Raw genomic sequence first — 72,089 nt, forward strand, 5'->3', positions numbered from 1 at the left:
ATTTTGTCAGACATAGGGGATATAAAAATGAAAAAGCTGGCATACTATGCTTACTTTCATTCCATAATGTCATATGGGATTATTTTCTGGGGTAATTCAACAAGCCAAGCTAAAGTTTTCTGGGCACAAAAACGTGCAGTAAGAATTATATGTGGTGTGAACTCAAGAACATCTTGCAGAAGCCTGTTTAGGGAACTAGGGATACTAACTACAGCTTCCCAATATATTTATTCCTTAATGAAATTTGTCATTAAAAATATATCACTTTTTCAAACCAACAGCTCAATTCATGGAATCAAGACTAGAAATAAGAATAATCTTCACAAGGATTTAAAGTCACTTAGTCTTGTACAAAAAGGTGTGCATTATTAAGGAACACACATTTTCAATAACTTGCCAGCAGCCATAAAAAGCTTAACAACCAATGAAATTCAGTTTAAGAGAAGCCTAAAGGATTTATTGGTGGCCAACTCCTTCTACTCCATTGATGAATTTCTTAGTAAAACCAACTGATTTGTATATAAGTACAACATAACTTCTGCACAATTTAAGTGCAGTAATGTGTTCACTGAAAATTTGTGTGTGTGTGTGTGTGTGTGTGTGTGTGTGTGTGTGTGTGTGTGTGTGTGCTTGCGTGTGTGTGTGTAAGTGTGTAAGTATAATCTAACTTCTGCACCATTTCAGTGCAGTAATGTGTTCATTGTAAATAAGTATTACAGTAGTTGTATTACATGTTTCTTACCTTATAAATAAATAAAAAACTTTTTTATTTTAAATTCAGTGCAATAGTATTTGTAAAATGACTCTTAGTGTTCATTAAAAAATGACGATCATTCCACTTGGGACCTGTGGAATGGTACATTAGCTTATTTGTTTTAGTTGTAAATATTTGTCATGTATTGTTGTTTTTCTGACATGTTCCACATCCTGGAGGACCTCCTCACTACGGTCAATTGGAATGAAAGTAAATCTAATCTAATCTAAACTACGAGTGTAGATAGCCTTCTCAATATCAGAACACTTCAAAAATCCGAACTGTGACTTTGACAGTATGTTATTTGATGGTTATATAGCCGATTGTACATTAATTTTTCTAAACTTTTTGAGAATGATGGCAAAAGTGAAATGGGATGGAAATTTGTTGCTATTTCTTTATCTCCCTTCTTAAACAGTGGCTTAACTTCAGCATATTCCAACCATTCAGGAAATATTCCACTGATATACACAAATAGTTTTATATGTTACGCATATAGTTTAATATGTTAATTAACTCAGAATCACATTCTTTAATTAACTTTGTTGATATTTCATCATACCCACTAGACGGTTCTGATTGTCAAGATTTTATGATGGATATTATTTCTGCTGGGGTAATGAGGGTCAAATTTATATTTTGGAAGTTACTTGAAATGTCTAGTCTGAGGTATTCCATAGCAGCATCTACAGAACCTGACAACCCCATCTTTTCAGTAACAGTTATAAAATGTTTGTTAAAAAAGTTCTGCAACACTGTACACATCTGTCACCAATGTATCATTTACTCTTAATGCTATTTGTCCCTCTTCATGTCTGGTTCTACCTGTCTCCTCCTTCACCATATCCCGTATTGTCTTTATTTTGTTATCTGATATGACTATATTTTCCTTGTAATATATTTGCTTTGATGTTCGTATTACAGTCTTTAATATTTTGCATTATTTCTTGTAATGTGCTGTAGCATCATCATCAGAAATGTTTCGGATTGACAGATACAGTTTTCTTTTTGTTTTACAAATCATCCCTGGCAACAGCGACACTCCACTTTGGCCCGTCACTCACACCAGTACCAGTCAGTGGGCAGAACCATAGTGTAAGTCCCTGCTGTACTTAGCCAGTTTCTTCACATTCTTATATCATGTAATCCATGCTCTCATATTGTTGAGTGGTCCTCAACAAAAAATAAGACTTCTTCATCAAAATGAGAACTAACTTATTTTCGTTCTGTGTGGTTTGTAAACTTACAGTTACTTAGTGAGACCATACATTTACATTTGCATATGTGACATTAGTGGGTGCACAAAACTGTTCCTATAGAAGAAAACAATACTCATTTAGAAGGTGAAATGGTACAATAAAAATGTTAACCTCTTCTGTCGGGAGTCGAACAAAGCATTCTTATAACAAAGTATTGCAATAAGTGAAGGATATTGCTTACGAATATTGTTAGACTAAATAGTTATGAGAATTTTAGCAAAGGGAAGGAACCTTTATTTATTATTATTATTATTATTATTATTATTATTACTATATTTTATTATTGTCAGCTTTCTGCATGCTATCTTCAGTGGTCAGCTGGTTTTCATGTTAAAATAGTTTTTACATATCTGTTACAAATACTGAAATTCCCTTGTGCAAACGCAAATAATTTCTGTTATAACACCATGAGTTATTATTGTTCTACGAATTTTTCGAAAGCTGAAACTGAGAAACTGTTCAACGTAAATTATAATATTAGATTTGATTTACCTAAGATACAAATGGCTGCTGTGCTGTATTGAGAGTGCTAAAGGATTTGTAAGCTGTAAGAATAAAATCTTTTCTTTTGCCTGAAATTTGAAAACGCTGATTTTTCCAAACCATTCATCCAATTTTCAGCCTATCATAGTTGTTGGTAGAAACTTTCTACTGTTGTCACTGTGGATTAGTCTTTGGAGAACGATATGCATTGCATCCAGTTAGTTCTGTTTCTGTACAGGGTGACTCAGCTGTCGTGTTACGCAACTAGCATTGTTATATCTGGCCTTCAAAAACAATACGCGAAATCTTCGTATTCTGTAGCTCGCTGCGTGCAAACTATTATTCCCACAGAGAAAATGAACAGGACCTTTTTGTAGGAAATTTAGTGTAGTTAAATTTTGTACTGGGATACGTTTTCGTTACAGGCCATAGTTTTCGAGTTATTCTAGAGGAACGACAAACGTAACCTTCAAAGGCACCTCCAATCCCACACTCATCGCTCACCAGTGAGTCTTTCTAGTATGTTGTTTGTGGTAGTTCCTCGTACCTCTGTACAAAAATTTCAGACTACACGAGTTGTTCCCGATGTTCGACCTTTCTTGGTGTCTTTTGGTTGGGCTATTACGCCACCAGCATAGACGGCTATTTCGTGAAAATTATTAATTTAAACGTGCCTGTGAATGTAATGAAATAAAAGCGACTTTTGTAAGCGTTACGCTCAAACTAATTGCGTTGACAATACTACCAGAACGTAACCTCTACAAGCACAGTAGTTTCGTAGTCAGAAGGCCTGACGAATAGAACGATGTAATTGTGTATTGTGTGCTGACGAAATTCACGAAACTGTTACGGAAAATTTACGCAAACGTCACTTTTACAATTTGTAAATGATGAATTAATGCAGTAGCATAATAAGTCACTCAGTGAAGACTAAAAAGAGGCCTGATGTGGGAAATAATTAGCGCAGTCGCAAATTTTTGCACAGTGGTAGGAGAGAGTGTCATGAACAACATATTAGAAATTCTGACCGTTGGTGGCTGAGCGTGGAACTGGGAGTGCGTTTGAAGGTCACTTTTGTACGAGGTTCAGGAATAACTCGAGAACTGTGTCCCAGTACGAATTTTAGCTACATAAATATCCCTCAAAAAGGGCCTGTTCGTTTTTCTTCGTTTTTCTATAGGACTAATAGCTTGTGTTCAGTGGAGGAGAGAATATGAAAATCTCGCTCGTGGTTAATGAAGGCCAGATATAACATTGCGGGTTGCATAACGCGACATCGTTAGGAGCAGCTGACTCACCCTGTTCGCATTTAAATAAGCTGCACTTACGCATTTTTTGCTTCACTTCGTATGCTGTTATTGCTGCTGACGTTCATTTGCCTTCTTCTGTTTTCGTTTGTGACTGACGAGTAGTTTCAATGTGTTTTTGCACTCCGCAAGGATAAACTTGTTGTTCTCTCTCTCTCTCTCTCTCTCTCTCTCAAGTGCGCGTGCCTGTGAGTGTGCGTGTGTTTAGGGTCTTATTCAAGTTTCACATGTTTTGAATCAGTGAATTAAATGAGTAATTCATCTACAATATGTTAAAAACACTAAGCCTCTTACCAACTATGTAGAGTTTTCGATGAGCTGTTTGTCATGTTTTATGTTTTACTTCTGCTCTTTAGCTACCAAAATCTAGGGAAAATTTCTGCTGCAGTAACAGTGTTCTACACGTATAGGTCTCCAGAAAGAGTTTTATTTGGTAGCAGACTTCTTGTTTAATACAAATTGTTACTTGTTTTCTTTTTGTAGGGGGTGAATAAAGAATATGTTATATTAAACTGGTCTGAGGTAAACTAAAGTTACAACCATCGCATCAGTGTCGTTCACAACACGCTAAGCACGACATCACCTTGTATGTTTCTTTGTAACAGCAACGAGATTATGTGACGGGATGCGTGACTAGAATCCTCTAGTATTCTCTGATAGAAGAATCGTCTATATCCGGATCTCGAATGTTCTCAGAAGAGAGACTCTTCCGTCTCAGTTCGTCTTTTCTTGTGCGTGGTTGGTCCGTTACTGGTGGATCTAAGGCTATCTACGAAGCTGACCCACGAAATCATCACCTTTTCACTATTGGAGTCTTCATTAAACAAAATGATTTAGGGCAATAGTTACAAGTGTCGAGCTATGTGCCGCAGTGGTCACGGCAATGATCTCTTACTCGGCCGCAGTGGCATAATAGTTCCCATACAGGCTTTCCAACAAATGTTTTCCATGCTGTGCTTAAATCTCCTGAAGCGAACTCTACAATAAAGTGTTCACCGCAATACTTTGTCACTAATTATATCGACACGAATGGACATGACACTTGTTGCTCAGATTTGCACTTACCTGTAATGCACGCACGAAGATAAGACGCCATGCACACCAATTCCCACGAGATTTCTGGACCTCTAACAATGTTATTTCTGTGGTTAAATAAGAGGTGATTCCTATTAAGAATATATCAGTTTTTAATGTTCAGATCTCAATAAATTTGTTGCATCTCTTGTACATTAACTAAATACATACGTAATCAGCCAAAGTTACAATTAAATCCTGAGTGTAGTCGAGTAAATATCGTCTCGCTCACGTATGCTAGGGGAAACGTTCTGACACGGACGTAGCGATGATTGTTGCCTTGGTACATTAAGCAAGTCAGTTTTCAAATTTATTTGCGGCTTAGTTTTGTTCACATAATTTTTTTTCATTTGATTTTTAAGGTTCCGTACCTCTATCGATAAAATCGGGACCCTTATAGCATCGCCCTGTTGTCCGTGTGTCTGTCTCACTCTGTCGCAATGATAACACCCCCTTTTTCTCAGAAACAGGTAGATGCTGCATGGGGGCTTTATTAAATATTAATGAAAATATTTTTTTGTAGCTGTCTGTCCGATTACGCAAGTCTCGTAAACGGCTGGCCCTGACTAGTTTTAGTACGCAATCTGACTGCATAGAATAACAACAAACAATGAAATGAAAATTTTCATTAACACAATTAATTAATTAAGTCCCCAGCAACTATAAAACCTACGAAACAACAAACACAAGTGTAGCTGTTCTGTATGTGGTAGTATGACTCAACGCACATCTGGCACGGTTCTTCTTTAACAAGACAAGAATTTTTAAATACCAATGATACTGACGTGATAAAAGAAAATTAGAAATACTATAATTGTGCAAGAAAACCAAAATTACACTCTAATACAAGAACACACGCCAGATGCTTTGTTGACTGAACCTGTAATGACACATTATTCAGGTCACTGAAATAATGAGAGAGAAAAATAAAAAGTAGTTTGTTACCTTAATTTATATTGACGAAATGCACTCTGATCATTACAATATCTCCATTACAACAACATCTGCTATCTCTCCCATCAAACCACTGCATAAAACATGGAACAACACTCTCCACTACCACATCTCACTCTGACTTCACGACAAGCAGTGTCCACCACAACTTCTCGGTAAGAACTGCTTGCCGCTACGTCTCAATAATCACTGCCAGTGGAGGCGGCGGAACAATACTCTCTGGCGCGATTTCTGGCGCTGTGGCTCAGTGTAGCCACCTTTCATATGCCCTTCCTCCACGGGCTAGAATTTGATGGTATTTTTACCAGCATTGGTGGTGAAAATACCACCAAATTCGTCAAAAAAATACAGACAAAAATAAAAGATAATATTAATACGTAAGTATCTTATAACTAGATAAAATTTTGGCTTTGCACTGACCTTACAATAGCCTAATATATAAAATACAGTAAGGAATACAAATTCTTTCATACATATGACTTTACATAATAGTTTACACAAATATCATGTGGTTAAACAATTCAATCGATAGCGTCAGCAATGACGAATATGAGCAGGTAAGAGTCTTATAACTTTTCACAAATAGTAATACACAAAAAATCAGTTTATACAGATATTCGTATAAAATGTTTTCATAACAAGTGGTTGACAGTTCCAGCAGTAGCACCCAGCAATGTTGAGTAGGTGCAGACACCATCAGGTGACATCATTTCAGTAGAAGCAGTCCATCAGTGGCACCCAGCATTGTGGAACAGGTGCAGACTCCAACAGGTGACATCATTTCAGTAGTAGCAGTCCATCAGTGGCACCCAGCAATGTTGAGTAGGTGCAGACTCCAACAGGTGATATCATTTCAGTAGAAGCAGTTCATCAGTGGCACCCAGCAATGTTGAGTAGGTGCAGACAGCAAGAAGTAACATCATTTCAGTAGAAGCAGTTCCATCTGTGGTACCCAGCAATGTTGAAGAGGTACACACAGCAACAAGTCACATTTCTCAGTAGAAGCAGTTCCATCTGTGGTACCCAGCAATGTTGAAGAGGTACAGACAGCAAGAAGTAACATCATTTCGGTAGAAGCAGTTCCATTTGTGGTACCCAGCAATGTTGAAGAGGTACACACAGCAACAAGTCACATTTCTCAGTAGAAGCAGTTCATCAGTGCCACCCAGCATTGTTGAGTAGGTGCAAACAGCAACAGGTGACATCATCTCAGTAGAATCAGTCCATCAGTGGCACCCAGCAATGTTGAGTAGGTGCAGACAGCAAGAAGTAACATCATTTCAGTAGAAGCAGTTCCATTTGTGGTACCCAGCAATGTTGAAGAGGTACACACAGCAACAAGTCACATTTCTCAGTAGAAGCAGTTCATCAATGGCACCCAGCAATGTTGAGTAGGTGCAGACACCGACAAATGACATCATTTCCATAGAAGTAGCTCCATCTGTGCACCCAGTATTGTTGAGTAGGTGCAGAGAGCAGCAAGTGACATCATTTCAATAAAGGCAGTTCCATCAGTTGCACCCAGCAATGATGAGCAGATGCAGAGAGCAGTCCATCATATTCACTATCACTGATCACACAGTTCATTAGCAGAAATTAAACATGTTCTAGTGGCACCAATCATGTAGAAAAAGTACAAATAACAGTCCATAATATTTACTATCACTAATCAGACAGTTCAAGCATGAACAATAGTTTGAATGCACATACAAATGCTTTTACAATGCTCTTACACTAAACATACAAATCATAACAAACACACAAGTGATATCAGATAATTGTCATATTACTATTACAAATACACAAACATCAGTAAACCTATAATATTTATGGGTGTCAGTGCAAGCCACTACAAACAATAAAATAATATTTAGGAGATAGGTGGGTAGGATTAGGAAAAGAAAACACACAAAACACACTCACTCATCTTTCATCCACATTAAGTACTACTGTGTAATTGAATAGTGTTAACTGTGTGAATCCACTTCTGTCAAAATTTCATGTTCATCATGTGTATCAAGTAGTAGTGACAGCAATGTATAACAGTCAATAATAGTTAAGTCAACGTCATAGTCATCATGTCAAGACCAATGTTTGCCAAGCCAGATCAAAATGTACAGTTGCTGAACAACTGTCAGTGTGCCAAGATATGCAACTTCCTCTCTCCAAAAAAAAAAGTACATACTGCTTAGTGATTTAACAAAGTGTGTGTAGACAATCTTCCTTCCATTTTAGTGTTCTAGTCTGCTATCTTCATCCTCCTTGTTCCATATAGACCAACAACAAAAAAAAAAAATATGCACCTCACTTATTTTACCTCTTATACACCATAACTCCAATCAACTTCATATAATCTCAATACCTCCATAATACCTCTTCAATACGTCGATACATATAAACCTTATTGCCAGTATCATTTCACTTCCATAACAACTCTTTCCTCTAGTCAGTCTCCTCGATCGAGTACAGATAAAATCCTAATGCAAACCTCCTCATCCCATACAATCCGAAGACACACTGTCAACACACAACCTCTGTGTAATCCATCTGACCAAAATCTTCTACTCATTATGAATTATAAACAAAGAATGCATACATGACCTCTAACAGACTTAGTTCGAATAACTCTCAGTAATTAAGTACGATTACGGAGTGTGAATGATCCTAATATTTCACAGTGTGTACACCACTTCAAGAATTATGGCAAACAGAAGCAAACATGTGGAGTATTTCTTGTGTCAAGTGTCACTTCCTATTTCAATTGCTCACGAAAAATGCAGTGTAATAACTGTGTTGGTATGTCATGTCGTTAGCTTCCTTCCTATTGGCATACATTTATACAGCTTTCATAAAACATCCAGCTCATGTGACTTCTATGATGTTTCTTGTACTAAAGTCGCTCGTCGAATTATAGCAGTTCATTTTCTTATCTTAAAAATATAAAGCACTGAGCGTAAGCAAAACAAGCAATAGCGAGTAAATATACCAGTAGTGAACAGAATGTCAACAAGTGGATGCAGCACAATTCTTACAACGAGGCTCTGCCAAGCAAACAATCCGTAACCCATACCACATCGTAACCCACACTCCATGTCCGTACACTGTACATCAGCATTGCTATATACCAAATTAAAGTATAGTTATGACAACAAGCAGATATGTGTAAATGTGCAATCCATACGCATAGCAGTAAACATATATCTTACGTACTAAACAGGTCATTAGCATCGTATCTTAATAAGTAAACATGAAGGCGCAAGCAGATAAATCACAAAGTATAACTTACATACCTAACCACATCAGCACAATTAATCAGGTGACAATTATAATTTAAATAAATAGGCACAGCAGGCACATAATTAAAAATATGACATCAGTGAAAAAGCAGTGCAGCCAAGCGATGCATAATATACACAAGTAACAATCCAGTTCATTAACAATCATTGTCAAAATCAGTTAACGTACGCAAGCACGTCGCTTCACAAGTAATTTCATAGAACATGTAATTAGCACAAAGTATGAATCACGTAATCGCGAGCAGCAAATTACGTCTAAAGTACGTACCTAAGTGGAAATATGTTACCTGAAAAATAAACTCAATTAATAATTACCTCTTTAGTTTATTACTTTCTTCTTCGAAATGACATTTTTCCTGAAATTTTCTCGATAGCAAGTCGTCTTAACGTCGGACACGCACAGAATTTACCTGAAGTTCTTAAATATTTTATATAACCGTATCCTGAAAAATACTGAATGTTAATAACATAATTCATCAAGTCACTATAGCTTTATACTGATTTTATTCGGAGAAAGACTGTGTATTTGTTTACGGCTGTCAGTGCATTCGCACTGAGCGCTCGATCAGCTGTAGGCGCGTGACGTAGGAAGTGATTGTTTGCGGTCAACGACTGCCTTGTGCGGCGCGCAGACTTGACTGTTGCTTTGAGTACATGCTGCCGCCAAAACACAGCGCGGTATCCTTGTACTCTCCGTGTGTTTACATACAACTGTTAGTTTCTCAAAAGTATGTCATTCTACAAAAATTTTTCAAAAGTATATCATTCCACAAAAATTTTAACGTTAGATATATGATGTATTCCCTTAGAGCGTCGTGATTTAAGAGTTTCTACTTCTACAGTGTTACCATGAATAATTTTGCGAATTCTATATGGGCCGTTATAAAGCAGAAAAAATTTGCGACACAAGCCTTTTCCTTTGTGAGACAATCGATGAGACTTAATTAACACTTTCTGACCAACTGACAAGATTTTTGAACGACCAGGACGCTTAGCTGATTTCTCTCTTCTAGCAGCCGCAGATGCAATATTTTGTAGAGCCAGGTTGACAACTTCAGAATGCCGCAGTTTCCGTGTAGGCGGAAAAGGAACGATTTCACAAATGCGATTTGTCGGTGCTTTGTTTTTTAATATCAGTATAGGTGGTAAAGAAGTTGAGTCGTTAGGAAGTTCATTCAGAATGTTTTGAAAAATATGAAGATACTGATCCCAAGTTCTGTGATTCTGATGACAATAAAGACGACACAATTTATTGATTTCCTTCATCCATCTCTCTGAAGCGTTAGATTGAGGGTGAAAAAGTGAAATGAAGATTGGTTTAATTTTACGACGCCGTAGAGTACGAAGCCAAATTTTAGAACGAAACTGTGATCCATTATCTGATATAACCTTATTAACATGACCCACTTCTTTAAGAAAATGTTTGATGAAAGCGTTAGATACTGAACGAGCTGTTGCTTTGCGTAACGGTGTAAAACACACATATTTTGATGTCAACTCCACTGCTACGAAAATGTACGCAAAACCATTAGTAGAACGAACCACTGGACCGAACAAATCAACTGCAGCCATGTCCTTTAATGATAGGAAACAACGGTGCTCTGTGAGAAACTGTCGGCGGCTTAGCCTTTTGACATAATTTGCATTTGGCAAGAACAAATCGAATACGTTTTTCCATATTATTGAAGTAGCAATTTTCTCGTAATTTATGAAAGCATTTTCTGGGACCAAAGTGTGCATAACTGAAATGCATATACCAAATCAGCTTATTAACCCACTCATCAGGAATACAAACGAACCAAACAGAGTTGTCGACCGATTTTCGTTTAAAAAGAATGTCATTGCGAACTAAATAATGCTGTCTAATCGCTACGCTTTCCTTTCTCCTCCACTTCTCCTTAATGTCCTTCCAGATTGGATCCTTATTTTGCTCCTTAGCGATGTCCTGGAGCGAAGACGAAATAAAGTTCTCAAACGCAACACCTTGAATATACATCAAACAATAATTGTTTTCCTTGCAGTCCTCTTCAGCACTTTGTTTCAAACCCATAGGTGCACGTGATAAAGCATCAGCAACAATATTTGAAGAACCCTGTATGTAAACAATACTAAAATCAAATTCCTGCAGGTTCAACGCCCATTGTGACAATCTGCCATGAGTTAATTTTGTCGACATAAGAAATTCCAGAGCTCGATGATCGGTGTAAACCTTAGTATGTCTGCCAAACAAAAATGTGCGAAATTTTGTAAAGGCCCAAACAACAGCCAAAGCTTCAAGTTCCGTAATCGAATAATTCTTTTCTGATTTCGAGAGAACACGACTTCCAAATGCAATAGTCTTTTGTACTACAACGCCGTTTTCTTCTATCTCTTGAAATAAATGTGCACCTAGGCCTTTGTATGATGAGTCCGTCGCCAAACAAAAATCTTTAGATAAATCCGGGTGTGAAAGAAGTGGAGCAGCAACTAAAGCATCACGAAGTTGTTCAAATTCTGACTGAGCTTCCTCATCCCAACACCAATTAGATTTCTTTCCGGATAGTTCACATAAACGAGGTGTGGCCAAATTGTCCAATCTAACAAAGCGTCTAAGAAAATTACAGACACCAAGAAAACTACGAACATCACGTTTTGTGGTAGGAACAGCATAATTACGAATAGCGTCTAATTTTTCTGGATCAGGAAGAATACCTTCTGTAGAAATAATGTGACCGAGAAATTTCACCTGAGAACGACCAAATTCAGATTTTTCTAAGTTCACTGTAATGCCAGCTCTTGCAAAAATACGTAATAATAAATCCAAAACTTTGTGCTCACTCCAAGAACGTTTAGCAATAAGAATATCGTCAACATATGAAGTAATATTGTCACGAAGATGAACAGGTAAAATTTCGTTTAAACTACAAATGAATGCTGCAGAAAATATAGTAAGTCCAAACGGTAATTTCCGAAATCACTTTTGGGTAAAATAGTCATATCCGGTTATTGTTTTACACGCTCTCTAGATAGATTGATAGTCGAAGAGTTGTTTCGATAGATGCAAAGAATAGTGAAAGAGTAGGCAGCAGTGCAGAAAACTAAAAGAGAAATAGCACCACTACAGCTCGGGGCCCTATGCTCGCTACGGCACATATTCACTTAAGAGTAGTGAATCCCCTGAGGACTTCAATAGCTGCACATAAATTTCAGTTTGTGACTTAGTGGCCAATTTGGTGGGAGTGCGTACATAAATTGATCTAACCATGAACATGGATGTATGTCATTCTTAGAATTGCGGAAGATCTTAAATTTCCGAACAGTCAAAAAGTGTTTATAGTCAAAGTTTTCGCCTCGTGGCGACAAAGACCTACCGCGTCTGTCCCAGTCCGAATGTCGATTATTATAAAGTTCGCGCGCCTGGCGCTCTCTTGTTGCATCCCGTAAATGAAACAAATTATTTTCTTCAAAGCCCTCTGCTATCTGTGATTCTAGATTTCTTCTGCTGCCTTTTCCTACGATTTCGCCTTCAATTTGTTTGACTTGCTTTTTTTAATGCCTCAAATTCCCTTTTCACGCGTTCATTAAATTTTCCCTGATTTTCAACATGCTTGTTTATGTTCTGGTACTCTTCGGTTTCTGCAAATGGTAATGGAGCTGTATCATCCGAATCTCTGTCCCCATGTAAACTAAGATTTGTCAATTTATCTGAAATTTCCTCAACTCTTTCCGATAAGTCACCTAATTGTTCTTTCTGTTTATTTACGTCTTCCGTAAGTGTCACGACTCGCGTTTCAGTATTGACGCATTTAGTACTTAACTGTTCATATTGTTGTGTTAGATTATTTATCCTGTCATTTGGTACGGATTCCTCAATTCTCTCAAATATTTCTTCCTTATCTTTTGCACGTTGTAAATTTAACTCTGAAAATTTCTGTACTATCACGCGATCTCTTTCTTCCTGTTCTCTATCCTGTTCCTTTTGTCTAATCTCTACTGCAATTAATCTATTATTGTGAGAATTCAAAATCGGTTGTACTTCTTCTCTGATTTCTTTCTTTAATTCATCTTTCATGTTTTTGAAACATGTCCCTATTCGTGAGTCTAACCGTGTTTCCATTGTTCCCATATCAGTTTTTAATTCAGATCGTAAAGTTCCCATCTCTGTTTTAATTGTTCCTATTTGTGATCCCATTTGTGAGTCTAACCGTGTTGCCATAGTTCCCATCTCTGTTTTAATTGTTCCTATTTGTAATCCCATTTGTGAGTCTAACCGTGTTGCCAAAGTTCCCATCTCTGTTTTTAATTCAGATCGTAACTGTGAACCCAAATTTAATATTGCACACATCAACTGCTCCATATTAAATGGTTCAGAATTCTTTTCGCCCCTAACATTTCCCGCAAAACTAACTTCCTTCTGCATAGCCATAAGGCTATCTGTGTTCGATACTATTCCAGAATCTTCTATCGTTAATCTCGTATTCTGTGAATTTTCTGATTGAGAAAAATTTTGAAATGGTTCCGGACTATTTTCCCGACTTATTACAATGTTTTCCACTTCATTATTCATTACACTGTTTTCCTCTGTTGGCGAGTTCGCCCTGTTAACAATTTCGTCATTCTCACTATCCATCATTTTTGCCTTTTTCATCGATCGCGTAATCATTTACCAAACATACAAAACTCGTCACTGTGCGAAAGTCACACACAATGCCTCCTTATCTCCAACAATACCATTTACATGAAATGTCTCCCTCAAACACGATCAATCGAACAATTGAAATAATTGCACTAAATTGTCAAACGCGTATACAAGGCAATAAAAATTAAATTATGAAATACCATTAGAAGAATGACAATTACCAAATCTACACATGCAATCTAGACTACAATTACTAAACTACAAATTACTACAACAATACTACTGTCTACTATTTTTACAATGAGAAGAATTCCAAGGGACGATCCGAAGCAGCGGTCGCCACGTGCATGGGGGCTTTATTAAATATTAATGAAAATATTTTTTTGTAGCTGTCTGTCCGATTACGCAAGTCTCGTAAACGGCTGGCCCTGACTAGTTTTAGTACGCAATCTGACTGCATAGAATAACAACAAACAATGAAATGAAAATTTTCATTAACACAATTAATTAATTAAGTCCCCAGCAACTATAAAACCTACGAAACAACAAACACAAGTGTAGCTGTTCTGTATGTGGTAGTATGACTCAACGCACATCTGGCACGGTTCTTCTTTAACAAGACAAGAATTTTTAAATACCAATGATACTGACGTGATAAAAGAAAATTAGAAATACTATAATTGTGCAAGAAAACCAAAATTACACTCTAATACAAGAACACACGCCAGATGCTTTGTTGACTGAACCTGTAATGACACATTATTCAGGTCACTGAAATAATGAGAGAGAAAAATAAAAAGTAGTTTGTTACCTTAATTTATATTGACGAAATGCACTCTGATCATTACAATATCTCCATTACAACAACATCTGCTATCTCTCCCATCAAACCACTGCATAAAACATGGAACAACACTCTCCACTACCACATCTCACTCTGACTTCACGACAAGCAGTGTCCACCACAACTTCTCGGTAAGAACTGCTTGCCGCTACGTCTCAATAATCACTGCCAGTGGAGGCGGCGGAACAATACTCTCTGGCGCGATTTCTGGCGCTGTGGCTCAGTGTAGCCACCTTTCAATGCATCAAGTTGAAATTTATGTCACATACGATGGTCTATGGTTTCTTGGCAGTGTAATAAATGTAATCTTCAAAGTCAATGCAATCAAAGGTACGGCCACTTATGTTACTTATTTTGCTACTCGCAAACTCACTCATGAAAAGCTATGGGGTACTTACTGTCGACCTAGAATCATGAAATTTCTCAAGAAGCAAGGCTTGGCAGTACAAGTAAAGGAAAAAATGTTAATGTGTAATTATACCAAACGAAAAAAATATTTCTTTTGGCATTTGTTATCCGAGGTCAAACATGAAATCAAAACAATCAGTAGATCTGCGTTCAGGCTGACTGGATCGCTATGGTACATCTAAAACGACAGGCAGAGAATGACTTTATTTATCATTTGACACGTTTCGGAATTTATCCAGAACGTGTCCATCATCAGACATCCAGGAAATATTGCTGCACGTAGATATGATGCTTCAAGCTGTATGTGAAACAAATATTCGCAGACAGTCTGTACAATATGGTACTATGTTGTTGTTGTTGTGGTCTTAAGGCCTGAGACTGGTTTGATGCAGCTCTCCATGCTACCCTATCCTGTGCAAGCTTCTTCATCTCCCAGTACTTACTGCAACCCACATCCTTCTGAATCTGCTTAGTGTATTCATCTCTGGTCTCCCTCTACTATTTTTACCCTCCACGCAGCCCTCCAATGCTAAATTTGTGATCCCTTGATGCCTCAGAACACGTCCTGCTGACCGGTCCCTTCTTTTTGTCAAGTTGTGCCACATACTCCTCTTCTCCCCAATTCTATTCGATACTTCATCATTAGTTATGTGATCTACCCATCTAATCTTCAGCATTCTTCTGTAGCACCACATTTCGAAAGCTTCTATTATCTTCTTGTCCAAACTATTTATCGTCCATGTTTCACTTCCATACATGGCTACACTCCATACAAATACTTTCAGAAACGACTTCCTGACACTTAAATCAATACTTGATGTTAACAAATTTCTCTTCTTCAGAAACGCTTTCCTTGCCATTGCCAGTCTACATTTTATATCCTCTCTACTTCGACCATCATCAGTTATTTTGCTCCCCAAATAGCAAAACTCCTTTACTACTTTAAGTGTCTCATTTCCTAATCTAATTCCCTCAGCATCACCCGAATTAATTCGACTACATTCCTTTATCCTCGTTTTGCTTTTGTTGATATTCATCTTATATCCTCCTTTCAAGACACCGTCCATTCCGTTCAACTGCTCTTCCAAGTCCTTTGCTGTCTCTGATAGAATTACAATGTCATCGGCGAACCTCAAAGTTTTTATTTCTTCTCCATGGATTTTAATACCTACTCCGAATTTTTCTTTTGTTTCCTTTACTGCTTGCTCAATATACAGATTGAATAACATCTGGGAGAGGCTACAACCCTGTCTCACTCCCTTCCCAACCACTGCTTCCCTTTCATGCCCCTCGATTCTTATAACTGCAATCTGGTTTCTGTACAAATTGTAAATAGCCTCCTTGTATTTTACCCCTGCCATCTTTAAAATTTGAAAGAGAGTATTCCACTCAACATTGTCAAAAGCTTTCTCTAAGTCTACAAATGCTAGAAACGTAGATTTGCCTTTCCTTAATCTTTCTTCTAAGATAAATCGTAAGGTCAGTATTGCCTCACGTGTTCCAATATTTCTACGGAATCCAAACTGACCTTCCCCGAGGTCGGCTTCTACTAGTTTTTCCATTCGTCTGTAGATTAGGAAATATCTGGTGCCCTAGGCGTATCAGAAGAAAGAGTCCAGTAAAATTTACAGGAACAAGTGACTTTATGCATATTGCGTGCGTCATTAGTTGCTTGCTGATGAAAGTTTTTGAGGAATATTTGTACAATCTGAAGAGAACTTAAACAGAATTTGTGCACCGATTGGGGATGATAAGCGGAAGTGAAATGGAGATTCTCCTCTTTTGTGATTATTCTGCGTTAATTTGACTGTACTTTTTGTTTTTTTTTAGCTATCTTTGTTTTCAAAGTGAAGTTGTTGTATATTTATTTACAGATTTTTGTTTCAGTAATCATAAAATATCAATGAACATATACTGATGAGCCAAAACATTATGGCCACCTACTTAAAAGCGTGTCAGTCCAAACCTGGAACGTAAGTTAGCAGTGATTCTGCGTACCACTGGTTCGACTTATACTTGGTAGGTTTCCAGAGGTTTGTGGCACTAGATGCGTACACACAGGTCACACACTTCCCGCAATTTACGGGCGGTTGCCCGATAGTGTCCCAGTTGGGTTTCATTGGATTCGGATAAGCCGAATTTAGTGCCAAGACATCAAAGTGAGTTCACTATCATGCTCCTCAAACCACTGCTGCACAATTCTGGCCTTATGACATGGACAGTTACCCTGTTGGAACGTGCCATCGCTGTTGAGGAAGACATCATGCATAAGGGGTTGCAGGTGGCAGCTGTCATAGTCCCTTAGATTACTGACGCTGATCCCACGGCAGCTCAGGTAAATATATACCGGGTGATCAAAAAGTCAGTATAAATTTGAATGAATAAATCACGGAATAATGTAGATAGAGAGGTACAAATTGACACACGTGCTTGGAATGACATGGGGTTTTATTAGAACAAAAAAAAAAAAAAATACAAAAGTTCAAAAAATGTCCGATAGATGGCGTTTCATCTGATCAGAAAAGCAATAATTAGCATAACAAAGTAAGACAGAGCAAAGATGATGTTCTTTACAGGAAATGCTCAATATGTCCACCATCATTCCTCAACAGTAGCTGTAGTCGAGGAATAATGTTGTGAACAGCACTGTAAAGCATGTCCGGAGTTATGGTGAGGCATTGGTGTCGGATGTTGTCTTTCAGCATCACTAGAGATGTTGGTCTGTCACGATACACTTGCGACTTCAGGTAACCCCAAAGCCAATAATTGCACGGACTGAGATCTGGGGACCTGGGAGGCCAAGCATGCCGAAAGTGGCGGCTGAGCACACGATCATCACCAAACGACGCGCGCAAGAGATCTTTCACGCGTCTAAAATGGTTCAAATGGCTCTGAGCACTATAGGACTTAACTTCTGAGGTCATCAGTCCCCTAGTACTTAGAACTACTTAAACCTAACTAACCTAAGGACATCACACACATCCATGCCCGAGGCAGGATTCGAACCTGCGACCGTAGCGGTCACGCTGTTCCAAACTGAAGCGCCTAGAACTGCACGGCGACACCGGCCGGCTTCACGCGTCTAGCAATATGGGATGGAGCGCCATCCTGCTTAAACACTGGACATTCCAGCAGGTATTTATCAGCCAGGCTGGGGATGATGCGATTCTGTAACATATCGGCGTACCTCTCACCAGTCACGGAAGCAGTAACAAAACCAGAATCACGCATTTCCTCAAATAAAAAAGGCCCGATAACGGTAGATGTGGTAAATCCAACCCATACCGTGACTTTCTTGTCATGCGATGGAGTTTCCACGACAGTTCTAGGATTTTCGGTAGCCCAAATTCTGCAGTTGTGGGTGTTGCAGACCCTCGGAGCGTGAAATGAGCTTCGTCGGTCCACAACACGTTAGTCAACCAATGGTATTCTTCCGCCACTTTTTGAAATGCCCACACCGCAAATGCCCTCGGCTTCACCAAATCGCCAAGCTGATGGATTTTGTACGGATAGCATCGGAGGGTACGCCTAAGTGCAAACCAAACAGTAGTGTATGGAATGCCGGTGCGACGTGCGACTCCACGAGCGCTGACTTCCCCGTGCATAGACGAACCCGCTACAGTCTCCATTTCTTCCTGAACTGCCTCAGCAGCATTACGCCTTGTGCTCGGTCGGCCACTACGGGGTCTATCGTATACACAACCCGTGGCTTCGAACTTCGAAATAATTCTCGCCACAGCTCCATTTGTCAACGGACCTTTACCCGCTCGAATCCCCTTCCTATGGCTATAGGATCGTAACGCTGAACTAGCACATTCCCCATTCTGATAATACAGCTTCACTAAAAGCGCCTTTTCAGGTAACGTCAACATGCTGCGACTGCTGGCGCATCTGATTCTCTCTCTCTCTCTTTTTTTCTTTATTGTGATTTCATTCCCAATAGGGGCAGGGGAGGGCTGTCAGCGGCACAATCCGCCGTTCTTAAGCCTAGTGACATAACAACTTAAAATAAGAATAAAATGTTACATACATAAGGCGAGAAAGGGGAACTTAAAACAAAATAATGGGAAAAAATGGAGGTAAAAAATAGACTAACACGGAGACGTTCATGGAGGACAGTTAAAAGTCACCAGAAAGTTAAAAAAACACAGTTGGCGAGTCTTCAAACCTCAGAGAAGACACTGAATGTACATGCACACGTTAAAAGTCGGCCACAGTAGTAAAAACACTCCGGAACAACACACTTAAAACCCACTTGGAGCACACACGACGAAGAATAAAACTGCCAGGCGGGACCTGCCGAGGGCAAAAGCAGAGAGGATGAAAAGGAGGGGGTGTATCAATTTTTACCTCTCTATGTACATTATTCCGTGGTTTATTAAATTTTCAAGTTTATACTGACTTTTTGATCACCTGGTATATACAACAGGAAAAGGAAATATTTCTTGTAATTCCTCAGTATCAAAGTTTTTAGGAATTTCATCACTAGTTTTAGTACCACAAAAAGGTAACTGTTTCCAAATTTGTCTTTCGATCCTTCAATAATTGACAAATTTAAGTGATCTGTATCGGTAGGCGAGTAGATGGAATCTCCAAGTTCCACTTCACCTGCCCCCACTTCTACTACTGCCGGTTTTTTCACTTACCCTCCAAACTTATATATTACATTAATTTAAGAGATTATAACGATTGAAAAAATTGGAACGAATTACATATTTTAAGCAATTACGAAAATGTCATGCTCGAAAAACTTAAAAGTTAATAGATAAAAAATTAAAAAAATTATACTACTCCCACCGGCCTGCGACCGTGGCGCGCTGCACGTTTCGAGCAGTCGTTCACCTGGATGGCAGTGTATCTGGACACTACCATAGCCCTGGTTTAACAACAAAGAGGATTCATCCGACCGGGCGACACGATTCCATTGATCCACGGTCCAAACTCGACGATCTTGGCCCATTGTAATCATAACTGACGATGTTGTTGTGTCAACAAGGGAACACGTAGGGATCCTCTGATGCGGAACACCATGTTCAACACTGTACGCTGAACGGTGAGCTCCAAAACACCTGTGCCTGCGTCAGCGCTGCACTCTGTCGTCAGATCTGCCACAGATCGCGGCCCATCCTGCTTTACAGAGAGTGGGCAAGCCTTCGATCCCCATGTTCTGTGATGAGGTGTGGACGTCCAGCGTCTTGTTCCGTAGTCGTGGTGTCAGCGTTCTTCAACCGCGTGCCATAGATGCTGACGACAGTAGCACGCGAGCAGCTGACCAGCTTCACCATTTCCGAGACGCTCGGCTCTCAGGCACTGGGCCACAACAATCTGGCGTTTGTCAAAGTCTCTGTTGACGGCGGATTTCCGCGTTTGCGCCACTTATTGTCGCTATAATGATTCCCCATTCTTCTCTGCTCCACGTCACTTGCCATCAGCGCCACCAGGCGGTGGGCAGTGGTCAGATCGTTTTGACTCATCACTGAGTGTATCCTGTTATATATAACTTTATTTGTAAATGTATTCTTCTCTTGTTAATTTATGGAACTTAAATTTTACGATGTATACAGTCAAATACTATGTCCGTTAGGTCAAAATTAGCCCGCCCGGTTGACCGTGCGGTCTAACGCACGGCTTTCCGGCCGTGAAGGAGCGCCGGCCCCCGGCACGAATCCGCCCGGCGGATTAGTGTCGAGGTCTGGTGAGCCGGCCAGACTGTGGGTGGTTTTTAGGCGGTTTTACATCTGCCTCGGTGAATGCGGGCTGGTTCCCCTTATTCCGCCTCAGCTACACTATGTCGGCTATTGCTGCGCAAACAAGTTCTCCACGTACGCGTACACCACCATAACTCTCCCACGCAAACATAGGGGTTACACTCGTCTGGTGTGAGACATGCTCTGGGGGTGGGGGTGGGGGGGGGGGGGTCCACCGGGGGTCGAACCGCACAATAGCCCTGGGTTCGGTGTGCGGCAGCGGAGGGTTGAAGTGGACTGCTGCAGTGCGTTTATACCGAGCGAGGTGGCGCAGTGGTTAGCACACTGGACTCGCATTCGGGAAGACGACGGTTCAATCCCGTCTCCGGCCATCCTGATTTAGGTTTTCCGTGATTTCCCTAAATCGCTTCAGGCAAATGCCGGGATGGTTCCTTTGAAAGGGCACGGCCGATTTCTTTCCCCATCCTTCCCTCACCCGAGCTTGCGCTCCGTCTCTAATGACCTCGTTGTCGACGGGACGTTAAACACTAATCTCCTCCCCTGCAGTGCGTTTGCGGACCACTGCGGCTGCGGCGGGGACGGAGCCTTTCCGTCGTTTATAGGTCCCCAGTTAACATAACGTATCATAACATAGGTCAAAATCGACACTGTATTTTGAAACCGTATTTGGAGACGGGAGACAGTTGATAGTGAAGAACGTCCAAGGGTGATAGAAGTCCATTAGTAACTGGACGGTTATGTAATGTGGCAAAGAATACGTATTTTGAACTGATGTTTAGGTTGCAACGTGATGACAAGCTGCGGGAAGAAATATTGCGACGGGAAGGAGACAGAGTGATGGTGTTTGGAGAACTTGTCAGTGTAACGAATTATGTTGTCGGAGACTAAGTAATGACGTCGTGGTGAAACTTGTTGACAAGCTTTCAGATGGACGTTAGGTATATAAAGTATTCAGAGATTGGGAAGGCGGATAAAAAAAATAAATAAATAAACGAGGTATGGATTGACAAACGGGAGAAGAAACTGAGTTAATCTGATGCAGATATTTTCAAGGAAGAAGAGAAAAAGAGAAGTGGTGTGATATTGTTTAATTTCGTACAGCAGATGCGTCCAAGTCTGGGTAGACTGATTACTGTTTGGACTATTGTGGGCAGAAGGACTGAAAGAAGAGTGTAACAGTTGCTGAAGTTATGAGTTATTTTATACGTCAGTGAAGAGAAAGATGTAAGTGGGCTGTGAAAGACGAACGATCAGAGTTTATAAAGAACTGAAAGTTGTGTAAACTTTCATATTAGGCAGAGAAATTAGAACACACTTTATTATTTGTGAGAGCATAGAATGTAACTTGAGTGTGAAGAGTGGAACTTCTCAGATTAATGTGCACTTAGATTGAGTAAATATCGCAACAGCGTGGGTGTTCGTAATCTGAAGATAAACACCATGTTTTAACCAAATAACTCACCGAAAATCCATTCTGAAGTTTTTCCTGAATTATTCAATGTAATGCAATAAATGGTCCTCAGTTTGATTTGAAAAGGATGGAAGCTAGCCTGCCATGTAATGGAGACAGTGTTATTCAAAACAGATTTTGTAATAATATGTTTTGAGGATAGATATTGAGCAAATGAGTTGGTATTGATAGAGGAGTGATAAAAGTTAACTTTTAAGGTAATCCAATTTTTTATATTTGTAACTGTGTAGTTCCCTACTGTTAAAACGTTGCGTATGGCTGAAATTTGCAGTAGAAGTTTTATAATGCAACATATGGTCTTTTATTATAATTGAAACTAGTGTCAAAGAAGGAAATTGTACACAGGAGAGTTATTGTGAAATATTTTTGCTAACTTGTTTAGGAATGAGAACATCATGAAAAGGTGTATTGCTGTCATTGCTTAGTGAAACATAGTTAAACTTGGAGTCTTTGTTCTCATTCATCAGTCATTAAGCTTGAGAGATTGCAGGGCACTCTCACTTCTGATATAGTGTTATGCTTCTTAATGTTCTTAGGGAAGATGATCTTTATTACTTGGTTGCTATACCTGAATACAATCTGACTTCATTCATATGCTGAAATTGTTGGCAGTAGTTAACACTCTTGCTTGTGTGCTCTAATGAAGGAATAGCGGTAAGCTTTACTTGCGTTCAAAGGAAGAGGGTGCTGATTTAAACGACTGCAGTAAAAGCATATGGTGGCTGAGGGGTGCGTTTTTTTCTGTGGAACTTGGGTGAAAACATTTTTGGACTGCCCAGTTCCTCGGTCTCATTGTGCAGACACGTCGGATGGCGCCGGTCGGTCGGCGGCCACGCCCAGGTACACTGAATAGCGCCGAGGAGTCGTTGCTGCTATGGGCACAGCATTGATGACCGGCAATAAAGCAGATGATTGGCCCTTGTTAGGCAGGAAGCTTCCACGAATTTCCGTGGAACAGGTCAGTGGCGCCCAGGCGTCCAGACTCTGCTACAAAACATTTGTGAAGGTGCGAGGCTTTTAGGGTGTTTATGGCAATTCTTTGGTAGTTCGAAATGGACACAACAGGGGAGATAACGATCTTTTTATGCAGGTCTGTGGTTCCTTCCAGGTCATTCTTTTAGCAAAGACATAGCGTAAATGGGTGGGAAAGAGGCTCCGAAGCTGAATCTTTTTTCCTTTTCTCCCAATTAATTGGTTGGTCAAATCTGGGTATGCAGAGTAAGGGGCGGTCTCCCTGCCTCGAATGCCGCGCTGTAGCTCGTGATTGTCTTGGGCTAGAGCGAGAGTAGTCTAAGATGTAAATGTGCTATGCTACCAAGCTCGGAAGGAGAGCTTCGGTAGTAAAGAACTGCAGGTCTTTTACCTAAGCAGTGAGACATGTGTCCTTTGCTAGCGTGCCACTTAGAGCCTGTGCCAGTCACCATCTGAACTGTCAGAGGTACTGCTTCTAGCATCACGCACACAACGAGTGATGCGTGAGTGTAGTTATTTGTTTTGAGTCAGCCGTCTAAACATTTAACATATTCCGTCATGCATAATCTAGGCATGAAGTTCAAAAAATGGTTCAAATGGCTCTGAGCACTATGGGACTTAACATCTGTGCTCATCAGTCCCATATAACTTAGAAGTACTTAAACCTAACTAACCTGACATCACACACATCCGTGCCCGAAGCAGGATTCGAACCTGCGATCGTAGCGGTCGTGCGGTTCCAGACTGAAGCGCCTAGAACCGCTAGGCCACAACGGCCGGCTGGCAAGGAGTCAAATTGGTTTGGCAGACCAGCAAACGGTCCACCTGCACACTGTAATCCACTAGGGTTTCAGAGGCTCACAGGGAAGTACCTGCGTTCCGAATTAGCCGAACGCAAGACCACGTACTTGCATTTTTTCGGGCGTGCGCCATTAGTAACAGATTGCTGCCGTCCATGACTCCAGTCGCTGAACGCAACGTGGTGTGCCGCCCTGACAAGCAGGATACGCTGATACGGCACAGGGCTCCAATATATACTTCTCAGCACCCTGTTCTTTGGAACTATATTTTTCTTTATGGAATAGTAGAGTATACACTCCTGGAAATGTAAAAAAGAACACATTGACACCGGTGTGTCAGACCCACCATACTTGCTCCGGACACTGCGAGAGGGCTGTACAAGCAATGATCACACGCACGGCACAGCGGACACACCAGGAACCGCGGTGTTGGCCGTCGAATGGCGCTAGCTGCGCAGCGTTTGTGCACCGCCGCCGTCAGTGTCAGCCAGTTTGCCGTGGCATACGGAGCTCCATCGCAGTCTTTAACACTGGTAGCATGCCGCGACAGCGTGGACGTGAACCGTATGTGCAGTTGACGGACTTTGAGCGAGGGCGTATAGTGGGCATGCGGGAGGCCGGGTGGACGTACCGCCGAATTGCTCAACACGTGGGGCGTGAGGTCTCCACAGTACATCGATGTTGTCGCCAGTGGTCGGCGGAAGGTGCACGTGCCCGTCGACCTGGGACCGGACCGCGGCGACGCACGGATGCACGCCAAGACCGTAGGATCCTACGCAGTGCCGTAGGGGACCGCACCGCCACTTCCCAGCAAATTAGGGACACTGTTGCTCCTGGGGTATCGGCGAGGACCATTCGCAACCGTCTCCATGAAGCTGGGCTACGGTCCCGCACACCGTTAGGCCGTCTTCCGCTCACGCCCCAACATCGCGCAGCCCGCCTCCAGTGGTGTCGCGACAGGCGTGAATGGAGGGACGAATGGAGACGTGTCGTCTTCAGCGATGAGAGTCGCTTCTGCCTTGGTGCCAATGATGGTCGTATGTGTGTTTGGCGCCGTGCAGGTGAGCGCAACAATCAGGACTGCATACGACCGAGGCACACAGGGCCAACACCCGGCATCATGGTGTGGGGAGCGATCTCCTACACTGGCCGTACACCACTGGTGATCGTCGAGGGGACACTGAATAGTGCACGGTACATCCAAACCGTCATCGAACCCATCGTTCTACCATTCCTAGACCGGCAAGGGAACTTGCTGTTCCAACAGGACAATGCACGTCTGCATGTATCCCGTGCCACCCAACGTGCTCTAGAAGGTGTAAGTCAACTACCCTGGCCAGCAAGATCTCCGGATCTGTCCCCCATTGAGCATGTTTGGGACTGGATGAAGCGTCGTCTCACGCGGTCTGCGCGTCCAGCACGAACGCTGGTCCAACTGAGGCGCCAGGTGGAAATGGCATGGCAAGCCGTTCCACAGGACTACATCCAGCATCTCTACGATCGTCTCCATGGGAGAATAGCAGCCTGCATTGCTGCGAAAGGTGGATATACACTGTACTAGTGCCGACATTGTGCATGCTCTGTTGCCTGTGTCTATGTGCCTGTGGTTCTGTCAGTGTGATCATGTGATGTATCTGACCCCAGGAATGTGTCAATAAAGTTTCCCCTTCCTGGGACAATGAATTCACGGTGTTCTTATTTCAATTTCCAGGAGTGTAGATACTTTGGGGCCATACCTCCGATTCACATGTATGAAGTCAGGTAAAGCGAATAGTGCCCTGGTTAGTGTCGCGTGTTGATCCCCAGCTGATCACTTTGTTCAACATAGACCGCATATCATTGAAAGCGTTTGTCTAATAAAAAAATGTTTGTATGCCGTTTCTTTAGCCATTCTTTTTTCTCGTGATGTTAAGAACGAATAAATCTATTGTTGTTTAGACCACAACTCCTCCCAGTGTTCTGATTAACATTACCTTAGCGATTTTTACTAAAGTCTTGATTACAATTGAAAGTTGGAAGCTTGCAAGCTTAGATCCCCACTTTTATTTTTACTTTCGTGACACGCTTTGCGCACTCGCACTGCACGTCCCGAGTAATGTACTGAGAACCATTTTACGAAAACTGGTAAGATATCATCTTACATTTGAACATCGCAAATACGGAAAATGAAATTAGATTTTTGAGAGGCGTATCATCATTTCTAATAGCAACAAACTGCAGAGTAGACGGGCATTCCATGCGCATAGGTAGGTCAATAAATTTGATTACCATCATAGTTCATGTCCACTGTAAGGCACTGTGATTGACAGAGTGTATTTGTGAAAATAGTACCATATCAGTTCAGAGGCTTAATACCAGTAGATTTCAGTAAAGCGCTATCTTGTGAATTTTTAAGCACTTTAATCAGAAAGACAGATGCGTTAATTTTTATATTCATTTACTGTGTAATTACTATAACAGGTTTCGTACAGTGATTGTTTGCAAGACGAAAGATTAACAATATTCAAGGCCAACATTTTAATCTGAGTCGTTTGCTTTGGAATCAGATGGCATACGTAAATTTCATTGAAAACGAATTGGTTTCACACAGAAGAATTGTTTGACGTACCGGCTAGTCCAGAGTTCCCATCATGTATCGTGAGTTTCACATATTTCCGTTCAAAAGGAAGTGAACTTCTGTCATACGAACGCAAAAAATAGTTTATATAAAGTTGTGATAAACTGAATGTTTTCAATTCGTAATTCGCACCACACGATTATATTCTCTCATTGATCCAGTCTGTTCTTAATATTGGCGCTCTTGCCGTATTTGTACCCCCAGAATTTCGTTCTTATAACCGGCCAACCTGTCAAATTAATTCCGTATTGCTTTCTCAGAATAAATAATCATAAGTTAATGAATTCTAAATTACTGAAATGGGTTAACTACATGCATCCGACCGTCCACGCCCCCCCCCCCCAACCAACTTATTTCACCACGGAGGTTATTGTTAATGTTAAGTATCTGCTGTTATAAAGATATGCTTCGGCATCTTTTTACAGCATAGATCCCCCCGTAAAAATTAAGAACCTGTTCCGACAGACAACTCTCAGAATCTACGAGCGTCTTGAAGTTGCTGACGAGGTTCTCTGCTGCCGTTGTGTCGGAACTGGCTGCTTCGCCGTCCCTCACTATTCTCTTAAACTTCTCGAACCACCCACGGCTTCCCTTAAACACTTCTTCGGCTGCTGATGATCCTGGCGTCTTCTTAACGAGGTCGGAGAAAATCATTCTTGCCTTCTCACAAATGATGTTCTCGTTAACAGTGTTGCCTTGCAGTTCGTTTTTATTATCCACATAAGGAGCAAGCTTTCGACATCGTCCAGAATACGAAACCGTTGTGTTGATACTCTTGTCACTCCCTGTGAAGCATCTGTCTCCTTAATCAGTTCCTTGTTCTTGAGGATAGTGCAAATAGTTGATATAGATCGATTGTATGTGCGTGCTAAATCAGCAATGCTCATACCACATTCGCGTTTTTCAGTGATTTTACGTTTCATTTCTAAGGTCTTTTATTTCTTTTATGGTCGTCTTCTAGCGGTTTTATCTTTGGGGAAATTACTACGAATATTATTAAAACTTGCACACAAAAAACCACTGTACAAACACAAGTTTAGAAAAATGTGTGATAACAGGCTGCACTGAGATAATAGCAGAAAGAGCGCTAAACCGAGACTGCAGTACGTGCTAAAGGCATTGTTTATGTGCTGCTGCCGATAATGAAAGGTGTTCATATTATTGAGTGTTTCCTCGGCCCCTCGTGAGTGGCTGGTGACGTCACACTAAATCGCCGCCATTCGCTATGTGAAATCTCGCCAGTTAAGCGAGTCACTTTTTTACAATTTGTTTTGCTCGTTATGCGAATTGCGTATTATGGGAGGTGCACGTTAAGCGAGATTCCACTGTATTTCCGTTCAAAATTAAATTTTCACATAGTTCTGGTGCCCTTCAGTCAGATTTACATATTTCCATATCAAAATAAGTTTTACACATTTCGCAGAATCAACTTGAACCAAACACGAATTTAAATAAAACAATTAACTTTCACCTGTCGACCTTTTCTGTCAGGATGCGTATTTATATAGCAGTCCACTGATTTTTGCAGACAGATAAAGTTTTGTTTTGCAGCCATGTGCATGTTAACATTTCAATTAGAGGCTTTGACTTACCAATTATTTTTAACACTTGTGACGCAACAGTTGAAGTAATTATACACTGCGTGCCATTACAGCAACCTGTTTTATTTTGCATATTTATTACCAGGCAGTACCTTAGATAAATTTTCTGGAGAACAGTTAAGGTTTGCTTGTGCAGGAATAGAACTACTGTGTATTCTTCATCTCTCCTAACACCGATTTTGTGAAAACTATTTTATTCTCAACTTTTGAAATACGAGAGAGAATAGTGCAAGTGAGATTCTTTGATTTTATGTATTAGTAGTGTAATATAGCGCTTAGAATAAATGACTCTGCTACTGGTCTTTGCTACTGCTAAGGATGTACTCCCAGTTAAAAGTATTCTTGCTTATTGAATCTGGGAGTATTATATGGTTAGATAGACAATGATGTTTATGGTGTATGCTATTTTGTGTTCTTTACTGGAGTGTAGGTATTTCGTCGCACAGTGTTATCGTCAGAAGCTTGGATTCTTATTGATTCAGTGAATTTTGTCAGTGGTAATTTAAATATTTTTCTGTTTTCATTGACGTGCATAGGAAGTAATTTTAGTAGTTACCTGTGTAGCGTCGATCTTCTTTGTGCGAGAGATTTCTTTTTTTGTTTGCTGCTTTACTATAATTGCATTAAAATGTCAAGAGGTGCCAGAGCTTTGACAAATGTTAGAATCGTAGTTGATGCAACTTATGATTAGTCTGTGAACAGAGGGGCGACAAGTGAACAGGGATCCTTCCATAATAATGATGTAACAGAGACAGACAGGACAATGCCTGACAAGAATAATCAGAGTAATTTTTCAGTATCAAATGTGGAACAAGCAAGTTTAATTGGGGATTCTGCTTTGGAAAATTTGCAAATTTGTGGTAAGGACTATGGTACCAAACTGCTGAGGTCGTGGGTCCCTAGGCTTAACCCTGATTAATCTAACTTAACCTAACTTAACGCTAAGTACAACACACACACCCATGCCCGAGGAAGGACTCGAATCTCCGACGACGGGAGCCGCGCAACCCGTGCAAGACGCCTCAGACCACGCGGCTACCCTGAGCGGCCTCTGCTTTGGAGACTAAGTCTGTAGGATGTGATTTGTCACAATAGTTCTGTAGTTAAAAATTCAGGTTTTGCATCGACAACTGTTGACCACACCGAGCCAATCTCTGTCCCTTCCTGTAGTAATGCCAAAGATGGGAACATTGATATTTGCAAAGTATTCTAAAGGTATTATCAGAGAACAATGAAGAACACGATAGAAAATTTGAAAAGCTTGACAGAAAGTTTGAAGAACGTGACAGAAAATTTGAAGAACGTGACAGAAAATTTGAAAAATGAGATAGAAAATTTGAAGAACGTGACAGGAAATTTGAAGAACGTGACAGAAGACAGGACAGAAAGTTAGGGTATATTGACAGCAATCTAGGACAGAATAATAAAAAAATTTGCAGAGGAACTTTTGACCGATGTAAATGAGAAAACTAAATAGGTTAAGCAAGATGCATACGAGGACTTTAACCTGCAACAAATAATGTGAGGTCATAAGTCGATCACACTGAAACGGGCAAAATTTCACAGTTAAAACAGCAGGATAGTCAGTTTGAAACCTTGACACAAAATTTTGAAGCGCAGTGTGCATCACGTAAGGATGAAGATATAGAATTCGCTACCCACGAACAGCTAAATACAGTTACCAAACAGGTAGACGAACTTTCTGTAAGCGTGACCCAGATGACTGGCAATGCAGACAAACATTGATGCTACACAGCCTTTTTCCTTTGCAGAATCGGAAGAACATCTTTCTCTTCATCGTTTCAAACAGGCACAGATGGCCATTAATCAGCAGAACAAGGCTGAAGTGAGGAGTCTGGATGACCGATTATTGTGCATTGAACAGAAAATCAGTCACGGGCATGATGATGCCGATAGCCGTACTTCGCGTATTAATACTCCTGACGAACTTTCTGATTTGTGTCGTAGGTATACAGACACACGGAACACAGTGCGTTACGCAGACAAGAAAGCGCGGATGCCTCACATAGCGCAAAAGATAATCTGTCCTCCCACCAGGATGATTCATTTGATTACAAAAATTTCTTCCCTGTTCGGAAAGTTCAAGATTTTCGAAATTCTCCCAGTGACATGCACCCCAGAGAGTGGCTGCAACAATTCCAGTACTGTCTCCCACCTTGATGGCTGAGCAGTGATAAACTTGAACAGATGGGTGGCTATTTAGAATCTGAGACAGCCACAAGAATGAGAGCAACTGCACAAAAATGCCAAACGGGAAGTGAATTTTATCATGCATTCTTTTCGACATACTGTTTTGAAACCACAAGACAGAGTCAATAACAGTATCACTATGCTAAATAATTTTGAGCAATTAGACTTTTCCAGCCCGGAACATTATTTTCAACACATACTACGCGAGGACCCCTTCTTACCGAAACCCCACAGTCCCTTTAAATTAACAAGAATTTGTTTGAATAAATTACCGACAGATTTGCGACACATTATTTTGGCAGTACGCTGTAAAGATGACATTGAGGCTTTTCAAAATTTACTACAAGAACCTGACGTTGACAGTGAGGAATTTTACTTGCGAAATAAATACAGATGCGGCAAAAGACAAATTTTCCAGTCACAACGAAACAGATCAGGTGACGGTTACTCTTCGAATTGGAACAACAATCATGGACAGGATAATTGTTCAAACAATTGGCATACGAGTAATCAGTCGCACCATCGCGGCAATCACAGAGACAGAAACAGAGGTTGTTGTTTTAGGAACCAAGGAAGCTTCGATAATAATGGCTATCCCAACAGAAATCAGTGTAATGAAAGAAATAATAGCAACTGCCGTGAAAGACGATATTTTGATGCAGATCGTGAAACTGAGGACACTGATTTCAGAACACCTGAGTATCATTACAATGAAAGACGGGATTGTTCATGTGATTTAACAGTTATGACGAAAGAAATAATCAGGAGAGGTGTGGAACGACGCGCTGGAGTAATTGAGATCAGATCATCTAATCCACGTGACAATGCTAGGCATGATGGGCCATTACAAAAACGACAAATAGCGCACACGATAAACGATTCGTTTGTCGACTCAGGGTTCGTTCTACTCATACTACAAATTTTATACAGTGTGAAACTATTAATAATCGAAAGGAGAGAGAGAGAGACAGAGAGGCAAGATAAAACAGAGCATAATCTTGCGAGTACACGAACTGATGAGGTCCAAGTACCGAACTTGAAAGAAATTAGTGTTTTTGACTGTGTAGCTAATTACATGCCTTGGTCAGATGATGACGATGAAAATGAAACAGATGTGCATCCATCTGAAGTAAGGAAAACAACCAATGACATGTAGAGGGCGTTGATGAAACTTTCTTAGGAAAAATATTTCATGATGTGAATTCAGAGGAGAGACGAACAAATTTTGTCCAGTTTCAGGATATTGGGGATATATTGCCGGAAGAGAATAAATGATCAGAATAATTTAATCCATCCTATTGTATCAGTCTCTATTGGAAAAGTTTCTTTATCAGCAGTACTGGGCTCAGGTAGTCCTATTTTGGTTATAGTGAGACAGCTTTCGGTAAGTGTCAGGAATCGACTGTTTCTCCATCATTTCCACTGTAAAGCACCAAAATTAAGAGTGTGATTACTGGAAAAACTATAGAGATAAGGGAACAGACACGTTTGGATTTCACTGGCCAAGGTCATCAGTTCTCTGCTAGTTTCTTAATTGTGCCCCTTCTTATCACAGAAATGATATTAGTTGTTCATTTCTTGACTAAATACAAGAATATTCTAAACGTTATTTACGCTAAGGCGAAAGCTGAATTTGATGGCAAGTTAGTCTGTTTGCAATTCGAGGATTGGATTTCAGAGGAGGAAGAAGACATCAACTGTTTGAAATTTTTATCTTCGTCAAAAACACAACCTTCCAATGAATCTATTGGTCCAAATCGGGTACTTCTTAGGAGACGGAGCAGTCTTTTGATATCCCTGAAATTAAGTGTGATAAAATAGGCAGTGTAGAGGATGCTTCTGAAGCAAATAGGCAAGAGTTAATCGATATCTTACAGTCATATCTTGAAGTCTTTGTCAAGAAACCTGGTACCATATGAAATTTTCGGTATGAGTTTAAAGTCAAGGGACATACGATGTTTTTTGTTGCACCCTATTTTATTCCAATGGTATACAAGGAAAGAGTAAAGAATGAGATCCAGTCCATGTTACCTCAGGGTGTCATTGAACCTGCCGTGAGTTCTTACAACAGTCCACTTCATGTTGTTGAAAAATGAGTAAGGTAAGTAGAGGATCCGTCTTTCTACGATAGTTACATCAGCTGACGATTGATGCCTCCTCGAGCTGGGTGTTACTATTCCTTCTTTTAATTCATGATGCATTCGACTTCTTCTACTGTATTTTTTTAGGTAATAAGTATAAATAACTCTCTTCCACTATCTTAGTGTAAGTATAGTGAAGTAAGTTTTGAGACTGGTTTATCTTCCACTTCAAGAAATTATTTTCCTAACTGACGATTAACGTAATTTACGATGAACCATTGGTAACTTGTGAAAGATGTTTCAGAAGTCACTGTGTTCAAGCTATTTTGAGATTTTTAAAAATAGTAATATAAAGCTAACAATTTCAGTTACTAACTACATGTAATACAGAGAAATGACCTTTGAGCTTCAAATGGCATAAAACTGGACACAGTGTAAAGAATAACAGAGAAACGATATTGTTTGTCATCATGTTTGAAGTGCTTATGATGCGGTTATATTTGGTGGTTCATTGGTTGATCTGTGGAAGGGCCCAAACAGCAAGGTCATCGGTCCCATCGGATTACGGAAGGAAGGCGGCAGTGCCATTTCAAAGAAACCATCCTGGCATCGGCCCGAAGCGATTTAGAAAAATCACGAAAATCCTAAATCAGGATGGCTGGACGCGAGTTTTCAACTGTCGTCCTCTCGACTGAAATAAAATGTTGATATTATGTAGTAATTAAGTGGTACTCACGTTGAGCAGTAATGAAGGAATAATATGTATTGAGTTATGATTTGTATCTAGGTGAAGAGATGTTTCTAAGAATAAGTATTTCAGGAAACCAATCAGGAGTAGAAGAAGATGTTATGTATGTGTTTTTTTTATGGATTATTATTTCATGTAGCCTTTGAGAGGTAAAGGAACGTTTTTGTCTCTGTAATAATATGGTTTGAGGATAGAGATTGAGAAAGTGAGATTATATTGATGGAAGAATGATAAAAGCCAACTTTGAAGGGAATCCAATTTTTTGTATTTGTAACTATGTAGTTTCTTATTCTTAGAACATTTCATGTGGCTGAAGTATGCAGCAGAAATTTTACAATGCAATATACGTCTTGTCTTATAGTTGAAACACATGTCAAGGAAGGCAACTATACACAAGAGAGTTATTGTGAAATATTCTTGCCAACTTGTCTAGGTGCGAGAACTTTATGAAAGGTGTATTGTTGTCGAGGCTTATTGAAGGATCGTTAAACTTGGTGTTTTTGTTCTCATTTATCAGTTGCTGATATTAGTTCTCCAGTTTTATTTTCACTTTCAGGGCCCTGCACATCGCGAGTTGTGTACTGAGAAGCATTTCATGAAAATTTATAAGATACCGTCTTGCACTGCACATAGAAAGTATGGCAAATGAAATTTCATTTTTGACAGTTACATCATTATTCCTAATAACAACAAATAACAGAGTAGACGGGCGTCGCGTGCGCAAAGGTAGGCCAATTAATTTGATTACCATCAAAGTTCATGTCCGCTGTAAGGCTCAATGATTGTTACAGTATATTTGTATATATATAGTACCATGTCAGTTCAGAGGCTCAATACCAGTAGATTTCAGTAAACTGCTATCTTGTGAATTTTCAAGCAGTTTAACCAGAAAGTCAGATGCATTAATTTTTATATTACACTACTGGCCATTAAAATTGCTACACCACGAAGATGACGTGCTACACACGCGAAATTTAACCGACAGGAAGAAGATGCTGTGATATGCAAATGATTAGCTTTTCAGAGCATTCACACAAGGTTGGCGGCGGTGACGACACCTACAACGTGCTGACACGAGGAAAGTTTCCAGCCGATTTCTCATACACAAACAGCAGTTGACCGGCGTTGCCTGGTGAAACGTTGTTGTGATGCCTTGTGTAAGGAGGAGAAATGCGTACCATCACGTTTCCGACTTTGATAAAGGTCGGATTGTAGCCTATCGCGATTGCGGTTTATCGTATCGCGACACTGCTGCTCGCGTTGGTTGAGGTCCAATGACTATTAGCAGATTGTGGAATCGGTGTGTTCAGGAGGGTAATACGGAACGCCGTGCTGGATCCCATCGGCCTCGTGTCACTAGCAGTCGAGGTGACGGGCATCTTATCCGCATGGCTGTAACGGATCGTGCAGCCACGTCTCGATCCCTGAGTCAGCAGATGGGGGCGTTTGTAAGACAACAACCATCTGCACGAACAGTTCGACGACGTTTGCAGCAGCATGGACTATCAGCTCGGAGACCATGGCTGCGGTTATCCTTGACGCTGCATCACAGACAGGAGCGCCTGCGATGGTGTACTCAACGACGAAGTTAGGTGCACGAATGGCAAAACGTAATTTTTTTAGGATGAATCCAGGTTCTGTTTACAGCATCATGATGGTCGCATCCGTGTTTGGCGACATCGCGGTGAACGCACATTGGAAGCGTGTACTCGTCATCGCCATACTGGCGTATCCCTGCGAAACCCTACATTTGAGCATGATAATGCACTGCATGGGGGCTTAATTAACTTTTTTTATGAAAATAATTTTACTGTCTGTGCGGTTACGCTGTCTCGTTACCGGTTGGCCCTGACTAGTTTTAGTACGCAATCTGACTGCTTAGAATAACAACAAAGAATGAAACAAAACTTCCGTTAACACAATTAATTAATTAAGTCCCCAGCAACTATAAAACCTACGAAACAATAAACACAAGTGTAGCTGTTCTGTGTGTGGAAGTGTGACTCAACGTACACATCTGACACGGTTCTTCTTCAATAAGATAAAAAATTTTAAGTACAATTTATATTGAAATAATTAAAAAAATAGAAATACTATAATTACGCACGAAAACCAGAATTAAACTCTAACACAAGAACACAAGCCAGATGCTTTGTTGACTGAACCTGTAATGACACATTATTTAAGACATTGAAATAATAAAAGGAAAAGTGAATTTTTTTACCTCATTTATATTGACGAAAAGCACTCTGATCGTTACAATATCTCCATTCGAACAACATCTGCTGTCTAGCCCATCAAACAACTGCATAAAACATGGAACAAGCACTCATTACTACATCTCCACAAGCACTCCCTATCTCGACCTCTCGACAAGCACTGTCCACTACGACTTCTCGACAAGAACTGCCCACCGCTACTTCTCAATTATCACCGCCAGTGGAGGCGGCGGAACAAAACTCTCTAGCGCGATCTCTGGCGCTGTGGCTCAGTGTAGCCACCTTTCAGCACGACCGCATGTTGCAGGTCCTGTACGGGCCTTTCTGGATACAGAAAATGTTCGACTGCTGCCCTGGCCAGCACATTCTCCAGATCTCTCACCAATTGAAATCGTCTGGTCAACGGTGGCCGAGCAACTGGCTCGTCACAATACGCCAGTCACTACTCTTGATGAACTGTGGTATCGTGTTGAAGCTGCATGGGCAGCTGTACCTGTACACGCTATCCAAGCTCTGTTTGACTCAATGCCCAAACGTATCAAGGCCGTTATTATGGCAAGAGGTTGTTTTCTGGGTACTGATTTCTCAGGATCTATGCACCCAAACTGCGTGAAAATGTAATCACATGTCAGTTCTAGTATAATATATTTGTCCAATGAATACCCGTTTATCATCTGCATTTCTTCTTGGTGTAGCAATTTTAATGTCCAGTAGTGTAATTTACTGTGTAATTACTGTTACAGTTTTCGTACATTGATTGTTAGCAAGATTAAAGATATAGAGTAGCAATGTTCAGGGCCAATATTTTAATCTGTCTCGTTTTGCAGTCAGCTGGAATATGTAAATTTCATTGACAACGAATTGCTTACTCGCAGACGCTTTGTTTGACTTACCGACTAGTCCGGATTTCGCATCGTGTATCGTGAGTTCTATATATTTTTGTTCAAAATCAAATTTTCGCGTAGTTCTGTTGCCCTGCAGATTAAATATGTAAGAAACCTATTGCTCGACTGCTTCGCTTCATTTTTATTGTTCCGTGTTTCAGTCTGTAAAGGAACCTTTATACACTATGTGATCAAAAGTATCAGGACACAAGGCTGAAAATGACTGTAAGTTCGTGGCGCCCTCCATCTGTAATGCTGGAATTCAATATGGTGTTGGCCCACCCTTAGCCTTGATGTCAGCTTCCACTCTCGGAGTCATGTTTCAGGTGCTGGAAGGTTTCTTGGGGAATGCAAGCCCATTGTTTACGGAGTACTGCACTGAGGAGAGGCATCGATGTCGGGCGGTGAGGCCTGGCACGAAGTCGGCGCTCTAAAACATCCCAAAAGTGTTCCATAGGATTGAGGTCAGGGGTCCTTGCAGACCAGCTTATTACAGGGATGGCATTTTCGTGCAACCACTTCGCCACAGGCCGTACATTATGAACAGATGCTCGATCGTTTTGAAAGATGCAATCACCATCCCCGAATTGCTCTCCCACAGAGGGAAGCAAGAAGGTGCTTAAAACAGCTGTGTAGGCCTGCGCTGTGATAGTACCAAGCAAAACAACAAGGGGTGTATGCCCCCTCCATGAAAAACTCGACCACGCCATAACACCACCACCTCCGAATTTTACTGTTGGCACTACACACGTTGGCAGAAAACGTTCACCGGGCATTCGCCATGCCCACACCCTGCCATCGCATCGCCACATTGTGTACCGTGATTCGTCACTCCACACAACGTTTTTCCATTGTTCAGTCGCCCAATGTTTTCGCTCCATACACCAAGTGAGACGTCGTTTGGTGTTTCCCGGGGTGATGTGTGGCTTATGAGCAGACGCTCGACCATGAAATCCAAGCTTTCTCACCTCCCGCCTAACTGTCATAGAACTTGCAGTGGATCATGATGCAGTTTGAAATTTCTGTGTGATGGTTTGGATGGATGTCTGCCTATTACACATTACGACCATTTTCAACTGTCGGCGGTCTCTGTCAGTCAACAGACGAGGTCGGCCTGTACGATTTTGTGCTGTATGTGTCCCTTCACGTTTTCACTACACTACCACATCGGAAACAGTAGACCTAGGGATGTTTAGGAGTGTGAAAATCTCGCGCACAGACGTATGGCACAAGCGACACCCAATCACCTGACCACGTCGGAGTCCGTCAGTTCCACAGAGCGCCCCACTCTGCTCTCTCACGATGTCTAATGACTACCGAGGTCGCTAATATGGATTACCTGGCAGTAGATGACAGCACCGTGCACCTGATATGAAAAACGTATTTTTTGGGGGTGTCCGGATACTTTTGATCACATAGTGTGGCAGAAATGTCCAACCTCCTGCCTACGTGCTTCATGCGGCCCAAAACAAGTATCTTCGGCCTAAGAAGTGAGGATCTATCACACGACAGCAAAAAAAGTTTATGTAAAGTTAAGTTGAACTGAATATTTTCATTTTGTAACTCCTGCCATTCTTAATATTGGCACCCGTGCCACATTTGAAACAGAAAGTCTCGTTTGTTATAACCGGCCAATCTGTCAGACGCGCTGGTCTGCTATCTTACGGCTACTTTACATCTAAAATATCAAATTAAAACCGTCTTGCTTTTTCAGAATAAATAATCATAAATTAATAAATTCTAAATTACTGAAATGGGTTAACTGTATACATGCGACGGTCCACGCCCTCTACCTCGAAACTTTTTTTCTCCCTCGGCGGATATTGTTAATGTGAAGTATATAGTGTGCGGTCCAAAAATACTCTTCTTCCGAGGTAGCCAGAGAAGCTAAAATACTGAATACCCTTCTCTTAAGAGATCGCTTTGTTGTTCGTCCGTCTATCTACCTATCTGTCTGACTGTTAAGAATCTTTTTTCTCAGGTACGAGTAGAAATATCAAGTGAAAATTTATTTCACATATTAAGTTCTATAGTCTCTTGGTGGCGCAAAAATTTGAAGCTAAGTCAATGTAATCAAAAGGTACGGACATTTGTCACATATTTGAGACTCAAAAACTCACTTATCAAAACCTGCAGGGCACTTCTCATTGATCTACAACCGTGAAATTAGGCAAGAAGTTAGGTTACACAGCACAGGCAAAGGAAAAGATCCGAGAACTGTTAATCTGTAACTATATCACACGAAAAAATATTTCTTTTGTCATTTTGTCTGACGAAATTTGAAACTTAAACACTGGATGCATGAATTAAAAAACGTGGCCAACTTAAAAAAAAAGTCAAGTAACGTCGTTCTATAATGGGTCGTGTCTTACTAGTTGCATAGTTGCATGCTCTGCCTAATAGCGGCACCAAACGAGAAAAATGTAACAGTTCACATATTATGAAAAAGTAACAAGTTTCACAGTGTAATTCGTTATTCTGAGACGCATTCGTTACTTCAAACAAAAAAGGAAAATGGAAATTTTTGGAACACACGGAAGATGTAGAGCAGTACGAAGTACCGTAAACTTTTACTGTCTTTCAACATAATCTTCAGCTCGAAATGATACACTATAATCAAACACTTAGCATTAAAAAGATATTGTTCGGTAGCACGGTGGATCTTTGTGTCTGATTACAAATCCGATACTACAGATATAGTATTCAGTCGGTTCTAAAGTCTTTCAGTTACTTTTGTTTTCCCTTAGGCAGTGTTTTTTATGTGTGAACAATGTCAAGTTGGTTGGTCCTTTGGATTCCGTGCTACCAATGACTTACTGCGTAAATCAGCCCTTAGGTCAAACGTAGGTAAATCTCTAATACGTCCGCGTCTACCATTATCGTTTTCAAACCACCCTTCAGGTCGTCGCTTCCACGTCTATAATTATCGTTTACAAACAATCCTTCAGGTCGATGACTGCCGTTGTTGGCACAAAAAGAAGACAATCCACGAAGAATCGTTCCTAATCAACCCCGAGCAACAACGTAATACTCGGTTTTGAGACCGGAAGTAGCGTGTGCACTGTAACGGCGTATTCTTCCGGTGTCTGCTCGTCCATTGGCGAGTCATTATTCAGTAGGAGGTCGGCGATCCAAAGCTCAAGGACACCTACCGTCCTCGGTGGTGACAGACAGTGTGTCTACGACGTGCAGAATACTGGCAGCCAGAGCGTAGGTCAGATGCCAGCGCAACGAACTGTCGCAATACCGACACGGAGCCCCACACCTGACCGCAATACTCACTCACGGCTACTGTCTGCAATGTTCATCCTCGGTACTGTCTTAATGCAGTCTGATCTGCAAATCGACAGTTCAGTTGGTAGTACCTTCATCTAAGAACACGTTGTGCCGCCATAATCTCGTCGGAAATCTTTTTACATGAGTACATGAGTACAAATGATAGCTCCGTCAATGAACTCTCGTTTTGGACCTCGCGTACGAGATATTGCCCTTATCTCTATAAGTTCATGTCTCTATCCCATCACTTTTGTCTCCTCACTGTATGAGCATCTGCTTAATGCCGCACCGATTCTGTCTGGTACGGATTCAACAAATCCTTGGTAGGTTTCCAGACTTTTTTTTTGATGGGGGGGGGGGGGGAATTCATCAGTTTTCTGACTGGTTTGATGCGGCCCGCCACAAACTCCTCTCTTGTGACAACATCTTCATCTCAGAGTAGCATTTGCAACCTACATCCTCAATTATTTGCTGGATGTATTCCAATATCTGTCTTCCTCTACAGCTTTTGCCCTCTACAATTCCCTCTAGTACCATGGAAGTCATTCCCTCACAAGATGTCTATCATCCTGTCCCTTCTCCTCGGCAGTGCTTTCCACCTATTCCTTTTCTCTCCGATTCTGCCCAGAACCTTCTCATTCCTTACCTTAGCATCCAGCATGATTTTCAACATTCGCCTGTAGCACCACACCTTCGATTCTCTTCTGTTCCAGTTTTCCCACAGTCCATGTTTCACTACCGTACAATTCTGTGCTCCAGGCGTACATTCTCAGAAATTTATTTCTCAAATTAAGGCCTATGTTTATTACTAGTAGACTTCGATTGGCCAGGAAGTCCTTTTTTCCACTGCCAGTCTGCTTTTGGTGTCCTCCTTGCTCCGTCCGTCATTGGTTATTTTGCTGCCTAGGGAGCAGAATTCCATAAGTTCATCAAATCTGCGACCATCAATCCTGATCCTAAGTTTCTCATTGTTCTAATTTCTCCTACTTCTCATTACGTTCGTCTCCGATTTACTCTGAATCCATATTCTATACTCATTAGGTTGTTCATTACATTCAGCATATCATGTAATTCTTCTTCACTTCCACTCAGGATAGCGATGTCATCAGCGAATCGTATCATTGGGCTGCTTTCGCCTTCAATTTTAATTCCACTACTGAGCCTTTCTTTTATTTGCATCATTGCTTCTTCGATGTACAGATTGAACAGTAGCTGGGAAAGATAGGGATTATCTTACACCCTTTTTAATCCGAGCCCTTCGTTCTTGTTCCTCCACTATTATTATTCCCTCGTGGCTCCTGTACATATTGTATATATTACCCGTTTCTCCCTGTGGTTTACCCCTATTTTTCTTAGAATTTCGAACATGTTGCACTATTTTACATTGTTGAAAGCTTTTTCCAGGTCGACAAATCCAATAAATGTGTCGTTATTTTTCTTCAGTCTTGCTTCCATTATCAACCGCAACGTTAGAATTGCCTGCCTTTCTCGCGCTTTTATCTTTTCTAAAGACAAACTAATGGTTATCTAGCATATCCTCAATTTTCTTTTCCATTCGTCAGAAACTTGGATCCATGAGCTGTTAAGCTGATTGTGCGATAATTCTCGCACTTGTCAGCTCTTGCAGTCTTCGGAATTGTGTGGATAACAATTTTCCGAAAGTCAGATGGTATGTCGCTAGAGTCACACATTCTACACACCAACGTGAAGAGCCGTTTTGTTGCCACTTCCCCCAATGATTGTAGAAATTCTGATGGAATGTTATATGCCACTACTTCCTTATTTGATTTTAGTCCTCCAAATCTTTTTTTTTAAATTCTGATTCTAATACTGGATCCCATATATCTCCTAAATCAACTCCTGTTTCATCTTCTATCACATCATAGAAATGTCTCCCTTCATACAGGCTTCCAATGTATTCTTTCCACCTATCCGCTCTCTCCTCTGCATTTAGCAGTGGAATTCCCGTTGCTCCTTTAATGTCACCACCCTTGCTTGTAATGTCACTGAATGTTGGTTTGAGTTTCTTATATGCTGAGTCTGTCCTTCCGTCAATCATTTCTTTTTCGATTTCTTCGCATTTCTCATGCAGCCATTTCGTCTTAGCTTCCCTGCACTTCCTATTTATTTCATTCCTTAGCGACTTGTATTTCTTTATTCCTGAGTTTCCCGGATCATTTTTGTACTTCCTCCTTTCATCCATCAAATGAAGTATTTCTTGTGTTACCCATGGTTTCTTCGCAGTTATCTTCTTTGTACCTATCTTTTTCTTTCCAGCTTCACTGACTGCCGTTTTAGAGATGTCCATTCCTCTTCAACTGCACTGGTTACTGAGCTATTCCTTATTGCTGTATCTATAGCTTTAGAGAACTTCAAGCCTCTCTCGTGATTCCTTAGTACTTCTTTGCGCAATGATTCTTCCTGAATAATGTCTTAAACTTCAGCTTACTCTTCATCACAACTATATTGTGATCTGAGTCTATATATGCTCCCAGGTACGCCTTACGATTCAGTATCTGATTCCGGAATCTCTGTCTGACCAAGATGTAATCTAGCTGAAATCTTCCAGTATCATCCGATCTTTTCCAGGTATACCGGCTCCTATTGTGATTCTTGAACAGATTATTCGCTATTACTAGCTGAAATTTATTACAGAACTCAATTAGTATTTCCCCTCTTTCATCCCTTGACCCAAGTCCTTATTCTCTTGTAACCTTTTTTTCTACTCCTTCCCCTATAACTGCATTCCAGTCCCCCATGACTATTAGATTTTTATCCCCCTTAATGTACTGTTTACCTTTTCAATATGCTCATATAGTTTCTCTATCTTTTCATCTTCAGCTTGCGATGTATGTATACCTAAACTACCGTTGTCAGTGTTTATTTGCTATCGATTGTGATAATAACAGCCCTATTACTGAACTGTTCGCTGTAACACACTCTTTGCCCTACCTTTCTATTGATAACGAATCCTACTCCCGTTATATAACTTTCTGCTGCTGTTGATATTACTCTGTACTCATCTGACCAGAAATCCTTGTCTTCTTTCCATTTCACTTCACTGGCCCCTACCATATCTAGATTGAGCCTTAGCATTCCCATTTTCAGAGTTTCTAGCTTCTCTACCACATTCAAACTTGTGACATTCCACGCCTCGACTCGTAGGACGTTATTCTTTCGATGATTATTCAATCTTTTTCTCATAGTCAGCTCCCCCTCCCGAATAGGGAACTATTTCGGAATCTTTTGCCAATGGAGAGATCATCATGACACTTTTCCTATTACAGGCCACATATACTACGGATATACATTACGTGTCTTTAATGCAGTGGTTTCCATTGCCTTCTGCATCCTCATGCCGTTGTCACTGCGGATTCTTCCCCGTTTAGGGGCAGTTTCCCATCCCAAAGACAAGAGAGTGCCCTGAACGTCTGTCTGCTCCTCCACCCTCTTTGATAAAGCCGTTGGCAGAATAAGGTTGGCTTCTTATACCGGAAGACTTCGGCAACCAATGCTGGTTGTTAATCAAAATTTAAACGGTGGTAGATTTCGAATCCGGGACCGAGAACGTTTAGATTACAAATTAAAGCCGGTACCTATAGATCACGGGTGCAACAACAGAACAGAGGTGCTACAACAGTCATACATACCACCAAATGTCTAGGTACAGGTCAAACAATTCGCGTAAATTACGGCTTGTAGGCGCGGAGCTTGCAACGAGAAGTTTTCAATAGTTTTCAAATCAGCAGAGTTTGGTGGACACGATATCAGTTAGAGGTCACTATAATGCTCCTCGAACCACTGTCATTGTGACACGGACAGTTACCCTAGTGTCAGATGGCATCGTCTTTGAGGAAGACATCAAGTATGAAGGAATACAAGTGGTCGATGATAACCTTCAAGTACTCTTCAGCTAGCTCAGTGCTGTAGTCTACACTACAGCAAGTGCCATGGAAGCCCAGGTGAATGCCCCCTACCGACCTGGGTCTGTGGCGCGTTAGTTGTCTCGAGTAGCCATTCGCCTTGATGACCGCGTATGCGGACACGGCATCTACCTGGTGAAACAAGAAACGTGATTCATCAGAACGAGTTACCAACGATTCACAGCCGAATTTCGACGATCCCGTGTCCACTTCCACTGTTATCGACATGGGAGCACGTAGGTGTCGTCTGCTGCTGCAGAGCCCAGTTGCAAAAATGTGCGTTGAACTCTGTGGTCTAAATGATACCCCTTCGTCTTTAACATGCGAGAATAAATTGTTCTAGGTAATTCGTAAGTGAAATGAAAATGCTTAGATAAGCGGCGTGAGTTTTGCTTAGGGGGGTTGGGTTGTTTGTGGGAAGAGGCCAAACTGCGAGGTCATCCGTCTCGTAGGATCAGGGAAGGACGGGGAAGGAACTCGGTCGTGCCCTTGCAGAGAAACCATCCCAGCATTTATCTGGAGCAATTTAGGGAAATCACGGAAAACCTAAATCAGGATGTCCGGACGGGATTGAACCGTCGTCCTCCCGAATGCGAGTCGAGTGTGCTAACCACTACGCCACATCGCTCGGTGATTTTTGCTTACATAAGGAATATCCAGTGGATAAAATTGTCATACTTTCCGAACTGCGTTGATACTAATGATGCAGTTGAGCCGTAGACTGCAATAATTGTATCGTTATTAGATTGACACTGCATACTGTCGAGACTGGGGTCACATAGAAACAGAAAAAAAATGTGTCCATGGATACCTTGGAATAGTGTCCCGAAACTTGAGAGCTCTATGCTTGTGTATAGTTCTTAGCTTTCTTTATCTTCTAGTAGAAACTGAGACGTGACACTGTCGTCTGTGTAGTTCTCGGCGAAAGACCAGCAGAAATGCGGCCTTGCGCTCCAAAACAAAACAGAGGAAACGGGTGGCTTAAGCTTCCTCAGCCTCACGCAGTTTAGCCAACACCGAAATACAACTGCTGATCATCTAACCGGCCTGTTACAGGTGGCGCATCTGGGTCGGTATTTTATTATGCGAAATCCGCAGCGACTGAGTCGCCCAGAGCAGCAGTAAACAGGCTGCGAGTTGCTTTACGGGTTGCCCACTGTGTGTGCCCGGAGGCTGGTGTTGCCTCACTGGGTCAGGGTCACCCCACGCCGCGTCCTTAGAGGCGCCGTTTCCGCGATGTGCGGCACAAACCGAGCAGGAAACGGGCAGACCAGTTACACGTTACAGGAAAGGCAAGTAGATTTTTAAGCCACGGGGTGCTCCAGAAACCTGTTAGAAAGTCTTACTCGCTTCCGTGCTTTCGATGCAGCACTAAACTAGTTGTCATTTGATGTGACTGTAGCAACTTTGGAATGAAAGCCATTAGTTTTCTCTTTGTTATAAAAGTATCTCGTAGCCGCAGTGCTATACACATTATACTCCACCCACTGGAAAGTGACGCCGGTGGTCAATAACAACTAGAGCTCTTCCGTGTCAAGAATTCAACTTCTCAAAAAAAAAACCTTTTCTACCATCTGAATGTCTGAGAATATGTGTGGAAGTGCGGCTTAGACTCGAGGAGAACAGATAATGAAAGAATAAGTCTTTAGAAACTCAGAAAATACCGTTTCTGTGAAATGAAAATAACACACGAAATAAAGTAAAGGGAGTCTGTTGGAGAGTGCACATACAACATGTTTCATTACTGTGGGTACAAACTTTAAGGGCGAGCAGAGGACAATGAAACAGGCAGGTGACCCTAATAAACACAGACGCGAAAATCAATGCTTTCTTATAATAGAGCCCCCCGTGCATCCGATCTGCATGTATGCACTTGGAGACAAACAAGCAAGTGTTACACGTGGTCACCGTTCATATGCAGACGGGCTTTCAGAACATCTCCTCATGGGTGCCCGCCTACTTTCAAAGATCTCCCCAAAATTCCAGGTGTGTTCCGAATGCAATCCCCATTTGTGTGGATCTCGAGGCATCGAATAAATGTTACGAGGCTCAGACAAATGGTGTGCTCTAGGCAACATCGCTGATAGGATTTCAAGAACACTGCATGACGTCTATAGATAAGAAAATCAATGCGGTAGATCTCGAACAGACACACATCAGACACACAACAGACTCGACAATAGAACACTTGGAAGGACACAAATTCAAATACAGACACAGGCACTGATGTAGATGAGACACAGACTCATAGCATAAGGAGCGTAACATCTTAAACAGATATGTCAGACAATTATAAGAAACACATACATAGCATATGATTGGTCCACGTCTTGAATCTGTACTTAAACAAGGAGACAATCATCAAATCTGAGGAGAACGTAATAATGGGAGACTAAGCTCGAAGTTGACGTTCCGAGGCCTCCCTCCCGCCTATGTCATTGATGAATGGAAGCAGCATGATGCACAAAAACATGCAATCTAACGAAAACATTCAAGTTTAGATTTAGGAAAACAGATAGCTCAATGAATATGCCCCATATAAGCGCTTAAAACATGTAACAAGTAGCACTAGTTCTCGGACAGTGAAAACAAATACACACAGAGGCTTTCACGCTGTATTTTGGCAATATAAGAAGACATAATTTTGTACGCTACTTCAGGTGAGACAAGCTCAATGTTTCTGCTGAGCCCCCCCCCCCCCCCCCCCCCAACCTGGAATAGCAACAACACGAACCATAATTTACATCTCATTTTCTTCTAAATTGCTACGATTTATAATTTTAACCTTCCATTTCTTTCAGCTCATTTACTTTTCTTTGTATCTCTTTGTTCCTACTCTTGTTTTTGTAGCTCAAACAATTTTTGCTAGTAATGTGGAACAACATATAAAAATGTAAAATTTTAAAATGTAGGTACTACTTTTAAAATATTAAGCAGATTTTTAAGTAAGCAATAAATGAAATGATAACCAACCACACTGCGCTCCTGGAATTCATCGACTCCTTCAACAGGACTGGCGTACAGCGAATTTCTTTAAATATCCCCAAACAAGAAAATCCAACGTGTTTATGTCAGGAGATCTGAGATGTGATGCTACTGGCAAGCCACGACCCATACACGTGTTGTCGAAGCACTATTTACCAGTACGTATGTACCAAGAGTGATTACAAAATCAAACGGGGGCAGTTTATCACTGTGTAATTGTGCCCCGAAATAAAAGTAGTCTTGAACATTAACACTGTTCTAACAATGGCATGACAGAGCTTGAGAATAGTTGGTAGTGGGGAAACCATCGGTTTGCCAACGGTCTTGCCGAAGAGGTAACACCGGTTCCCAACATATCACGAAAATTAAGCGCAGTTGCGCTTGGTTAGCACTTGGATGGGTCACCGTCCAGGTCCGCCGAGTGCTATTGGCAAGTGGGCTGCTGTCAGCCCTTGTGAGACCAACCTTTCTTTCAGTAGTGCTAGTCCTGCAAGTTTCGCAGGAGAACTTTTGTGAAGTTTGGAAGGTGGAGACGAGGTACTGGCTGAAGTAAAATTGTGGGGACGGATCGTGAGTCGTGCATGGGTAGCTCAATTGGTAGAGCATTTCCCCGCGAAAGGCAAAGGTCCCGAGTTCGAGTCTCGCTCCGGCGTACAATTTTAATCTGTCAGGAAGTTTCAAAACCATCGCACACTCCGCTCCAGAGTGAAACTTTCATAACTGAGGAGCTACTTGACTGAGAAGCTGCGGCACTGGTCACGAAAACTGACAGCCGCTGGGAGAGCGTTGTGCTAACTACATGCCCCTCAGTATCCGCATTCGGTGACGCTTTAGGGTTGTGGATGACACGGCGGTCGGTCGGTACTGTTCGGGCGGTGTATTTCTTCTTGTTTTAAACCATCCGTTTCCGGACCTACGTTTAATAAGATTATTTTCTTGTTTCATGTTCTCTACGCAACCTCTTAGTTTTACCCTAAACAGGCAGAAACTCTGTATAGGAAGTCAGTCCCTTTCTGGGTAACATTCAGTGCCCCACTGCATTGACGCTTGATCACCTCCACACTCCTTTACGACGACCACTGTGGTGTACACCAATTCGGAGGGCAGTTTCCCGTGTTGATATCATGCCGAAAAGCCTGGAACGATCATTTGATTGAGCACTGAACACAAGCCGTATTTTGTCGCTCAAGAGTGCACTGCACTGAGAATGTATGTGCGTTAACCGTTACGGGAGGCTGCACGATCAAAAAGCTACGAACTATTCCAGTATTAGGGTGACATAAAATTTTAGGTCGGACAAAAATATGGGAATACCGTGAGAACTCCATGCTTCAACTCAAATTCAGTTGTTAGCCAAGTCTGCAGGTGAAGCTGTTGTATTTGGCGACGAACGGCATTTGCCGACCGGTGTGGAAGAGCGGTTCTAGGCACTTCAGTCTGGAACCGCTCGACCGCTACGGTCGCAGGTTCGAATTCTGCCTCGGGCATGGATGTGTGTGATGTCCTTAGGTTAGTTAGGTTTAAGTAGTTCTAAGTTCTAGGGGACTGATGACCTCAGATGTTAAGTCCCATAGTGCTCAGAGCCATTTGAACCATTTGAACGGCATTTGTGCAGTGCCTTCAATACGTTGCAAATGTCGGACGGGGTCAGAACAGTGTTCTGTGTACTTGTGAGTGCATTTTGTCGGAGTTCACTGAATTTGAAAGTGGGAAAATTGTTGCTGCTCGCATGGCGGGCGCTTCCGTAATCGTGCGTGGCCGAAGTTTCTAGAGACACTTTGTCGAAGATCTATACCGCATACAGGGAAAGCGGAGAAACAGCATCCGCTAAGCCTCAACGCGCAAGAAAGAGTCTGTTGAGTGATCTTAACAGACAGTCATCGCATAGGACTGTGACGAAAAGTAAGAGGAGGACATCTGCAGAAGTCACTGCAACACTGAATGTCAAGCTCGCGAACACTTTCAGCACCAAAACAAGACCAAGTGAGTTCCATAAAATGGTATTTGCAGGATGCGCTGAAATTGCAAAACCGCACATCAGTGACGTAAATGGCCCTATCAGGAAAACGAGGTGCCGAACCTATAAAACTTGGACTATGGAGCAATGGAAGAAAGTAATTTGCTCGGACGAATCTTATTTCACACCATTTCCAACTTCTGGACGAGTTTGTGTCCCAAGAGTAAACATGGCGGAAGTTCGGTGATGATACGGGCAGCCGTAACGTGGTATTCCATGGCACCCATGGTTACTCTGCAAGATCCCATTGCTGCCAAGGACTATGTGACCATTTTGGCTGATCAGGTTCGTCCCATGGCACAATACACTACTGGCCATTAAAGTTGCTACACCACGAAGATGACGTGCTACAGACGCGAAATTTAACCGACAGGAAGAACATGCTGTGATATGCAAATGATTAGCTTTTCAGAGCATTCACACAAGGTTGGTGCCGGTGGCGACACCTACAACGTGCTGACATGAGGAAAGTTTCCAACCAATTTCTCATACACAAACAGAAGTTGACCGGCGTGCCTGATGAAACGTTGTTGTGATGGCTCGTGTAAGGAGGATAAATGCGTACCATCACGTTTCCGACTTTGATAAAGGTCGGATTGTAGCCTATCGCGATTGCGGTTTATCGTATCGCGACAATGCTGCTTGTGTTAGTCGAGATCCAATGACTGTTAGCAGAATATGGAATCGGTGGGTTGAGGGTAACACGGAACTCCGTGCTGGATTCCAACGGCCTCGCATCACTAGCAGTCGAGGTGACAGGCATCTTACCCGCATGGCTGTAACGGATCGTGCAGCCACGTCTCGATCCCTGAGTCAACAGATAGAGACGTTTGCAAGCCAACAACAATCTGCACGAACAGTTCGACGACGTTTGCAGCAGCATGGACTATCAGCTCGGAGACCATAGCTGCTGTTACCCTTGAAGCTGCATCAGAGACAGGAGCGCCTGCAATGGTGTACTCAACGACGAACCTGGGTGGACGAATGGCAAAACGTCATTTTTTCGGATGAATCCAGGTTCTGTTTACAGCATCATGATGGTCGCATCCGTGTTTGGCAACATCGCGGTGAACGCACATTGGAAGCGTGTATTCGTCATCGTCATACTGGCGTATCACCCGGCGTGATGGTATGGGGTGCCATTGGTTACACGTCTCGGTCACCTCTTGTTCGCATCGACGGCACTTCGAACAGTGGACGTTACATTTCAGATGTGTTGCGACCCGTGGCTCCCTGCGAAACCCTACATTTCAGCACGATAATGCACGACCGCATGTTGCAGGTCCTGTACGGGCCTTTCTGGATACAGAAAATGTTAGACTGCTGCCTTGGCCAGCATATTCTCCAGGTCTCTCACCAATTGAAAACATCTGGTTAATGGTGGCGGAGCAACTGGCTCGTCACAATACGCCAGTCACTACTCTTGATGAACTGTGGTACCGTGTTGAAGCTGCGTGGGCAGCTGTACCTGTACATGCCATCCAAGCTCTGTTTGACTCAATGCCCAAGCGTATCAAGACCGTTATTACGGCCAGAGGTGGTTGTTCTGGGTACTGATATCTCAGGATCTATGCACCCAAATTGCGTGAAAATGTAATCACGTGTCAGTTCTAGTATAATATACTTGTCCAATGAATACCCGTTTATCATCTACATTCTTTTTTGAGTAGCAATTTACTGGCCAATAGTGTAGTTGGTCCCCAATGCTGATGCTGTGTTCCAAGACGACAGGGCCCTGTTCACATAGCTCGCATCGTGCAGAATTGGTTTTCTGAGCACGAGGATGAAGTGTCGCATCTTCCCTGATCACAACAGTCGCCAGGTCTCAAAATTACTGAGCCTTTCTAGTCAGCTTTCGAGAGATGGGAGCGTGATCGCTATCCACCTCCATCATCGTTATCTGAACTTCCACTGTTTCGCTGGAACAAGGGTATATGATTCCTTCGAAAACCGTTAATGACTTTTATTTATCCATTCCAAGGAGACTGGAAGCTGGTTTCAATGTCAACGATTTTCCTACTTCTTATTAAGCATGGTAATTTGTTGTGCTAAAAGGTTTTGCATATTCTTGACCATCCCCTGCAAGTACGTAGCATCAGTGTGTTTCAAAACAGGGCACTCCCGTAACCAAGAGATGACGCACGTTTGTGCAGTGCCGATCAAAACGGAGGCAGTCGGTTCGAATTCTGTTCTCATAAATAATACTCATCACCAGCATGTGACCGGCAAGGTACAATAAATCCCAGATCTCGAGATGTCCAAAGTTAAATTCCAAACCTCATGAAGAATGGGTATGTGTGTGTATGATTTCTTTCCATAATGGATCAAGGAACACCTTGAGTATAACCTATAATACTAACAAAGGATTGCTACTGCCAGCCAGTACTTATAAGCAAAGTTTATTTTACCGTCCTTTACTGGTTTAGTGAGTTTTCTTACCCGTCTACTGAATTTGCATATTTGTATTTAGTACATGATACAAGTACGAGCCTATTCTTCTTTCGTCTCATAAACATGGCTATCATATTCCCAGGGGATGGATTGTAAGCACTTTTGACGTCTCATACACGTTAGGTTACAACACAGCAACGTCCTATAATAGAATATTTAAAAGGAAAGGAAAGTTAGGACTTTTTAAGTAATGTAACAACATCCCTCTTCAATAAGGCCCACAAAATAAAATTTAGTCATGTTAGCATGTAATTAACAGGGTTAACAAGAAGAGTATTATGCATAATTTCAAACTGATTTCGTAGTACTAATATATATTTCATCTGCCAGCGAGGTGTCAGTGTTCCTCTTATATTGACGAAGACTTACATTATTACCTTATTCCAACATCTAAATATGTTCAGAAATAGTTTGGCTTTCACAGCGACCGTTACAACTAAAAAACAATGTTAGTCTACAATCCAGATTTAATTACATAAAAGAAAACCTATTAATAAGTTTGTAAACATGTTGAATATTTACATTTTCCATCGCTTATATAAAATCTTCGTACCTGACAATGATGCCATAATTATTTTTGAGGGCATAATTCTAGATATCAGCGCTCAAATTATAATCCACGACCATAATTATAAAAGTCTAGATAGCAAGGCACATTTATTAAAAGGTGACTGGTTTCGATCATCATCTTCAGATTTACAACCGTATTTATGGACAATGGCCGCGCATGCACTACCGTCATTCTGCGATTCCTGCACCATGCGCAGCCAATGTCCATCAATATTACTGTAGGTCTGAAGATGATCATGTAATGATCGAAACCGGTCAACTTTTAATAAACGAGCCTTACTATCTGGACTGTTATAATTATTTTCAAAAAACTATACCATAACATATTTCCCTTAATCTCTTTACATGGAATGCGTGATTTATACTGGTCTTCTAAAGTGAAATATATTTTTACTTTATTTCATGTCAGACATAATAATGCGCAAAAACGTACGTATCGATACATTTTTCACAAGTCAACAGTATGAAAATGGACTCTTGCTTTCGTTTCCTGTTACGCTGCACCTTCACGTGTATGTGACGTAATAGTTGAGTAGGATAAGGGGTGGTGCGAATAATGACAGCAATATCTGACCTCATATTTGTTTAGTTAACAAAACCCAAACGGACACCTTCCGTAGTTTTGTGTGATACGACCCTAAAGTGGTAAAGAATACATTTGATCATATAAATAATGACTGCTCGTCCCAAATTTTTCCTTGGCAATAGAGACTGTCCGCTCGTGAGATGAGACACTAATGTGGGCGGTCACCTTGTGCTGTTCGAGAGTATGGTTCTTGCCAGCATATGGTTTTACTTCCTTCCTTCCCTTTAGCGACTATTATCATCAGCAACAACACAAGCACTGCACTTCATTGCCGCGCGGAGTGGCCGTGCGGTTTGAGGCGCCATGTCACGGATTGCGCGGCCCCTCCCGCCGGAGGTTCGAGTCCTCCCTCGGGCATGGGACATGGGTGTGTGTGTTACCATAATTTAGTTTAAGTAGTGTGTAAGTCTAGGAACCGATGAGCTCAGCAGTTTGGTCTCTTACGAAAAAAAAAAAAAATCATTTCATTAGACAAATACTACCATCTCGGGTTTGTTTTAGTTATGACACCGGACAAGCACGCCGCCCTAATGGTGTTAACTGAAAACTCTCGTTGGAGGCCGTAATCCACACCAGTAAACAAACATGCAAATATAGACCCTCCCAAACGGCGGATCAGTTAGCATTTGCTGGGATAAGGCTAATCGTAGGTAAACACGTGGATACCCTTCCGTGGCTGTAGGTACGCAAGATACATGAGGCATGCATGATATAAAGAAGATGAGACAGGCGAAGAACGTAATAATCCCAATTACAAAGAAAGCAGGTGTTGACAGATGTGAATATCACTGAACCGTCTGTTTAATGCAGCATGGTTGCAAAATTCTGTTGCGATTTTACAGAAGAATGGAAACGAATGTTGGAAGACGATTTAAGAAAAGATCAGTTTGGGTCCCTGAGAAATGATTGACCACCCAATGCAACTCACTCCTGGACTAATCTCAACTGGTAGACCGAAGATCTACGTTTATCATATTTTTAGACTTAAAAAAATGGAAAAGTTGACTAGCATGCACTCTCCGAAATGCTGTAGGTAGCAGGGACCATATACATGGAATGGAAGTCTATGTACAATTTGTACAGAAATCAGACGATAGGTGTAAGAGTAGAAGGACATGAATGGGTGGGAATGGTTTTTTTTTAAATAGAGATGGGGCCCCTCCACGCCCGCACCAACGTGGTGACCAAACCAAAAGTTCTACTGTCACCTCCGTAAACATGTTAGTTATCTAGTGGGTGGATCACAGGATGCTGGGCTGTGATGTTGTCCGTGCGTCTGGGTAAGGCTACGCATTAACACGGTCCATCAGGTGATAGATAGTGGACGAAACGCGAGTGAGGGTAGCGATTTGAAGAGCAGAGGGAAAAAAGTGCCATGGCTCGTGCCGTGGGAAAAAAACCTCTGCGACAGTGGGATGGGTAGTAAGAGCAGTAGTGGCTTACTAGCTGCGATAGTTCATGCAAGATTGGATTTGTTAGTATAGGTATCATGCATCATTACCGTGACAGGCGATGGCGATGTGTCCCAGTTGCTGCGGCTGCTACTTTCCTGGAACAATCAATATCGTTATACAGTAGTGGGAGATCGGCCATAGATCATCTCACTGTGTGGGGGATGTGTGGAGCTTGTTTGCATGCAGTGTACGGTACGGCTTCCCTGTATGGTGCCAGTTGAGAAGGAAGTGAAACATGGCTGTAGAGCCTAGCCTCGATGTTATTCAGTCTGCACATTGAGCAAGTAGTAAAATATTCCAAGGAGAAATTTGGAAAGAGAAAGTAAATAAGAATGATTGAAGTTTACCGGTGTCATTTCAGTTCAGTCAGAGACGGTAAAAGGACTTGCAAGGGTAGTCGGACAGTTTACAAGATGAAAGTCAACAAAAGGAAAATAATGGTAATAAATGTAATCGAATTAGAGCTGACGATGTTGAGGGATTCAGGTTAGGAAATCAGTTACGAAATCAGACAGTAAAAGTAGCAGAGAAGTATTTCTAGTTGTAAAGCAAAATAACTGACGACAGCATGAGTCAAGAACATATAAAATACAGACTTTAAATAACAAAGAAAGCTTCTCTGAAAAAGAGAAAACTGATAACATCGAATATAAATTTAAGTGTTACGAAGTCTTCTCTGAAAGTATTTTTCTGACTCTTAGCCTCGTACGGAAGTGCAATGTGGATTGTAAACAGTTCAAATAAAGAGAGAATAGAAGCTTTTGAAAAGTGATGCCTCGATTTCTTTCATTACCGTGTTTTCATCAATGTGGTTTCCACTTCTACGCAGTCAGACACATACGAATTACTCACAGGTTAACAAGCGAGTTGGGAAATAGCAGGAAGATCCCTTTGAACGGACCACGGTCAACTTCCCTGCATATCCTCCACCCACTGAGGCTTTTCGTGGTTTCCCTAAACGACCGACTTCCTTCCTTTTCGTTTCCCAGTCCGCGCTTCTGCTCCAACCTCGACGTTGACGGAACGGTGAAACCTAATTTTACCTCCTTTTTTACGGAAGTAGGGGGAATCACTCACATTACAAAGATTTGGATAAGCTAAAATTCTGTTTCTTATTTATAATATACAAATGGACTGACAACCAGAAGGTATTAAGCATTTTCAGAAGAAGGAAATAAGCAAAACGACGGACGACGAAGAAATTACTCGAACGGGACGTAAATCGGTAGATGTGATGTACATGTACAGACAAGCAAATGGTTACAATTTTTTCAAAACTGGATGACTTATTCAAGAGAAAGACTTTCACTAACTGAACGAGTCAATAATGCATTTGTTCGCTTCTGGCTATTATGAAATCAGTCATTCGGCTTGGTATTGATGCCGTCTTGAGGTATATAGTGCCAAATTCTGTCCAATTGGCGGGTTATATCGACAAAATTCCGAGCTGGTTGGAGCGAGTAGCCCATAATGCTCCAAACGTTGTCAATGGGGGAGAGGACGGGCGACCTGCTGGCCAAGGTAGGGTTTTGCAAGGAAGAAGAAAAGCAGTAGAGAGTCTGGTTTTCTTCGTGCTAACCAGACCCTACCTTGTCCAGCTAGGTCGCCGGATTCCCCCCCGCCACCACCAACTGACAATGTTTGGAGCATTAGGGGCTGGTCCCTCCCAACAAGTTGGGCATTTTGTTGATCTAACGCGCCAGTTTGACACAATTTGGAACATAATCCTTCAGGTGTACATCCAACAACTTTATCAATCAATGCCAAACCGGATAGCTGCTTGAAAAAGATCCAGAGGTGGACTCCGTGTTACTGATTTCCTCTTTTTGTCACTTTGTGAAGTTCTTTCGCTTGAATAAATTATACAGTTCTTCTGAAACTGAAATCACTTGTTTGTCTGTACGTATTACATATACATCATATCTACTGATTTCCGTTTCATTCGGATAATTCCATCGTCGTGCCTTTTTTTTTTTTTTAAAGAATGTATGACAGCGACTCCTCTCTTTGGCAAATCGAGAGAAAAGGGGTTTATTCATAGGGCACAGCATAGGAAATCTAAAGACTGACGATGACTTTACTTCTATTGATTCCAAACGAAGTCTAGGTTTATAAACGTTAACAAAAGTGCGATGTCGCTTATGGCCCAAGCAAGTAGAGGTCTTTCTTATTTCCTTCTGCCTCTGATTATATTCTAGTTGTCAACAACAGTTTAGGCAGACCTTTTATAAATAACATCAACATCATCAGCTTTGGAATTTAGGCCTCTTAGCCTACTCCGTCTCTTTACGTGTCCTGTTATCTTCTCTAGAGATGGTTCTGTCCTCGTTGAGCAGCTGATTTATGTTGCCAAGCTGTCTCGGGTGTTCTGGATTCAAGTATGGGTGCTGGCGCTGTAACCAGTAGTTTCTGTGTTTCCTTATTTTATCGATGATTCTTTCAGCTTCCAGATGTTGTCTTGTATGAAGGTCACGTTGTTGTTGTTACTGTGATTCCACATGTCAGTAAGATGTTTGTGTAAGTTCAGAATAGTCTGTACATTTGCATATTTCCAAAGTTCTGCCACTAGCTGGTTCTCACCTGCTGCTTTATAATTCCGAAGTGAGTTAATCACTGCTTGTACTTCATCTGGATGTAGTGGTATAACTCTTTCTAAATGTGTTTTGTTTCCTGGGTAGGTGTCAAATTCCAAATGACGTTCGGGTTCCGCGCTATTAGTAACTGTTTGAAATATTTAACCAATATCATTGAATTGTCATGATTGTTAAGTGCTGCCTTTCCGTTTATATCCTTCGTCATAAGAGTAGGTGGAGTGTATTTCGACTAGTACTGTTTGAATGTCTGATAGTAACCTCGTGTCTTGTGGCGATTTAAAGTATCCTCGATAGATTTTAGCGAGTCCTTATGAAGTTGTTTTTTGACCGTTCTAACTTCTTTGGCGGTTGATCGTCTAGCTTTTATTAATTCATCCCTGGCGCTTTCAGTTCTCTTTTGTTGGTCATTTAACCAGGCCTTATGTCTATGTTGAATCGCTACATCGCATTCGTCATTCCACAAAGCATATTTCTTGCGTTTCCGTACAGGAGCTACTTCTTCAGCCAAGACTTTTAATCGATTGACAGCGGCTCCTAGAATGTCACTTAAAGGGATTCTTGATCTCTCGTAATACATATGATTATTAATAATATAACTAGGGTCATACGTTCTCTTTGTATCTAGCTTTTGCCGGCCGGAGTGGCCGAGCGGTTCTAGGCGCTACAGTCTGGAACCGCGCGACCGCTGCGGTCGCAGGTTCGAATCCTGCCTCGGGCATGGGTGTTTTTGATGTCCTTAGGTTAGTTAGGTTTAAGTAGTTCTAAGTTCTAGGAGACTGATGACCACAGCAGTTAAGTCCCATAGTGCTCAGAGCCATTTGAACCATTTTATCTAGCTTTTGAGGTTTGCTTTTCCTTTTAGATGTCATTTGGTTTTAATTTTTGAAATGTAGTGGTCTGAATAAACATCGACAACACGTAGCACATTAACAAAGATTTCCTTTTGGAATTTCTGATCCATGGCCACATGATCTATTCGGAACTCTCCTAGCTTGACGTTACGGCATTTCCATGTCATCAACTGATGTGGTCTTCTCTTAAACCTCGTGATCTTCAAAACCAATCCATTTGTAGTGTTAATGTGCATATCCCCATCCTGTAATTTTTGTCACCTCTGTGTAAGTGTTTATAGGCAGATTCTCAGAATATTACACGTGCTAAACATTTCACATTTCGTTTTCTGACTTTGCCGCTTGATAATATTCTTAAAAGCATCGTTGTATAGCAACGTCACTGGTTATGCAGACATCTAAGTGCTAACGCTAATAATGAATGTACCACAAGAACATTCGCCAATTTAATCATGTTAAACCTGCAACACTCCCGTTCTGTTAGTCAGGGTGCATCAACATGCGACAACCGTGCCAAAGAAACCCCTCCGCTCTATTGGTATTCAGACAAGTCCATTGTCGAGCGGCCACTACTTCTGAACAGGGGTCAGGAGATGCTGTGAATTATGAGCGTTAAGCCAACACTGCCATTGAGCTCAAGAAAAGGACGTTGTCCGCGAAATGTCTGCAGGGAAGGCCGTTTGAGGACGTACACCACTAGTTTCGCTTGCTCCGCAATACCAGGACAATTTGTGTTTAATGGTCTTAATTAACGCACTGTACTCAACAATCAAGACAGGCAGAAAAACGTAGGTTAAAAAGGCTAGGAAAAACAGCGTCCTTGAAGAGAGTGATTCTCACGAGAAGATTAGATGAAAATTGCATCGTCACCGTGAAACTTGAAAAGGCAAACAGAGAAACAGGACATTAAAGTCGTTACAGAGAAAAGTTGTGATGGAATCTACTGTGTACTTGCTGTGATATTCAAGGGAAAAAAGTACAACACCGCAAGAGGCAATAACAACTACACGGCTGTCAGCATCAACGTGAGTCGTTGGACAATTATACAACGAAAATATCTGAAATAATCATACACACACTATAATTTTTTGTCACATGTCTTTATTATTTTTATTTGTTAGAATTATTTGTTTTATCTGTTTACCCATAAATTTCTTTCCTACTTATCTGGGAGAATATATACAAACTTAATAAAATCACACACACTCGCACACACACACACACACACACACACACACACACACTAGCGCACGAGAGCAATGTAACAGATAGTATGTGGAATTTGATAACATTCGAATAAAACAAAAAATGGGCACTTGGTAGTATAATTACTAGATGCGAAGCACGACGGTTCTCATTATTATACGTTGCACTTAAAGAGAATTGATTTTTTCGCAAACTTCAGTGCACTGGAACGTAATTTTAGTAAAAAGATAGTGATAAAACCAACTGAATTTACTACGTAAAGACGTCAAATGAATTGTTGTTACACACAAGCTTTTCCACTTGACTCTTTATATGAAGCAACTTTTGATACGTTTATAATATTAGTGGTATGTATTATCCCATATGGAATTCATGAAGCAGTGTTTACACTAACTTATTAACCACCGAATAAAAAAATTTACCTTTGTTTTCCCAATAAGTAGCGTACAGGCCTTCCTACCAAGCAAACACTGTCACAAACGTATTTACGAAGTCTGTTAAGAAATCGTGGAGTACAAATGCATTTTAGATGCGAATGTTTCTCTAGGTTTTGTACTGAAAGTTAAATCACCCCCCTCCCCTGGATTTCTATCACTCTTGAAATTATCGTATTTTTTATATAAAAAGTGAGAGCATAACACTTTACAGAGTACATGTTGATACACTGAATGTCTGAGATGGATAATTTCATTTAGGGAGCTTGAAATGAGGGAGTAATCTTGGACTCACCTTTCTGTATGTCTGTGTCCATCATCTGGGACAGTTTATGTGACTTATAGAATATGTAGAATCAAAGTTTTATCACATTCTGCATCGCATGCTGTGAGCGTAAGTTGACAGATTACGTAGCACATCTACTATGAGGTAGGTGATGCAGTGACAACGCCTTCTCTCTCTCTCTCTCTCTCTCTCTCTCCCTCTTTTTTTTTTTTTTTTTTTTTTTTTTTTTTTTTTTTTTTTTTTTTTTTTTTTGCCCCATACACGCATCTCAACACTGGAAATGTATACTGGCAACTCAGAGTATACGAGTAAACTAAATAAACGACAAATTCTAGCATAAAATAAATTTTACATTCACTTTCTAATGAAACGAGTAAAAAAGACAAATACTTAACACACGATTCACAGAGTTAGTATGTTATAAAAATACTACTGGTAACACAAAAAGAAACGATAAATCGTCATTGGTACACATTCAATACATTAATAACTATGTACCTAAATTACCGACAGAATATCCTTTTTATGTCCTGTAAGAATTGTTTAAAAAGCTACGGATAGAGAATTGAATATTTATGCAGGTCTATAAGTTCCATCTAAGCAGAACATGAGGACAGTTTAGAAGCACCAGTTTTGGATATTACAGGCACAGGTATAGATACACCAGTTTACAGACACATACGTGTAGGATACATAGTGACATGCGTTTACGGGCTGACTTTACCATGTCCTGCTAAGTAGGCAGTTAGTCGTGCTTTGGTCTTCCACTAACCTTATAATTGCCAATAGCGTTAGATTAGCAGCACAGGTAACAATATAGGGATGTTGGTTTTGTTGACGAACTCGCAAAGTATTTTATACGTTGCTATAGCGTTGAATCCTAACAAGGTTTGGAAGCCGCTTGCAAAATGATGACCAAGAGCCCGAGGATTACTTGCAAGTACATTTACGTGATAAGTGTTCCGAGGACATTGTAGGAATACATGGTTTGGATCGTATTCCTATCCGCAAACACATAGGGGAGTTTTGCTTGAGCCGTTATAAGTATTTTTTTAACTTCCAAAAATTAAATTTCAGCCGTGCCATAACTGTCGTGGTCGCGCGGGATTAGCCGAGCGGTCTGTGCGCTGCAGTCATGGACTGTGCGGCTGGTCCCGGCGGAGGTTCGAGTCCTCCCTCGGGCATGGGTGTGTGTGTTTGTCCTTAGGATAATTTAGGTTAAGTGGTGTGTAAGCTTGGGGACTGATGACCTTAGCAGTTAAGTCCCATGAGATTTCACACACATCTGAACATTTTTGAACTGTCGTGAGGCTCCTCGATGTTCATGTCCTATTTTACCGTGGTACTCTTGGAATCGTAGGATGAAATAGTGACAACGTTTTCTTGGTTAACTGAGTAAGCAACTTCAGTATGTATAACGCTGTGGTCCTTAATTCACATTAACTATATAATATGAAAATGAAACCACGATGGAACTGTAACTGAACTTGTATTTGTAACGTACTGTTTTTTGTTCCTATGAGTGCTTTCGACACTGTACCTACTGTTAAATTTATTGAATTTTTCGTTTTAGGAATAAACTGTTTAATAATACATACAATATATGCTCAAAGTATCCGGAGACTCTCAAAAACATACGTTTTTCATATTAAGTGCACTGTGCTGCACTGTGCTGCCACCTACTGCCAGTTACTCCGTATCAGTGACCTCAGTTGTCATTAGACATCGTGAGAGAGCAGAATGGGGCGCTCCGCAGAACTCACGGACTTCGAACGTGATCGGGTGATTGGGTGTCACTTGTGTCATACGACTGTACGCGAGATTTCCACACTACCAAACATCCCTAGGTCCACTGTTTCCGATGTGATAGTGAAGTGGAAACGTGAAGGAACACGTACAGCACAAAAGCGTATAGGCCGACCTCGTCTGTTGACTGACAGAGACCGCCGACAGTTGAAGAGGGTCGAAATGTGTAATAGGCAGACATCTATCCAGACCATCACACAGGAATTCCAAACTGCATCAGGATCCACTCCAAGTACTCTAATAGTTAGGCGGGAGGTGAGAAAACTTGGATTTCATTGTTGAGCGGCTGCTCATAAGCCATACATCACGCCAGTAAATGCCAAACGACGCCTCCCTTGGCGTAAGGCGTGTAAACATTGGACGACGGAACAGTGGAAAAACGTTGTGTGGAGTGACGAATCACGGTACACAATGTGGCGATGCGATGGCAGGGTGTGGGTAAGGCGAATGCCTGTGAACATCATCTGCCAGGGTTTGTAGAGCCAACAGTAAAATTCAGAGGTGGTGGTGTTATGGTGTGGTCGTGTTTTTCATGGAGGGGCCTTGCACCCCTTGTTGTTTTGCTTGACACTATCACGGCACAGACCTACATTGATGTTTTAAACATCTCCTTGCTTCCCACTGTTGAAGAGAATTCGGGGATTGCGATTGCAATTTTCAACACGATCGAGCACATGTTCATGATGTACGGCCTGTGTCTGAGTGGTTACACGACAATAACATCCCTGTAATGGACTGGCTTGCACAGAGTCCTGCCCTGAATCCGATAGAACACCTTTGGGATGTTTTGGAACGCTGACTTCGAGCCAGGCCTCACCGACCGACATCGATACCTTTCCTCAGTGCAGCACTCTGTGAAGAATGAGTTGCCATTCCCCAAGAAACCTTCCGGCACCTGACTGAACATATGCCTGCGAGAGTGGAAGCTGTCATCAAGGGTGGGTCAACACCATATTAAATTCCAGCATTACCGATGGAGAACGCCACGAACCTGTAAGTCATTTTCAGCCAGGTGTCCTGAAACTTTTGATCAAACAGTGTAGATTGGATATCCTGAAAGCCACATCCTTAGTATTCAAGGTCGTTAAAATTTATTTCAAGTTTTACACAGTTCACATTTTGGTCAGAACTGTTCAGCTTTCTATTACTGCAGTAGATTGATGCAAACACTGTGTCACCTGAAGACATATGCTGCATACATTATGTGTCAAGGATATCAAGGATATGAAATTCTGTTTCCACATCCGTATTAAAAGCTCTGCATAACACATAGAACCCAAAGAGAATTGAACTACAGTAGCAGGACAAAGCGAGTTCTGGTGCAGTTTTGATATAATATTAATTGACCAAATAATTAAACTGATCAATTAATGCCCCATTCCCCTTCCCAATCTTCTAGGAAATCCCCCCTTCCCTCTGGGAAGTCCTCCCTCCCTCTCCACCTTCCTCCCCTCCCCCTATTGGTGGGAATATCAAATTTTACCAGGAAATTCCAATGTTCATGGTAAATTCAAATGTCAGTTACATTGTAGAGAATACAATAATATTAATAAAAATAATATATTCTTTATTTATAAAAATTAAGTTTGAATGCATGTTGGTATGGATGGATGTAATGTACTCTCTTTATTTCATCATTTTTGGGATGTGCATGTGTTATCCTGTTGGAAAAATTTCCTTGTTTAGTCTAGTTCACAATACCATCACCAGAGGGCACTGGGGAAAGCAACCCCCCTCCCCACCCTACTTCGGAAATTGGTGGGAAAAGTTCAGTAGCTTATCTGGCTCAGTGGAAACAGTTACAGTATGTGTAATGTACTCAGTTGATTAGGTATTGGTGTCAGACAGAGAGGACTTCAATGATTGTATTACCTGTAACATGCAGCTGAGGACTGCATCCATAGCATCCTACATGAGGATTGAGAAAAAATGATAATGGATGAGTGTAAAAAGAGTACTTTTCTGCGAATAATAGTGATGCAATGGGATGTCTCTAAGATACATTTTGCAGGTGACACAGACGGTTACTTGTGTTGGAAGTGTCTACCTTTTGTGAAATGGTTAGTCAATCTGCCTCTTCCACAGTGCAGGTGGCAATCACATCCTCTTCTGCAGCCACAGACCGACTGACTTAGTTCACAAAATCACCACCAGAGTGCAGGGAATGCGATCTGGCGGCACCAGATCCAGAAATATGATCACAACGTAAGCGATATAAGGTAGGCATGGCAGCTCACTGGTCTCAGTTGCAGTCAGTCAATAAAAGGGTCATGCAGTGTCTACAGCAGCAGCCAAGATTGTCCAGTGCCTCCTAGTACAATAGGAAGAAGCAGAAAAGTAAGGACCTTCTGTTTAATAGTATTACATGCCTATCTGTAGATGGTGTTATTATTATTGCATGTAACCGTTCTTTGTTCAGCAGCACACCAGGACCTGCTGTGACAGTGACCTCCACCTTCTCAAGGCCTGCAGCAGCATAACAGCCCAGCTTTTCAGGACTTGCGGTAGTGAAAGACGCCTTCAGCATGTTGGATCCTGTAGTGGAACTGGTCAGCATGGCGGCACAAGACAAGGATCTGCTGTTGTCTAATCCACTCATCGTTTTATGTGATGAAGACACCAAACAGCAGGGCATGGGTATACTTGTCCACAACTCACAGAAGTTCTCTGGACTGCAACATATGCACCATGCACTCAACCACGGAACATTCCAGTGCTACTGCAAGGACAGAGTGTGGATGTAATGGATAAGAAGACACCATCTGCTTCCAGTGTGCTGTTTTTATTCATTTCTAGATATAGTTTAACTGCTGCTGGATTAAACTCTCTGAATATTGGCATACCATCAGATATGACTGGCATGTGGGGATGGAATTGAGAATGTGATGAAGAGTGCTGAAGTTCAGTTTACTCAGTTGGAATGAGATGAGGTATGTCATGTAATGCTATACATAAAAGCTCAGATGACTGCAGAATATAAAACCCATCCCTTCCTCCCCTCAACATTTGCTATGCTGGTCTGACAGTGTCTATCACATCAGTTATGATGATGCAGCTCTCAGAGTGAAATATGGAGACCTATCCACTTATTCACAGCAATCTATTGCTACAAAATTATTTGGAGTAAGCATGGTGCTAGCTCCTGTATCAGAGAGATTGAGCCATTGACCACCATGTGTTCTACATCTACATCTACATCCATACTCCACAAGTCACCTGATGGTGTGTGGCGGAGGGTACCCTGAGTACCTCTATCGGTTCTCCCTTCTATTACAGTCTCGTATTGTTCGTGGAAAGAAGGATTGTCGGTATGCCTCTGTGCGGGTTCTAATCTCTCTGATTTTATCCTCATGGTCTCTTCGCGAGATATATGTAGGAGGGAGCAATATACTGCTTGACTCTTCAGTGAAGGTATGTTCTCTAAACTTTAACAAAAGCCCATACCGAGCTACTGAGCGTCTGTCCTGCAGAGTCTTTCACTGGAGTTTATCTATCATCTCCGTAACGCTTTCGCGATTACTAAATGATCCTGTAACGAAGCGCGCTGCTCTCCGTTGGATCTTCTCTATCTCTTCTATCAACCCTATCTGGTATGGATCCCACACTGCTGAGCAGTATTCAAGCAGTGGGCGAACAAGCGTACTGTAACCTACTTCCTTTGTTTTCGGATTGCATTTCCTTAAGATTCTTCCAATGAATCTCAGTCTGGCATCTGCTTTACCGACGATCAACTTTATACGATCATTCCATTTTAAATCACTCCTAATACGTACTCCCAGATAATTTATGGAATTAAATGATAAGGGATCTATCTTTCTATGTATTCGCAGCACATTACACTTGTCTGCATTGAGATTGAATTGCCAATCCCTGCACCATGTGTCAATTCGCTGCAGATCCTCCTGCATTTCAGTACAATTTTCCATTGTTACAACCTCTCGATACACCACAGCATCATCTGCAAAAAGCCTCAGTGAACTTCCGATGTCATCCACCAGGTCATTTATGTATATTGTGAATAGCAATGGTCCTATGACACTCCCCTGCTGTTCAAGCTGTGTACAGTTTTGTTGTGAACTATCATTGTGTTTATAGTATATATGTGAATGATTTAGAACAATGCCTCAATTCATGTATCAATGCAGTGCCAATGTAGCTGCTATTGCTCCAACAGGCATGGAATCTGACCATATTAAATTTACTGACAGACATGAGTTTTGTAACGCTCTTATCAGTATGAGGGAAATACAGACAGAATTAAGTGCATGCAAGAAACAGTTCTTTGGGAAATATTGCAATGCTGTGAAAAAAATGAATGAGTGGATTTTTAGTGATGTACTACATCATATGTACCATTGCTGAAGTTTAAATAAAAATAATATATTATCACAAATATTTGGTTTTTCTTACTTCATAACCCTCTCATTATAATGTACAGATGTGTAGCCATTGTAGCTCAGTTGGTAACATACTTGTTACTGATTGTGCTATAGTGGGTACACATATTATTGTTACAAGTTTTTTTCTGTAAAGGTCCATTGCACATCAGTACCTGTAGAAGATATCATGGTAGGATGGGTGAAGCATCCTCATCACAAGAACTTTGTTGTAAGTGACTGGTCCATGGCGTGAGATAGAAGACCAGAAGAAGAAGAAAAAGGATGGGATACTCCTTCCTGATAATAAGTGAGTGATGATTGTGGGTCCATCAAACTGCAACAAGGCAAATGTTGTCTTGCCATTGCTAATGCACCCAGATGGAAACCATTTTGAGCATATATGGGTATTTTCAAGAACGTTGTTTCAGCCCAAATACCAACTATTAAAGGAGATATTGATGATGAGACATACATGTGATTCAATGAAAACAATAATCTCACTTCACAGGAAATGGTAAAGCTAAACATCATATTTGTATTTGATGATGCTGCTGTGAAAGACCAGAATAAAGTTTGAAGGTATTTCTGTTTTGGTCTCCATATAGGTGTTGTATTTTATTTCAGGCAGACATATTCCAGAATCCCAGAACAGTTGGTGAAGGATAATATAAACTTCATTATAGCCTTCAAACAAGACAATTTGAATTTCAGGTACTTCTATCAAGCATATGCTGGAACTGACATGTCTGTCAATGAATTTGTTAAGGTATGTGGAGATTGCTGGAATGACACACACAGTATGGGTTTCTCATTGTTGATAATACAAGAAAACTGGATGACGGTAGGTATAGACAGAACTTCAAGAGTTTCCATATATACATAGGCAAGAGAAGAGGCGATTGCATCAGAATACATCACACCATGGACAAATTCCCATGCATGTTGGATATTCAAACTCAGAGGACGGATGTACACAGACAGAACATTTGTTTGTGCATGTACTTCAGACTCTCAAATGTAAAGTTTCGGATGTACACAGAGAACTAGGGATGTATTATCGAACTCTTCTGAGATTGATCAACACATTAACTGATAGAGTTAAAGTAACTGAAAAGATAGTACACGACTTATCTATAAAGACTGATGCAATTAAAAATGAAGGTGGACAAGAATGCATATAAGGTGCACCCTGCACAGAACTCTGATTAGTGTTTACCAAGATGTCGATTCAGTGTAAATCATAAAGGTGCAGAAGGCTCTCAAGAGAAATTGCAGCTGCTAATGTTAGGACACTCAGAGTGGGAGCAAACACTAACACAAACCTTTAAGCCAGGTACTGAAACTCTCAGGCAACTCTCAGCAAAATTATGCAGTGACTATCAGACTGAAGACTTCATTAATCACAGTGATGCTAGGACACACAGAATATATGGTGTCAGCATGGTATAGTCATACATGCTGGGTACACAGCCTATAAGTTTAACTGATAACACAATACAGATCGGTGATAGGTCCACTTAACCTTATTTTCCTAAGACTTCCACAAACGATACATTACTTACCAAAAGATCTGGAAATGTGTGGGGAAATATTAGAATTGTCAGATGTATATAAGAAACCTGATGGAAGACTGAAAAATACAGTGCAGTGTGGAATACAAATCAATTATAAAACCTACATTAGATGCTGAACATAGCAGCAGTGACGTAATTGAGATTCAGCATAAAGGAGTGAACAATCGATTCTCACGGTACATATATATTATGATGAATCCAATGAACTAATAGACTGACTATGACTGCTCATGGTACCAGCTGCTGCTGGTAATGCAGCACATTCAGATGAGGTCGTTTCAATTATTTTCGATCTTAGAGAGAAAGGTATCATCGAATAAGAGTGGAGACAGTAGTTAAAGAACTACTAGCCGGCCACGGTGGTCTAGCGGTTCTAGGCGCTCAGTCCGGAACCGCACAACTGCTACGGTCGCAGGTACGAATCCTGCCTCGGACATGGATGTGTGTGATGTCCTTAGGTTAGTTAGGTTTAAGTAGTTCTAAGTTCTAGGGGACTGATGACCACAGATGTTAAGTCCCATAGTGCTCAGAGCCATTTGAACCATTTGAACTACTCAAACCAGCACTCAAAATGTACACTTGTAGACAAGTTATAATTAAAGGTTTGAATGACTTATGGCAAATGCATCTTGTAGGTATGAGGGAATATTCACATGTGAATAACGGTTTCAAGTACATTCTATTGGTTGTACTCCAGATTCGCTTGTGCATTATTAGAAAGGAAAAATAAAACAGGAAGAGATGTTCTACAAATGTTGGAGCGATTGCTGCAGACACAGACAACTTGCTGGCCTAATAACCGTCAAACAGGTCATGCTGGAGACTTTTACAACAGATACTTGAAGACCGTAATGAAGTCGTATGGAATACACCACTAATCGACTGAACGGAACAGTGAAAGCTCATATGTGGATGCACTTTAATCTTTGTGGTTCATACAAATGGATAGATATCCTCCTGCCTGCAAATAATTGCACAGTATTGTCGGACCAAATGTCACACACTAAAAATGAGACCAATCGATGATTATGATAATGGACTCCTAGATACAGTGTACAATCATTCCAAAATGATGGATCTGCAAAAACAGAAATTTAATGTAGATTTAGTATGTATTTCACACAACATTTGAGAAGTCATACCTATCAAACTGGTTGAGTGAGTTATTTACAATTTCCCAAAGTGCAGAGAACAAATTCTGGAATCTATATCTTAAAGGAGTTGTAATGTAATTGGAGGATACTTTTACAGAGAGGAAATGCGGAATAGCTCAGAACGATATGTGCTTCTCATAGAATATGTCGTAAGGCGTTGGGGGAATAGAGCACTACTTAAATGGCTTGGGTTTTCGAAACATAAAACAATTGGATTGATGCCAATGAATTGTTATATAATGGGGTGCACAGACCACAACCACCATAGTAGTACAACATGCATGAGAGGAGATGCTTTGGAAGAGTTGGTGGTATTCTTGACAAACTACTGGTCGAAGTACCCATTCCTGGATATAAATACTGAAGACCTGGAACACAGCTTCAAAAACGTTGGGTCATCAGTGATAAGGGACTTAATCTGATTGATGAGGCATGTGTAACTTGCGTGATAAGAGGTGCAATAGAGGAGTGGGTGCTATTCTCGACAAACTATCGGTCGAATTACACAGTCCTGGATATAGCTGTTGTGGACCTGGAACAAAGCTTCAAAAACGGTGGGCAAGCCATGATAAGGGGATTAATCTGCTTGAAGAGACATGCATGGAACATGACATTCCATACACAGCACATAAAGATCTTGCAGGACGTCACACTGCGGATCGAATTTTAGCTGATAAAGCTAAGGCAATATGTGCAAGAAGGCATGTTGGTATAGATCAATGCATTGCAGCATTTGCAGCTGATAAAATCGTGAGCAGTAAAATTAAGCTGGACTTGGGCATGAATTTCAGCCAATTTATGAACACTGCACGTCGTGCACTAAAGAAGAAGAAGATGATGATGATGACAGTCAAGAAGAAGAAGAAGAAGAAGAAGAAGAAGAAGAAGATGGAACAAGGGTGTTTAAAAAACTGTATCCTGGAAGTGATGTAGGCAGCTAAAAGCAGTCTGAAGCAGAAAGGAGCGTGAAAACTGATTAAAGCACCCAGGCTTCTGCCAATACCCCAGATGTCAGATGAAATCATTCCCTTCCCCATTCCAGTCTTCGCCAGCCTCTCAGCAGTGCGTTCGCTAGCTAGCGGTTCTGCGGCTGTTTCCAGGAGAGTCGAAAAATGAACAAAACTCCCAGGAGCAACTAGAGGAAGCACAAAGAAATAACCACATAATGGAAGCAACTGCCATCAGAAAAGGGCTATGCTTGAGCCCATTCAAGAAAGACCTAGGTCTCTTCATAAACAAAAAACAAAAAAATCCTCTTAGCCATCCTGCCAGATAGAGCGCTTACAGATACACAGAGTGAACATTATAAAAGCAGACGAAGTGCAGGGACAGGTTCCTGACTGGAAATGGAAGAAAAAAGGTGCTACGAACATGTGTCTGGAAATTCATCATTGCCACAGTAGATGGCGCTCATGAATGAAAATTCCTCTAAGCACATACCACGTGTTCCTTGTGTGATGTATGCTGTGTGATTTATGAGCGTAGTGTAAGCAGCAGAATGGTCTGGTTTTCATATGGGGAACAAGCTGAGATGGTGTTTGTGTACGGTCAAGGCAATATAAATGGTTGAGAGGCAACATGGCTATACTAAAACAAGTACCCTCACAGATATCAACCACATCACACAACACTTCAAGCCGTTTTAGGCATTTGTGTGATCAAGGGTCCTTTCAGGTGTATGAACATGCATGGAGTCGACAGACTGTGAATACACCAGATTTAGAGGACTGTGTTGTAGGGGATGTTGAAGCTCCAGGCAAATAGCCTGCCAATATGGTGTAAGCTAGAGTACAGTTACTTATATCCTGCACGACAACCAGGTGCATTGCATCCCATGGAGGCCACTTTGAGCATTTGCTGTGGATGCGATGCAGCTCTGTACCGTGTTTCAAGATGATTTGTTGTCATTGGACACGCACTGTCCATTTCTGGACATATGTTCGTAGGACCTCATTTACTCCATTTACAGTCAGGAATCAGTTGCTGCAGTTCGTCAGCTTTAATAATGTTCACCCTGTAGATCTACTTGTTACAGACCGTCGATAGTCGAACCTGGGACTCCAGATGGCCGAGCTGAAACCAGGACCCACTGTGTCGTATTTCGTCAGGAGGCCAGGCAAGTTCAGTAGCATCAAAGGGCAGTGCAGAGTGATACAGTGGTATTCGGAAGTATTCCTTTATTCAGCTAGTTTACAGAAGCATAATGTCGGCGTGCCGGCCGCACGCTGTTCTGTGAGTCCAGCCATCTCAGCAACTCCCGGTATGCAGACGGTGCTGCTGTTGTCATCAAGGCCATTCAGCTGGAAGTCGGACGCGCTCTGCCCGGTCGCCGCCTGCTGATACATTGCGTCTTGCGCCGAGTAGCTGCCCACGATTCCGGAGACTGCTACAGTCCCTGGTCCTCGCTGTCCTCTGCCCCGTTTGGCCTGCTCTGTCCGACCATAGGACGAAGGTGTATGTACTGGACACCCGTGGCCCTCAGCCGCTGCTGCTTCCAGGACAGGACCGGACTCAAGCCCGCGCCCTCCTGTATGCGGTACCGCAACTTGCCGCTAGTGGTGCTTACCGGATGGCAACACCCGCTGCTGCCACTGGTACTGCTGCAGTGCTGGCACGCCTCCCGCAGTGTACGCTTCGCCCGGACCCCAGTATGCCAGGGGGGAAGCGAACGTGGCCGTCCTGGACCCACTGCAGACCACTGTCACTGCCCTCCTTCAGGCAGGCCGTGCAGTCTTCAAGTACCCGATGGCCATTCTGTCCTGCCCTGGTGTTGTGTCCCCGGAGGCGGAATACAGCCCGAACAAGTACACAGAAACAAGGTACAGATTTACACTAAATATTTACAACATCGCTGCCAGAGTGGCCCCTATAAGTGTAGACCAGCACGGGTCCGACCCGACTCTTGACTGACCTGGCACACCCCTCAAGCTAAAAGAGCCTGACTATTTATACTGCTTTTCCCCTCACTTTAGACGTAGTGTCAGAGAGAGAGAGAGAGACAGAAACTATGGCAGTGGTAAATTCCCATACGTTAGCTACTTACACATCGCCACTCCCGGCTCTGGCCTACTGCCTCGCCTGATACATCGCAATAACTTAAAGCAACGCTGCAGTTCCCTGTCTCGCTGTTGCTCCACTCCAAACAAATCGTACGTACAATATGCCACTGCAGCTCGGCGCCATGTTTACCCTGCCCAACCTACTGGCTGCCGACTATTACCACACACTGTCAGTGGTGCCAGACTTCACGCCCAACCGCGCCTTTACTGAATTTTTAACAAAATTCCCCTTTCCTACGATTAAGACTAATACTAACACAGCATACACATTCCTCCTGAAGTTCATGAAGAAGGATATTTAAGGAGGTGCATTAAGCATCCGTTCACCAGTTGAGGCTTAGACGACATGTCATATACTTTGTCTTTAAAAGAACGATTGTCAGTATTCAGTGCGATTTACTTCCCACCGACTGATTTAAGCCTTGGAGATTGGAGAATTGCGCTGAGTGGGCTGGAGACAAATAACAACATTCCAAATATCACAGAGGCTAATAATAAACTGCAGCTGGACATCGATGGTAAAAAAGAAATTATGGAAATAGAACATGGTGCATACGATATTAACGATTTAAACTAGGTTTTAAAACACTGCAAACATCAATACACTTAATTTGAAACAAGGACGGTGAATGCAACGATTGGCTTTAACCTGAAAGGTTCAATAGGACGACTACTGGTTTTTACAAAGGGACTAGTTCTGAAGAAGGATTCTAGTAAATTTCAAACGTCTGATCAGACAGTGGATACACTCCCCATTAGTACAGTCTGTGTTGTGTAACACTGCTACAAACTCCTATCTCAATGACAGATTGTTCCATACAATTTACGGATTCTTCCACTCCGACTATTGAGACTCCGATCAACCTAGACAATTTACTGTGACAGTTCAGACAGTGGATTATCTGGATCTGCGTATTGTGAATCAGAATAATCAGCTTGTTGACTTTTGGGTGAGGAAATCATAGTATGATTACATCGAAAGAAAGGGAAGGTGTAGCGTATAAAACCAGTGCACACAACTCACAGCAAGGTACTTCACAGTTCTTAAATCAGTGGTCCTGAAACCCTGCTCAGTACAACTCTCCAACTACAATATGATAAGCGAATTATACGCCAGGAATGCTTCTTCCATAAACCTTATGCTTCAACTACATTAAGAAGAATGACGAAATTAG

This window comes from Schistocerca cancellata, chromosome 2 (assembly GCF_023864275.1).
Source record: "Schistocerca cancellata isolate TAMUIC-IGC-003103 chromosome 2, iqSchCanc2.1, whole genome shotgun sequence".
Classification (NCBI taxonomy): domain Eukaryota; kingdom Metazoa; phylum Arthropoda; class Insecta; order Orthoptera; family Acrididae; genus Schistocerca; species Schistocerca cancellata.